The sequence below is a fragment of the Muscardinus avellanarius genome (genome assembly GCF_963383645.1).
Source record: "Muscardinus avellanarius genome assembly, chromosome: 6".
Lineage (NCBI taxonomy): Eukaryota > Metazoa > Chordata > Mammalia > Rodentia > Gliridae > Muscardinus > Muscardinus avellanarius.
In genome coordinates this window covers 17,644,736-17,716,824 of record NC_137791.1, presented here as the reverse complement: position 1 = coordinate 17,716,824, position 72,089 = coordinate 17,644,736, and the positions used below count along the sequence as shown (strand labels likewise).

Below are 72,089 nucleotides of genomic sequence, written 5' to 3'. Positions count from 1 at the left end.
TGACTCTTGCTAAAGCTATTATTCTCAGTATGCAGGTGCCGCAGCAGTGCTGGTCAACCCCAGCCAATGAGGAGAGGCTGCAGGAATCAGCTTCCAAGGGGACCTTGGGAATTATCAGGTGTGCCTCAGGGAAATGGCGGGTCCTCTCCTCCTCTTCCTCTCCCCTTTTCCTCTTCCTATTCCTCTTCCTGTTTCTCCTCCTCCTTTTCCTCCTCCTCTTCTTCCCGATAGACACCCCTTTCTTTTTTTTCTTTTCTTTCTTTCTTTTTTTTTTTTTTGCGGTACTGGGATTGAACCCAGGGGCATTCTACCTCCAAGTTACACCTCCAGCCCTGTTTTTTATTTTGAACAGGGTTTCTGAGTTACTGAGGGCCTTGCAAAGTGGCTGAGGCTGTCCACGAACCGTGATCCTCCTGTCTCAGCCTCCCTAGTACTGGGATTAGAAGTGTGTGCCACCACACCCGGCCCTCCTCTTTTTCCTCTCCTTTCTTTTTTTATTTTTTATTTTTGGTGGTACTGGGGGTTCCTGGAAGCCATTCTACATCCGGGCTACACTCCCAGACCTATTTTTATATTTTTATTTGGAAACAGGGTCTCTTAAACCAGCACAGCTGGCTCCTAACCAGCGTGATTCTCCTGTCTCCGCCTCCCAAGCTCCCAAGCGCAGGGATTACAAGTGTGCGCCACCATGCCCTGCTTTTCCTCTCCTTTCTTGTCTGTCTTTGTCCCAGGACAGGGTTTTGTGTCTCTTTCAGGGTCAGCCCTACTGCTGCATTTAGAATTTACATACATTTGTCCCTTCTATGTGCATAATGCTAATTCTTCATTGTACTAGATTTGCATAATGCTCTATTTTTCCTCCTGACCTTTCCTCCTTCATAATATTCTCCCCCCACCCAAGGAGTTCCTAGAGAGGAGGACAACCCCTCCATCTTTCATGATAGTAACAAATCTCCTGAGGTCTTTTGCAGTTGGGAGCTTTTGCCCCCTCCCTCGCCCTGTTTGACACTCTCCGTGAAACCTTGCAGCAATAAAACCAAGTGTCAGGTAGAATCACGGTAGGCAGCTTGCAACCTGGGCAGAGCTTCCTGCCCTCCTTCAGCGCTGTCTGAAAGCCAAGAAGATGAGTGCAGGGTGACGGACAGCTCTTGTCACCTCTATCAGCCATTGCATGGAAGCGCGAGTCCTACAGAGGGACATGGCCGGCGTGGTGGTGCACACCTGTAACTCCAGTGCTCGGGAGGCGGAGACGTGAGGATCACGGGTTCCAGGCCAGGCCCAGCAACATAGGGAGACCTTGTTTCAAAACAAAAAATAAAATAAGGCTGGAGATGTAGGTCAGACATCCAATGTTCCTGAATTCAATTCCCAGTACCACAATCAATCAGTCAATAAGGTTCATATCTCATGAACAACAGAAATGCAAAACAATCTCTCCTCCCCTCTCCCCCGCTCTGTCCCTCCCCCCCAAACCATGAAGCAGGGATGCCCCTTTTTCCAAAAGCACACAAAAGGAGATGAAATGAGAATTTCCCAGGGAACTTCTGATTGGCATTTCCTACAGAGAAAACCAAGTAATCGAATGCATAGTCCCTTTAGAAGAGTTAAATACCTGGCTCGTGTATCAATAAAGCAAGTCATTGCTATTTTAGAACCGAAGAGCCTATGAAGCTGCAATTTTAAAAGCTCGAATGTAGCAAGGTAATTTTATTATAAAATTTACATTTTGACCTGTGGTGCAAATTTAAAAGGAATTTTAAGATGTATCCAAAGTGTGTGTGTGTGGGGGGGGGTGTGGGTAAAGTATCCTAGTACTGTAACATTATCTGGTGTAAAACAGAGATCAAATGCAATAAGCATATTATTTGCCCTGGTTTTAAAGTGGTACCTTTAGAAGTTGCATTTAATTTAGAATAAATGGAATGCTGCCATCAACTCTAAGAAGCCTTTCCAATGCTTCTAATGGAATAAACACGGGCGCTGGGCTGTTCTGGTTTTTTTTTTTTTTTTTTTTTGGTGGTACTGGGGAGTGAACTCAGGGGCATCCTACCTCCAAGCTGTACCCCCCCAGCCCTTTAATTTTTTTCATTTTGAAACAGGGTCTTGCTAGATGGCTGAGAATCTCGCTATTGCTGACGTTGGTTTCCAACTGCAATCCTCCTGTCTGAGCCTCCTAAGAACCGGGATTACAGACAAGCGCTACGACGTCTGGCTTTTTAGGCACCTTTGATAGAGTGAGAACAGGGCTAAGAAGTGAAAAATCCTTGGAGAGCAGAAACAGGTGCTCTGAGGCCTTCAGCAGATGTCCTGACCACTCGGGCCTCAGCTCTCTTCTAAGGGAGAGAGGGTGGATATTGGGGTCAGATCTTCATCTTTTGTTGGTCACAGATGGTTTTGAGAATTGAATGCACGTTAAATTCTCCCCACCCGCCCCCACCCTTTCAGTGAAATACACAAAATGTTTTACACGTGGTTTTGGGGCTTCACCCCTGACCCTAACAAAACACAAGGATGAGCCAGGCGTGGTGGCGCACGCTTGTAATCCCCGCACTTGGGAGGCGGAGACAGGAGAATCGCGTAGGTTCGAAGCCAGCCGCGCTGGCTTAAGAGACCCTGTTTCCAAATAAAAAAATATATATAAAAAATAGGTATGGGAGTATAGCCCAGAGGTAGAAGGGTTCCATCCCCGGTACCACACACACATACAAATACACCAAACACACACACACACACACACACACACACACACACACACACGGATGAACCAAGGGTGGCGTGATCTGCCAAGCCCCTCAAGCTCTCTCCCTCTCTGCCTGCATGCTGGGCCACCCCAGATTCATTATGAACCACACTGGGCCACAGGCTCCAGTCTTTTGGAAGCTCCGCTGCAGTATTATGGTTCCAGCATCCTTGATAAACTTCTGCCCAGTTTCATGCACATAATTATTCACCCGCCTTCTTATATTACCTGGGTTTTTGCTAAACTAAAACTCCCAAGGATTTTTGGAAAAGTTCAGGTTGCACATTCAGACCGATTGAGACCTCACCATAGAAAAAGTGAGACATGCTCAACTCTTAAAAAGATAAAAATCAGATTTAAGATGGGAGGGGTGGCACACACCTATAATCCTACTACTTGGGAGGTTGAGACAGGAGGATCACAGGTTCGAGGCCAGCTTCAGCAACTTAGTGAGACACTTAGCAACTTAGACCCTGTTTCAAGATTTTAAAAAATAGCATTGGCGGTGTAGCTCAGAGGTAGAGTCCCCCTCCCAAAAAATCAAATTTAAAGTAGTAGTCTAGTCTAGGATATCCAATTTGTCCTGCATAAAGAGTGGGTAAGCGTTAGCTGAGTTCGTTTGTTCATGGAGACAAAATTTATTTCGTGCTTATCATACTCTGATCCCATGAGGAGCTCTGAGGACCCTAAGAGAAATGAGATGCAGGCCAGGATTCCAGCAGCAGCGGTGGCGTGGGGACTGTGAGGAGGAAGCCCGCTGGGATGCCAGCGCCCGAGATGGCGTGTCTGAAGAGCGCTGTGTACCACAGAAAAGGTCTTTGATCAGGTGACAAGTGACCAAGGAATCGAGTGGGCAGTGTGATGGAGAAAGCCGTGGGACCACAGCTGCTGATCGACCTGCGCTGGCGAGCAGGGGATCGTCGGCAGTGATCCCGCTGTGCCAGTGGTCAGGCGAGTATTGCAGCAGCGGGCAATGAGCAGATGTGTAAAAGCCTTGAGGAGGGAGAGATAAGCGGAGCCAGAGTCCCCAGGACAGCGGCTCTTGAGCCAGGGTACCAATAGCTTTTTTTTTTTTTTTTTTTTTTAGGACTGGGCATTGAACCCAGGAGGCATTCTACCACTAGCTACACCCCCAGCCCTATTTTTTTTTTTTTTGTGGGTCTGGGGATGGAACCCAGGGGCATTCTACCTCCGTGCTGCAACCCCAGCCCTATTTTTTTATTCTTTATTTTGAAACTGGCTCTCACTGATTTGCAAAGGGCCTCACTAAGTAGCTGAGGCTGTCCACGAACCGCAATCCTCCTGTCTCAGCCTCCCAAATGCTGGCTGGGCTTAAAAGCATGCGTCACCATGCCTGGCTTATTTTTTATTTTATTTATTTATTTATTTATTTATTTATTTATTTATTTATTGGTGGTACTGGGGGTGGAACTCAGAGGCTTTCTATCTCCGGGCTATACTCCCAGCCCTATTTTATATTTTTATTTGGAAACAGGGTCTCACTAAGTTGCTGAGAGCCTCACTAAGTAGCTGAGGCTGGCTTTGAACTCGTGCGATCCTCCTGTCTCAGCCTCCCAAGCGCGGGGATTACAAGCGTGCGTCACCACGCCCCGCTTATTTTTAATTTTTAAACAGAGTCTTGCTAAACTGTTGAGGCTAGCCTTAAGCCTGTCTCAGCCTCTTGTCCTCTGGTCTCGGTCTCCCAAACACTGAGATTGCAGGCGTGCACCACCACGCCCAATGCGATGTCTTCTTAAAGCAAAATGCTTTGCGCTGACCCTTCTACTGCTCTAAACTGGAATTTCTACACAATATGTCATTTTCATCTTGCTTTAAACTTTACAGACATTAAGAAGACAAAAGCCAGGCGATTGCTCTAGGAAATGCAAGGGTAACAGTAAAGCGCAAACTTCAGTGTTTGCTAGTGTGTAGGTGACTGATAGGCTCATAGCAGTTTTCCTGGTGATGACATATTAGTTATTATTTTCTCCTAAGAATGCTATCTCAACCATACTCTGTGATTTGGGAAATCATCTGTACCTGTATCCCTCAATGGGTAAGTATAACTAACCTAAAACTTTTGCTCATAAGCCTGAATTGGCATTAGGAATGAATCAACCGTTCGTTTTGGTTAAAGGAGTAATGTTAAAAAGCAGTTTATAATCAAGTAGGGAGCTTTTCCACATGCAAAATGCTCAGGCATGACCACTGGATGGCATCAGATGGAATCAGATGGAACCAGACATGGTGGCACACACCAGTCATCCCGGTTCTTAGAAGGCTAAGATAGGAAGATTCCGAGTTCACGGCCAGCCTTAGCAACCTAGCAAAACCATATTTCAAAATAAAAATAAAAAAGGGCCAAGAGTGTAGCCGGGCGTGGTGGCGCACGCTTGTCATCCCCGCGCTTGGGAGGCTGAGACAGGAGGATCGCACGGGTTTGAAGCCAGCCTCAGCTACTTAGTGAGGCTCTCAGCAACTTAGTGAGACCCTGCTTCCAAATAAAGTATAAAATAGGTCTGGGAGTATAACCCGAAGGTAGAAAGCCCCTGGGTTCCACCCCCAGTACCGCAAAAAAAAAAGGGGGCCAAGAGTGTAGCCCAGAGGTAGAATGACCCTGGATTCAATACTCATTATAGAGGGGGCGGAAGAGGGGGAGGAGGAGAAGGAGGAGGAGGAAGAGGAGGAGGAGGAGGAGGAGGAGGAGGAAGAGGAGGAGGAGGAAGAGGAGGAAGAGGAAGAGGAAGAAGAGGAGGAGGAGGAAGAGAAGGAAGAGGAGGAGGAAGAGGAGGAGGAAGAGAAGGAAAAGGAGGAGGAGGAGGAAGAGGAGGAAGAGAAGGAAAAGGAGGAGGAGGAAGAGGAGGAAGAGAAGGAAAAGGAGGAGGAGGAGGAAGAGGAGGAGGAGGAGGAGGAGGAAGAGAAGGAAAAGGAGGAGAAGGAGGAAGAGGAGGAGGAGAAGGAGGAAGAGGAGGAGGAGAAGTAGGAGGAGGAAGAGGAGGAGGAGGAAGAAGAGGAGGAGGAGGAACAATCAGAGAATCATTGTGTAGGTAGAACCAGGGTATGCGTCAAGGTATGTTGCAACAGTGACTCACCAGCCAGTGGTTTCTCTAAGGATGATACAGATGATTCTCTGAAATGGTGAACATTTGGAGATAAAGCTTGGAACAAAACAAATATGTTTTTTGCACTGACACAGTAGTTGCATTCCTGGAAAATCCTATCAGTACTTACCATTTGATGTATAATATTGAACCAGAGCCCTGGCTTAGATAATGATCCTCAAGGAGAATGAAGACCAGTCCTACAACTGTGGGGCATCTTGCCTTCTCCAGCCCACTTGCTAAATGCCAGTAGCAGCCCCCCCTTCCCAATAATTATGACAATAAAAAATGTCCCATAAAATCAAGGACTCCCTAGGGCCACTGAGGCAGGGCTTTCCGAGCTGTAGGAAGGAGTCTGGATTTTATTCTAAGTGCCATGGGAAGCCACCACAAGATTTCATTCTGGGAAGTAACATAAACTGACATGCATTTTAAGACTGTCCAGAGGGACACACAGAGAGGCGATTGCAGCAGGGGCGAGAACGGTTGCAGGGAGACCCGCCAGGAGGTTATGGCGGTCGTCTAGGAAGAGATAGAGGCGCAGAGGCAAAAAGAAATGGACAGACCGAGGATGCGCCAGTGGCAGAGGCGATGGAGTGTGTTGATGGCATTGACGTGTTAGGAATGACTCTGGCTTTAGCAACTGGGCGAATGCTCGTGGTCACGGGGGACCAAGAATGGGAGACGGTGGCTGGCTGCTCCTGGCGTGGAGATCATCTGCTGAGTTTTGACTGTGCTAAGTCTGAGGTGACGCCCACAAGAAGATGTTGGTTTAGATGTTTGAGTGTCCTGGCGACGACCTAGCTGGACCCGCAGCTGGGAATCAGTGGTCCATGGGAGGCACTCTAAGCCTTGGAATGGTTTGGAGACGTGGAAGTCACCTCGGGAAAGCGGGTGGAAGGGTAGAGAAGCGCAGTGAAGCAGAGTTGTGGGGACCTCCGACACGATTCAGTGAGGCACTCTTCTCTGTGGATTCTCCATTAAGACCAACACTGAGGTTTTTACATTAATTTTAATGGGACTTTTAATGATGGATGACACCGGCTTTGGCTTATGAGCAAAATTGTGGGAAATAATTATACTCACTTATCAAAGCATGGCGATGTCCTTCTCCATGGACCTCAAATTATTTCCCAGTGCAAAATACGGATATCATAATAATCTTGCAATACAAACGTAGTAATTAATGTTTGAATTAAGGGCAGACTACAATCCCAGGAAGAATTAGAGGATCCAGGGTGTGGAAACTTCTCCCCCACCCCTAGGTACTGGGGATGGAACCCGGGGTATTCTACCTCTGAGAAACACCCCCAGCCCTATTTTTTTTTATTCTTTATTTTGAAACAGGGTCTCGCTAAGTTGCAAAGGGCCTCACTTAATAGCTGAGGCTGTCGTCGAACCAGGATCCTCCCGTCTCAGCCTCCCAAATGCTGGGATTACAAGCGTGCACCAGCACACCCAGCTCTTCTTCCTTCAGTTCCCAGTCTCTCGAGGGACAGAAACTACAGTTTGGAATAAATAGAAAACCCTTCCCCCATTTTAAAGCTAGATCCATGTCACAACTCCTTGGCATTGGAGTCTTGATAGCTCTAACTTTAAAATGTCTTACTGTCCTATGAGGGTTAGCTTCGAAGAACTGTCTCAGTGGTGTTACACTTAATGCCTGTTCTTAAGTAAACTATACATCCTACTAGTGTGAAATTGGCCTTTGTCCTTCATCTGAAAAGGACCTAAACTCATTTAACATTCTAAATATATTAGGCAAGTGCACGGGTGGGGTGGGGAAGTTGGTAGAGACGCGAGTGAAGGCATTTTACTAGATACAAGTGAGTTATTAATATACCATGACTGGTGAAGGCAGAATGTGCTGTGTATTTAGGCAGACACCCAGGGCAAAGTGTCTGCCAGTTCACCCAGTTACGGATCAACAGATCAGACGCTTCCAGGAGTAGAACAGAAGACTTCCATGTCCTGACCAGGAGAGAGAAAATTACCCTACCAAAACCAAAATAAACCCTTGACTACAAAGGGATAAACAGAAATTTGGGATGTGGAACTATGGGGTGAGTGGGGGGGGGAGAGAGAGAGAGAGAGAGAGAGAGAGAGAGAGAGAGAGAGGGAGAGGGAGAGGGAGAGGGAGAGAGAGGGATTGAGAGCATGCCAAGTTATTGCAAAGGCATATGTTAGCTTAAAACGACAGAACCAAAGAGCAGCTTGAGTCCTGTGGGGTCCCCCGCATTCTGGAATCAATGGCGGGAGATCAGGAGTGGTATCTATTCAAGGAAGAACACTACAGGTTTTTTTTTTTTTTTTTTTTGTGGTACTGGGGTTCCTGGAAGCCCTTCTACCTCCGGGCTACACTCCCAGACCTATTTTTATACTTTTTAATTTGGAAACAGGGTCTCCTAAGCCAGCGCGCACGGCTGGCTTTGAACCTGCGCGATCCTCCTGTCTCCGCCTCCCAAGCGCGGGGATTACAAGCGTGCGCCACCACGCCTGGCAGAAATTATTTTAATATTGGAAAACACAAGGGTAAGAGATGCTCTACTAAGCAGTCTGTAAATTGGAGGTGTAGGAGGAGATGTAAATGAAGACCAGTATTTATAGGCTCCTTGAAAGAATGACTTAGCAAAGCAATGCTTTTTTCTCTACCTCCCTCCAGCCCTGTTGCTATTATTATTATTATTATTATTATTATTATTATTATTATTATTTTGGTCTGGGGGTTGAAACCCAGTACCAAATCCAACCAAGTACCAACCCCAGTACTACCTCCTAGCTAGACCCACAGCCATTTTAATTTTTTTTATTTCGAGACCAGGTCTTGTTTCTGAGTCTTGCTAAATTGCTGAAGCTGCCACTCTCCTGCCTCAGCCTCCCAATCACTGGGGTGATAGGTGTGCACCACCGCCTCTGGCTGATTTCTTTCTTTACCACTGGGGGTATCACTGATCATGTTCCAGGGGTGCTGAGGACCCAGCACCTCCACGTCCGCGTGCTCAGCTCACTAGGCCTGTATCAGGAAGCTTCTAGGTCAGTGTCACCATTGCAGCTAAGCCACTCTTAAGCGTTTACCATGTGGCGCAGAGCCAAGTGTTTAATTTGCACCATACCAGTGCGGCCCCGCGGGACCTGTGAGACAGTGACTAGTATTTGTCCATTTTACAGTAATGAGGCTGACGCTCCGGCATTAATTCGCTTGCCTGAGCAGGTGCGGCTAGAAAGTGGTGGAGCTGGCATCAAAAGGCAAGTGTATATAAGCCCAGTGCCCACTCTCAGTCATCACATCTGCAACTTAATGACAAGTCTGTGAGGTGCGGATGAGCTGTGGCTGACTCGTCCTGAGTAGACGCAAGGCCGAAAGGAAGACAAAAATATTCTCACTCAGGTTCTTTTTTTTGTTTGTTTTTAAGGATGTTAGGTTTTTTTTTTTTTAATTTTTATTGGTGCATTATATTCATACATCATATTGGGGTAAAAAAAAAAACTTGTGTGTACAGACATGCACACATCACTGATTTAACCCCTACCCAATCCCCACCCCATTCCCTCCCTGCCCCTCCCTCCCTTGCTCGGCTTAGTGGTTGACTTCGATATGTATAAGTACATTGTGGTTCTTAATGATGGCTACCTCGAGTGACAAGAGCGTATTTTATTATTTTATTTTCACGTACTTATTTTTTTAGGTACCAGGATTGAACCCAGGGGCGTTCTACCTCTGGGGTATACCTCCAGTCCTTTTTAGTTTTAATTTTGAAACAGGGTCTCATTAAGTTACTAAGGGTCTCCCTAAGTTGCTGAGGGTGGCCTCAAACCTGTGAGCTTCCTGTCTCAGCCTCCTAAGTACAGGCATGTGCCACTGCCCTGGGCTACTTCTTCTCTTAATAAAATTTGGCCTAAAGCCGGGCGTGGAGGCGCACGCTTGTAATCCCTGCGCTTGGGAGGCGGAGACAGGAGGATTGCTCAGGTTCAAAGCCAGCCGCGCTGGCTTAAGAGACCCTGTTTCCAAATAAAAAGTATAAAATAGGTCTGGGAGTGTAGCCCAGAGGTAGAAGGGTTTCCAGGAACCCCAGTGCCACCAAAAAAAAAAAAAAAAAAAAAAAAAAAAAAAAAAAAATTGGCCTAAACTGAGTTTGGTGACACATGCTTGTAATCCTAGTACTTGAGAGGCTGAAACAGGAAGATTGAAGGTTCCTGACCAAACTCAGCTACTTAGTGAGGCCCTCTGCAACTTAGTGAGACCTGTTTCATAATAGATAATAATTAAAAAAAATAAAGCCCAAGTGTAGCTCAGAGGTAGAATGCCCCTGGGTTCCATCCCCAGCTCCACAAAAACAAACAAACAAAAACCAAAACAACAAAAATAAAAACAAAAAAACCATTAGTCTAAACCAGACTTGGTGGCACATGCCTGTATTCCCAGTACTTGGAAGACTGAGACAGGAGGATCGCAGGTTCAAAACCAGTCTCGGCTATTTAGTGAGGCCCTCTGCAGCTTAGTGAGACTCTGTTGCAAAATAAATAATTAAAAAAAAAAAAAGTAAGCCGGGCATGGTGGCACACGCTTGTAATCCCAGTATTTTGGAGGCTGACAAAGGAGGACAGCCTCAGCTACTTAGTGAGGCCCTCCACAATTTAGTAAGACCCTGTTTCAAAATAAAGAATTAAAAATAGGGCAGGGGTTGTAGATCTGTGGTAGAATGCCCCTGGGCTCCATCCCCAGACCCACCCCCCCACACAAAATAAATAAATAAATAAATAAATAAATAAATAAATGAATGAATGAAAGTTAGAGCCAGGGGTGTAGCTTGGGGATAGAATACCTCTGGGTTCCATCTCCAGTTCCACAAAACCAAAACCAAAAACAACATCAACAAAACAAAGAACTTAGCCTCCATTTGGGGATTTCAAAAAACAACATGGTATAATTTTATTTTTTTGATCAAGGGAGAGTTAACTAATTGTGAGCTTCTCACAAAGTATTCCTTAGAGGAATCGCTCCCAGGCTTTTCTAGTGCAGTGGGCCCCTCCCTGCCTGCTAATGATCATGCTACATTTAGACTGAAGAGATGATGGCCTTGCCCTAACCTCTGCTGCTGCTGGCCCCAAGTTTCCAGATCTCCAGAGAGTTTTCAGTTCCGGTGCTTGGAAACCATAGGCCACAAGTTTATCTTTGGAGGCCCCTGCATTAAGAACCACTTAAGTGTTACCAAACTGTAGCTGGTGCACAATTTTCCAACAGAGTAAAACATAGATTTTTTTTCAGCAAACTGCCTACCATTCATACAACCCCAATTCTCCCAGAAGAAAAAGAAATATATAAGTAATAAAGAAGCCAGTTAACCCGTGGCCCACAGCTCATCTGCGCTGGGTGACACCACATAGTAACGCCGCTGAAAGCGATATACTGCCAAGGCGCTGGCAAATTATTTCTTTTTAAGAAATCTTGCTCGTGTAAGAAAATGCAGGCAATAAATAAAACGTAGTCTTTTTTTTTTTTTTTTTTTGCAGTACTGGGGATGGAACCCAGGGACATTCTACCTCCGAGCTATACCCCCTGCCGTATTTTTTATTCTTTATTTTGAAACAGGCTCTCACTGAGTTGCAAAGGGCCTCGCTAAGTAGCCGAGGCTGTCCGCGAACCGCGATCCTCCGGTCTCAGCCTCTCAGGTGCTGGGATTACAAGCGCGCGCCACCACGCCTGGCTCTCAAACATAGTCTTTTATGAAGTTCACACTGTTCCAAATGACTTTCCTGGTATTGTAGCATCCGAGAAATACCACGTATCCAAGCTCGCGGCCACTAGAACTGACAACGGGCGGCTAGGTTCTCAGAGACCCGCTGTCTTTCACCGGCTGGGAGGGAGCGGAGGGGTCTGTCCCCGCACAGGAGAGCTGCTGAGAAGACAAGGACTGTCTCCTGCCATTGTCTCTGGGACCTCCCATGGCCTTCCACTCTCCCTGCTAGCCGCTGGGTGTCACGTACTTGGGATATCATCAAGGACTTGGTAATACCTAGGAAAGCAAGTAGTCCATTTCTTCTGGATTCTTGGCGGGCTGTCTCCTCTCTCGGGCTGTCCCTCCCTTGCCCTAACCCTGCTGACACCTTCACGGTGTCTTCTGCACACCCTAGATGACCTCAGTGTCATAAGGCTACACCATTCCATCCGTTCATTCAGTATTACTGAGTGCCCACTATGGGCCAGGTGTTCTCTGATGATACAGTGATGAGCAAAACCACCCGCCTTTCTCAGCAGCCTTCGGGTGTCAGGATTTCTCTCCCTCCAGCGACTTTCTTACAGCTCCCTGTCGGCAGCTCTCAAGGTCTGGTTTTGGGTTGTTGTTATCTGTGGGAGTCTGAAGAGCTCGCATCCTTGGCTTTTTCAGCGAGATCATGGCAGGCTGGGCTCGCCCGTGCTGTGTGCTCTCTGGATATCTTCTCAGCTGCCTGGTCACTCCCTTCTGATCCCGTTTGATTCTCAGCCTGCAACACACGGGCCATCATCGCAGCGGCAGTCATTAATTAGTCTGCGGGATCTCCCCAAGACTGTCAGTCCTCGACTCTCAGGACGCTACTACATTCTTCTCTGATCCCTAAGTCCCATCTTTCTGTACCAGCAGGGTCTGGCTCTACTCCAGGCTGGGATCCACTCAGCTGTGCCTACGACGCTGCTTGACAACGCTGGGGTTGTTATCCAGGGCTCCGCTCTTCATAGCAGCTGCCCCAGCCTTCCCATTCCTTCTCAGCTACCTCCTTGTCACCTTCTAGAGGGTGACCTCACCATGGAGGCTCACTCCTTTCCGCACAGCCTTCCTGCTCATCTCTCCAGCAGCCACATTCTATTCTGCTTCTTGCTGACCGACTTTTTCAGATCAAGATAGTCTCTGTCATTTCTTTCAGTCCAGACTTTCAAACCCTTACTTTTATGCTTTTATGCAAACCTCCAATACCCAAACTTCGAAGGTAACAGTATTACCTATAAGGATTCTGGTGTCTGAGGTTAATGAAAGACAGGTATGTAGTAGGGCTTTTTAAATCCTAGACCCAGTAGCCCAGGTGCCCCTTTAAGAATCTTGTCTCTAGCCGGGTGTGGTGGCACACGCCTGTAATCCCAGTACTTGGGAGGCTGAGGCAGGAGGATGGCGGCCAGCTACTGAGGCCCTCTGCAAATTAGTGAGACCTTGTTTCAAAATAAAAAATAGGGCTGGGGGTGTAGTTCGGTTGTAGAATGCCCCTTGGTTCAACCCCTAGTACCAAAAAAAAAAAAAAAAAAAAAAAAAAAGAATCCTGCCTCTCACCTCCATCCTTGGGAGCCTGAGACCTGAGACAGGAGAATCTCAGGGTCCAGACCAGCCTCAACCACTTAGTGAGACTCTTGACAACCTAGTGAGACTTTGTTTCGAAGCAAAAAATAAAAAGGGCTGAGTTTAACCCCCACTTCCACAAAACAAAAACAAAAAACTCTCTTTTTCCTTGTCTCGTCTACATGGTTGACAAGGTGGCAGGGGACAGTGTCTAAGGTTTACTATGTCTTCAGCCATGCAGAAACAAAATGCCCTCCTTCACTTTCAGCCCCAGAATTCCCAAAGAGCAGGCTCTTGCTTTAACCACGCCATAGGGCCCAGAAGGGACATCATGTCACACGGTATGATGAACCCCACAGACTGGAGGCCCATCTGTGGGAAACGGGGTATGGATGCTGGGGCCTAGGAAATGACAGCTATCTGTCACGTACACTTTCACTTAGACTCTTCTCTTGCCTGGAGCTTCTCCAGTTATTGAAATGCTTCTCATCCTTCAAGGCTCCACATAAAGCCACGTCCTCTGTAAAAACCATTGTTGATCTCCACTCAACCACATTCTGTCTTACCTCGTAAATAACTTTATACGGCTTCAAACCAACAGGAGGAAGGATATAGTAAAATTAACCTTAAAGTCAGATAGTAACTGAAATTCTGACTCCCACAGTAACTACGTGTTTATTTTAAAAAACTTATTTAAAAAAACAAAAAGAATCACAAATGTCCCTTAAAGGAGCACTATGATGGCGGCTTGGTCTCAGGGAGATGCTTTAGGAGCCAGGGCCTCCAGGGAGGTTATCAGGCCACAGGGACTGAGCACTGGAAGGGATCGTGGGACACTCATCCCTCCCTCCCACTCCACTCTCTGCTGACCACGAGGTGAGAGGTGAGATCTGCTCCACCTCACACGTCTGCCTGCCCTGGGCCCAAACCCAGTGAGTCTGTCCAATCGTGGGCGTGAACCTCCAAAACTGTGAGCCAAAAAACGCTTTCCCTTTCCAGGTGGATTACTTGCAAGTGAACTATTTCAGGTGTTTAACAGGAAACTGACGAACACAGGTGAGGATGGAGTGGTATCTCCTATGTTCTTGTGAGGACGAGGGCTGGTGCCTGGAACACAATGGGCCAGGTACCCACGACCTGCTCATTTCCTTCCTTTCACAAGCGACTTGAAGACCAGATTCCCATGTGTTTAAGGACTCTAAAGGAAGTCAGTCTTGATCAAATGTCCGTGGGATCAAATTCCTTTGCGTTGTCTTCTCAGCCACATTTAACCGTGGTGCTCTTCACCCACTGAGGGATTCTAAGTGCTCTGCATGCCTTGACCTAATCTTCACCCCATGAGAGAGGGTTTATTGCCTTTCTTTTTTTACAGATGAGGGAACAGGTAGAGACAAGTCAGGAAATTTGCTGGGGGCCAAATACTCTTACAGGATGGAGTGAGACAGTAGTTTCAGGTCCCTCCACTTTATCATCCCAGCTACTGGGTCTTCTTTGTTGTCGTTTGAACTAATTTGTTCTAGTAATCTAAACAGAGTTACTTTGACTTTTTCATTCCTTTAAATAAAAATTTCCAAAGGACAGAATAGCCTTCTGTAGTTAAGGAGAGACTTTTATAAAATTTACAAATAATTGCCCTTGGACATGAAGGGATACTGATGCACCATGCTGCAAACTCCAGGGGTTCCCAACTAGTGGCTCCCACTCTACTGGCTGATCTTAGTGTTTTACCTGGTAGGTCTTCAAGCTGGCTACCAGCATTGCTACCACTGACTAAGGACTTGCAGAACCAGCAGGCAACCACAGAAACCCAAGGAAAGCAAAAAAAAAAAAAAAAAAAAAAAAAAAGCTTTGTGGCTGGGTGTGGTGGCACAAGCTTCTAAAGAGGCCGAGGCAGGAGGATGGTAAATTCAAAGCCAGCTGTGGTAACTTAGTGAGATCCTGTCTCAAAAGAAAAAATAAAAAATAAAAGGGGTTAGGGATGTGGCTCAGTGGCAATTTCCTAAATATACGGAATGGGCTTCTCCAGCCCCCTCTCCAAAAAGCTCACGTGTTGCACTGCAGTGAGGTTCAGAGTTGGGCGCTGCTAGAGGAGGTGGAACACCGGGTCATGGCTTCCGAGGACTCTATCTGTTACTCCCTGGCTGTTTCCTCCCCCCCTCCCCCTCCCCCCTCCCTCTCTCTATGGACTGGGCTTCTGAAATCATGAGGTTTGGGAGCAAAACCTTTCCTCCTCTAAGTTGCTATCATTAGCTACCTGGTCATAGCAACAACAAAGCTAATTCAGACAAGGAGAGAGCATCCTGGATTCAAGTCTCAGACACACACACACCCTTACTACTAGGTAAAGGGTAAGAAATTCTGACGTGAGATCTTTACTTTTACACAAATTCCTGTTATGTTCATGGTTAAGCCCAATGGTTTTACCATGATTTTTGGCTATATCTTGCCAATCACCACCAGATAAGTGGAAAATACAGATGATAAAAGGAAGTCCAAAAAGCTAGTAACTTTAGCTGTGTGCTGTAGTGGCATATGACTGTAATCCCCGTGCTTGGGAGGCCCAGACAGGAGGACCATAGACTTAAGGCCATCATCGGCATCTTAGCGAGACCTATTTTGAAATAAATAAAAAATAAAGGGGGCTGGGGTACAGGTTGGAGGTGCAGCACCCCTGGGTTAATCTCCAGTATCACCACCACCACCACACACAAAAAGATTGTACTTGTATTTGAATCAAATTACACTTATTTTTATCTACATGATCCTCACTTCAATTTTGTGATAAGGACACAATTATCTTCACTTAACAAAGGAGGAAATAGAGGTTAATAGAAGTTAACATACCAATGAATAAATTTTGTCTTAATGCAGGATTTCTGGCAAGGGATTTTTTTTTCTTCACTTGGACCATGATGTTTTGAATAAAATGTAAAGAGGAATTATGCTTGGTCATAGTTTGGGGAATAGAAATGTTTTCGGTAAAAGAAGGCATTATTTTCTTTTAAACTGAGTTTAAAATGGGAAAAGTAAAGTCATTAGACTTTAGGTCTCACACACAATGCATAAGAACATGTGAAGGAGAATGGCTTCTATTTGCCAGAAAAGAATGCAGGAGTCCTGAAATCTGTGTCCCTCGTGCATACATTATTATTTTTTTCCTTTAGGAGGGGTTTGGGATCATGCCAAATCCAAGTGTAAAAGTACTCGTTTCCTCTGGTGGCAGTCTTGATCCCCGACCCCGTCACAGCCACCCAGTCACCCCTGCATTTGCCTCTGAAGTCCAGAAACTGCTTCTGAGCAGCACCAACCAATACCTGTTGCTGCAGACCTTACAGTGAACCTTCAACCCCACAGGAAAAGGTCTACACATTTAGGGCTTGGTTTTTGTGTGTGGTACCAGGAATGAAAGCTGGGGCATTCTACCTCTGAGCTATACCACCAGCCCTATTTTATTTTGCTTTATTTTCAACAGAGTGTCAGTAAGTTGTGGAGGGCCTCACTAAGTAGCTGAGGCTGGCGCAAACCTGTGATCCTCCTGTCTCAGCCTCCCAAGTGCTGGGATTACGGGCACACATCACCACGCCTGGCTGATACATTTAGATAGTGCGAGTGTTTTCATGACTCTTAAAGTTCCACATGTCCCTTCTTTTCTAATCTAAAAAGACTGCTGTCTTCGTGATTCAGGTATTCTGAGTCTATTAATAATTTAGCTTATTTTATTTGGCAGAGAATATTTGAGAAAAAAATCTCAAAAAGTGGCAAATCTAACAAATCCTAAATTCTAACATGTAAAGAAAAGAAACGACACTTTTTTTTAATCAAAGTAAGCAATAATGACAGATTTATTTAAAATTTCCAGTAGAGAAAACCCACTAGTTTTGGAACAAAAGTACTCAATGTATGAGAGTGTAAGTGAATATAAAAGATTAACAGAAGAAAAATAAAACCAAACAGTACAAAAAAATTTAAAAAGCTTGAAGTGGATTTAAATAGGGATATTGTTTAAATCCTCCAAATTTTTAACCGAGTTTTTAGGTTTGGCAAACAATTCACTTGAAAATTAAAGCCTATTTCTGTACTGTAAACGCCATAAAAACCACTTATTAAACCTAAGCACTGTACGGTTGGAATTGAACCACACAGGCAGTTCAATTCAGAAGAGCAGGGAGTTTCACCTGCTCTCAACAGTGACAGGAGTTAACCCGCTGCAGAACTGCTTTTTGGAAAAGAGATGGGATAGAAGAATGCCAAAAAAAAAAAAAAAAAGTAGGATTAAGAATCTCTAAAAAATTGAAAACACAGCAAAATTCAGACATTAGCTTGTTTAAGGCAACAAACCGAATTTTTATAGCATATTCTACATTTACAGTTATCATTTCCCTTTTCCCCCACCCCCCTCAAATACTCCTAAAATTCACTAGCCTAATCAATTCTTAACTTTCAAATATTCTGTACATACATATTTAGCAAAGAGCATATACGTAACATTATTCTGACAGCAGTATGGTCAGCATACAATTTTAGAAAGATTACTATGTATAGCATAAAGATTAATCTTTACTTAAAAAACAAATAAACAAAAACCATCACTAAACATAGTTTTAAAATATTATGAAAACCCATGAAAAAAATATTCAACATGGGCTCTAAACCTGATAAAAACACACTCCAGAAAGACTACTGATGCTAAACTTCTGCCAAACGATGACCTTAAAGTGCCAAACAGAAAAGAATCTCTCAGGACCTTTTTTCTACGAAGACAGTTTGTCCCAGGCTTGGCCGTCTCTCCTTTAACTGTACACGAAGTCCTGCTAAGAGTCTGCATCTTAGTTGGCTTTACAAGAGAATGTTACAATGTAAACTAAACAGGTTCTTGATACCAACAGTATGCTACCAAGGGTTTCTGATTTCTGAATCCAACAGTTGGTCACAGAGGTCAAGTATTATCAAGGCTCCTTTGTCAGCGCGCCACAGTGTCTGACTCATCCACCCTTCAAGTACATGCAAGGCTCAAGAGTGTTCAAGAGGCAGAAGCCTGAGGCCATTTAAGACACTGATGAAATCGGGTTATGAGGCGAACCCATCTGGGTAAGAACTTTATCCAGCCACTGGAGGGGGCCGTGCAGGTGTATCTCAATCCAGCAGGGGGTGCTCGTAACATCCTGGCGGTGGTATTCTGCTCCCCAGCCCTGGAAAAAGACATGTCAGGGGTCATTTGTTTACTCATGGTTCAACTTAGCAAGTAAAGAGTTCACCTCATCAGAGACTTGACTAGAGGAGTGGACCGTTCCCACAGGAAAAATGCACACGTGCGTTAACAAGTGCATGTGTAACTTGGCCGGCAGCGGGCAGGGGCGGGTGCTGGTCACCTCGAGTCTACCGTGGGTTCCAGACTAGGAATTACTGGTCTTGGGAATGAACGTTTTAAATACACTAAAAGTTGTTTTCATAAAGACACTTATAAGCTTCCATATTCATTTCCCATTCCTTTCTGACAATAACATTAACTATTATTTAATTCTGACATATCAATAAAAAAAGGGAAAGGCTTACATCAGATAGACTGACATTCTGTTTCTTTCTTATTCGGCCACTCTAGGCCCTCTCACCAACACAGATCTTGATTCTTCAATCTCTAAGCAAAAGTGCAGGGGTGCATATGTTTCCTCAACGCTGTAACTAACACATCGGCCTTGCCTTGAATCAACAGATCCCAACATCCACCTGCAGAAAGGGCCTGCCAGGCATCTTGGAATTCCTGAATTAGGACACTAAAGGTCATGGGAGAAAGTCGCCAGGAAAGAGAGGTAATTTTGCTACTGCAGAGACTGAAACATATCAGTGTGGGTGAACAACAGGACGGAGAGTTCTGATTAGTACTTGTTTCATGAGGAATATCAGAGAAGGTGGGGTTCTATGGATCTATGCTACCTACCTGCTCCCGCGGCCTAAAGAAAAACCTCTAAATGTAAGTGTTACGTGTTGATATATGAACTCTATTTGCATGTGTGTGGAAGTCCGTGCATTTGTGCCTGTATCAGTAAACTACTAAACTTAATGTGTAGGTCTGTCTCCATTACACAGTACGACCACAGCAGGCAGAGCTCTATCTCTGACCTGTGATATCCAGTAGTCACTTCACAGAGCAGAAGCTCCGTAAATAATTGTTCAACTGAACCGATTGGTATTTTCCAGTCATGGGAGAGTTTAAGGTGAAGTTAATTTATAAAATATATGTTTTATATTAATGACATAAAATGATCATCTTAAAAACAGTTCAAGGTTGGCTATTAATGTTAATAATATTAACGTTCCTTATCATTTCTCCAAGGTCCCGGGTAGGAAAAGGCTTTAAAGTATGTTGTCCTGACAATAATAAGAAACAATGTTGTAAAACTACAATTTCTTTTGTTAGCAATGTATGATAATCCCTTACAATGTCAGCAAGAGTTGTTAGTAAGATTTACTGATACTCCACTCTCTAAACCAGCTTCCCAGCTCTGTCCATTACATCTTATAAACCTTCCGTGCTAGTGTGTATGACATGACATGTATGACATTAATTACATCCACAAGGCCTTAAGCAACTTGAAGCTAGAGACTTTGGGTGCTTTCTCATCTTTGTAGGACCAGGGATGGAACCCAGGGGTATTCTACCTCAGAGCTACATGACCCCCAGCCCTATTTTATTTTTTTATTTGGAAACAGGGCCTCACTAAGTTACAGAGGACCTAAGTAGCTGAGGCTGGCTGGCAAACCTGCAATCCTCCCCTCTCAGCCTCCCAAGGACTGGCATTACAGGTATGCCACACTACGCCCAGTTACTTCCTCATCTCTGTATTACTTCTCTGGAACAAGCTAAAATATTGGCTGAATGAAATTAATAAATTTTGAATGCATAGCTTTGCATTATAAATACTTTCTATTACTATAAGGTTGTTTTTACTTGTGCAAAAATAAATTATGAGAACTGTACAAAAGTGAAGTAGTTAAAATTGACTGGGTAATAAAAAAGATATGAATTTGAGAGAAAGCTAATTGGAGCAGTGGAGTCCTAGATTCTTCCAGCGTGGTTCTTTAGTAACAACAGACGCACCAACGGACCGTAGGAATGGTCCACACAGTTCTGACCCCATGCATCCCATCTTACAGACGACGAATAGGAGGCCCAAAGAGGAGTCCTTACACCTTAACCACAGTTTAAAACAGCAGCTGCAACAAGAACCTACATCTCCTTACTCAAGAGCTGTTCCTTCCTCTAAACCAATGAAAACAAACAAAAAACACCTCTGCCAAGTCACTGTCCACACTCTAAAAATCACCTGAGCCTAAATGCTAGGTCAAATTTAAACAATGAAGGTTAAAAGTCAATGAAAGGTCTTTATAGTCTCATATGTGCACTGCATAGAGGCAATCTTTGTAAGGAATAAAAGACAAAAACATCTTTTAATACTGAAGAGGTATCATACTCAGCTGCAAAGAACAGTTCAATTATATTTTGAGAAAAAAACTGTAAGAGAATATTCTGAAAATCTAAGATGATTCAAAGTAGGGGGAAAAAAATGGGCCGGTCACAATGGCGCACACCTGTAATCCTAGTACTTAGGAGGCTGAGACAGGAGGATTGCAGGTCGAGGACAGCCTCAGCAAGTAGTAAGACTCTTAACTTAGGGAGACCCTGTTTCAAAAATAAAAAATAAACTAGGTCTGAGGGTATAACTCAGAGGTAGAATGCCCCTAGGTTCAATCTCCAGCACCAAAAACAAAACAAAAATGAAAAAATGGTATTCAGGGAAAGCTATCTTTGATCTAAAAGATGATTAACAAAGTAAGGTTCCAAAATTATCCTCAGTAATAAGTACATTACAAAACAGGTTTGACAACAAGCTAGGTGAGCTTCTGAAGAGAGGACATGAAAGGCCACTGCCTCACCCAAGTGTATAATTAGTTTTGTTTCTGAGTAACACCGGAGGAAGATTTACCTGAGAACTGAGAGACGAGCAGTTCTGTTTCTAGGATAACTCACTGACTTATGAAACCTCATCAGAAATCTAAGACTTTTTACAAATTTCAATCTCAATGGCATCTCAAAGCTCATTTCTCAGAGCAGAAGAGACATCAAAGTCAATTATTATTTAACCTTCTCTCTCCTCCAATCTTAGACTTTTTTTTTTTTTGGTGGTACTGGGGATTGACCCAGGGACATTTTACCTCTGAGCTTACCCCCAGCCCTTTTTATTTTGATTGTTTTACTGTATTGTTGCTGAGGCTCCTTGTTCAGCCTCCCAAGTACTGGGATTTACAGGCATACACCACCACAACACCTTACACTTTTCATAGCTAAGGCATCTATTTATCTTTGGACAAAGGCCTTATTAACTTTTGAATTATATGAAAAGCAAAAGATTTACTAGAACCACTTAAAACCAACAACAAAAAAACTGACCAGTGAAAAATAATTTGTAGAGTGATAAACTTTTTTTTTTACAAAAAGGTCACATGTTTTATCATTGGGCAACAAGCATCACTATCCCGAAAGCACTAAAAACAAAGAATGAAACAAAGGAAGATGTATTTATCCAACTGATCTCATAAGACAACCATATATTTAAGCTATATGTTAAAAACATGTTCTAGTGGTAGCTAAATCCGTGTTATCTGAATAAGAAAAAGGCTACTGAGAATTAGGACCTTTGCACTCCTACACCCCAATAAAGTTTGTGTCAATGACTCCTTGTTAGTTTAAAATCCCTCGATAATGGATCTCGGACCTAGGCTCCCATCAGGAGGTCCCAGGTTCGTGTGCTGCGGGAAAGCCCGAGAAATGTGTGAAGCCGAGCCGAGCAGCTGGAGCAGCTCACCTTCACAAAGCTCATGCGGATGGTACACATTTTTGTGAGCTCGTAGACAGTCTCAAAGCCATGGTTCACAGACTGTGCCAATAACTGAGCAAATTCCTGGTTGTTGAAAATTTTCAAACTGCAGCCACTGGGGATCTTGCAGACGGTGGTGGGGTGGAAGCCGTGGTGGTAGTTGCAGTTCCGGCTCTGCACGAAGATGCTGCTGTCGCTGAGGCACTCGGCATACACCTCCCCTCCGACGTAGTAGAGATGGACCCCTGTCAGAGACAAGCACTTCACTTAGTGACCACCACACTGCGGGAGGGGCACTGGAGACTGAACCCAGGGGCATTCATTCTGCCTGAGCTACACTTCTGGCCCTATTGTTTTTTTTTTTTGAAACAGGGTCCCGCTGGGTTGCTGAGAGTTTTCCTAAGCTGCTGAGGCTGGCCTCAACCTGCGATCCTTCTGTCTCAGCCTCCAAAGTACTGGGATTACAAGTGTGCACCACCATGCCCATCATTTCTTACAGCTGAAAGGCAACTGTGCAGCTTCAAAGTATAAATATACATTGAAATGGATTTAAACTTCGGCTAGTTAGACAGATAATCTCTAAGCACAGCAGAATGGATAAAATCTTAGTTAATTCTATTAGTTAATACAATATCCACGTGTCAGAAAGCATGTCTAGGAGGTTTACAGGAAATAGTAGACCAAGTCTCTTGACAATAATAACAAAGCGTAACAATCTCATTCTGATAAGTGCTTACTACTTATCTGGCCATGGCTGGACATGCATCTCACTCTAAAAATACTCTACAATAAAATCTGGGCTTTACTGCAGTATTGGACAGAGTCTCTTGCATTTACTCTGCAGCTAAACTGGAAAATTTTAGAATGAAGAGACCAAGAAAAGCAGAAGAATTAGAAAACCTGCGGTGAGGGAAGTACTGCTGAAAGCTGTAAGAACAAATTTAAAACAAGAAAAAGGCAGGCGTGGTGGCGCACTCTTGTAATCCCTGTGCTTGGGAGGCAGAGACAGGAGGATCGCGCAGGTTCGAAGCCAGCCGTGCTGGCTTAAGAGACCCTGTTTCCAAATAAAAATATAAAAATAGGCCTGGGAGTGTAACCCGGAGGTAGAAGGGCTTCCAGGAACCCCAGTACCACAAAAAAGAAAAAAAGAAAAAAAGTCACACCGGTGAAAGGAGAGTCCCCCAAACTGTACCTGCAGCACACTTCTCTGGAGCCCCGAGTGCCCCGAGGGAATGCAACTGGTCTCACCTGGCTTTTTTTTATTTCCCCTGTACTGAAGATGGAACCCAGAGGCATTCTACTTCTGAGCTACACCCCCAGCCCTATTTATTTATTTATTTATTTATTTAGGTACTGGGGGTGGAACCCAGGGGCTTTCTACCTCTGGGCTATACTCCCAGACCTATTTTATACTTTACTTGAAAACAGTAAGTTTTCAAGTTGCTGAGAGCCTCACTAAGTAGCTGAGGCTGGCTTGGAACCTGTGCGATCCTCCTGTCTCGGCCTCCCAAATGCGGGGATTACAAGTGTGCGCCACCACACCCGCCCTCACCCAGCTTTTTAAAAGAAGAAAAAGGGGCAACAACCCTCTAGCAAAGCCCCACACCAGGAAAGGAGATTAGATCGCCCCCCAGCAAACAGTCACATCTCCTGTGAATTTAAACGATCCCTCCTGCGGGTAACTGCATGGCCCAGTCAATGTCAAAGGACAGTCTTACCTGAAATAGGACGTGTTGTGTTTATACACACCTAAGGGCCAAGACTTCTATAACAACTAAGTAGCTGCAGAGCCAGAAACACATATTGTGGTCTGATGTAGAGAAAACCACTTAGACTTTTACCCATGATAATAATAATGAGTTTTCATTTTCATTTTTAAAACTTAGAATTAAATAAAAATGTCAAGTAGAAAATCACTTCTTTATAAGAAGGTAATAGTTAAGTTTAAAATACTGTATTCAGCTTTGTGTACCATTACAATTTTTCAGCAAATACTTAAACATCGGCCTGATTCTATGGATGTAAGCATTTATTTAACAATTCTCCCATCAGGGGAGCATTGTGTTGATACTTGTTTTCTGCTGTTGTGACAATGATAAATGTCTCTGGGTAATGTCAATAACAGCTCTCGGAGAGATTCCTGGAAGTTAAACCACTGATCGAAGGCTTCTGGGCTCACTCTGCCACATGACCTTCCAGAATGCTTGTGTCCATTTACATCTGCACCAGCAGCAGCTCGCAGAGGGCCTTCCTCACCTGCCCTGACGCGCCATCGGCCAGTACTGCATCTGAGCTCAAACAGAAGCAGAACTTACCTATTTTGTACTTAAAGAATAATTAATTTGCAAGCAAGGCCAGATATGCTCGCCCAGTCTACTGTTCACCTGCCTTTCACCGTGAATTCTCTCCGTGTATCTTACCTACTGATCTTATTGCAGCTCTAGTATTGTTATGAGCTGTGCAGAGAGGTAGGATACACTTTCTTATTTTTCTGTTAAGGGTGGAGAGAGTGGGTGAGTTCTGCTCTGACCTAGACCCCCGCCCCATTTATTTTTCATTTTTAAAGAGGATCTCACATTGGGCTGGGGATGTAGTTCAGTGGTAGAGTGCTTGTCTCATATGTGCAAGGCTCTGGGTCCAATCCCCAGCACCACAAATAAAGAAAAAACAGTAAAGAGGGTCTCACTAAGTTACTGAGTGCCTGGCTAAGTTGCTGAGGTTGAGCCTGACCTCAAACCTGCGATCTGCCTGTCTCTGCCTCCCACGTACTGGTATTACAGGAGTGTGCCACTGCACCCAGCAGGTCCTCTGTCTTCCAAACTGGTTCATGATATATTTTTTAACATGTGAAGTTTGAAATCCTTTAATTCAATTTCTTATGACTTTTGTTGCTTTGCTTAGAAAATTATGTCTCAGATCAAATATATTTCCTTCTAGCTTTTTTTTAAAAAAGGGTACTTCGAACGAAATCACCCCTTTTTTTTTTTAAGTGGCTCATGGGATTCTACCTCCCAGCTACATCCCCCAGCCTTATTTATTTATTTAATGTAGGTCTTGAGATGAAACCCAGGGGCATTCGATATCTGAGCTACACTCTTGCCCTATTTTTCTTTTATTATTATTCTTTATTTTGAAACAGGGTCTCACTAAGTTGTGGAGGACCTCACTAGGTAGCTGAGGCTATCCATGAACCCTGATCCTCCAGTCTCAGCCTCCCAAATGCTGGGATTACAAGCCTGCGCTACCACACCAGGCTCTTATTCCAGATTAACTGAGGCTGTCCTTGAACCCGCAATCCTCCTGTCTCAGCTTCCCAAATATAGCAATTATAGGCATGTACCACCATGCCTGGTTCCTTCTAGCTTTTTAATTGTTTGACTTTTAAAATATATTTATTGCCAGGCGTGGTGGTACACGCTTGTAATCCCCGCGCTTAGGAGGCGGAGATAGGATCACGCAGGTTCGAAGCCAGCCTTGCTGACTTAAGAAACTCTGTTTCCAAATTAAAAAATATAAAATAGGTCTGGGAGTGCAGCCCGGAGGTAGAAGGGTTTCCAGGACCCCCAGTACCACCATAAATAAATAAATACATAAATAAATAAATAAATTAGATAAAATATATTAATACATTCACATATGTGGTATGAGGTCAGGATTTCCCCTCAAACGCCCCCAAAGCTAATTTTACTACTGTAAAACCATTAGAAGACTCTACTGATTTGCTATGCTTCATTTAACAATCTTAAGAGTTTTTCTGGTTGTAGTTCGTTTTGGTTTTGTGGTACTGGGGATTATACCTAGGAATATTCTACCTCTGAGCTACACTCCCAGCCCTTTTTATCTTTTGTTTGAAACAGGGTCTCCATAGGTTGCCGAGGTTGGTTTTGAGTGTGCGATCCTTCGACAGTACTGGGACTATAGCTGGGCACCACCACATCCCGCAACTTTAAATTTTTAAATACGGTACAATCTCAATTTAATTTATTCTCCTGTTTTGTCTACACATTGATTTATTTGTAGTTTTATAACATTTTATTAGCCCTAATGTCAAGAATTCCTTTTTACTCATCTATTAAAACATTTTAGCTATTCTCCAGTTTATATTCAGAATACATTATCCAACTTCCAAAAATCCTTACAGTATAGTTTAATTTGCTTTAATCTGCAAGTTAGAATACCTAAAATGCTTTTACCATATTAAGCTTTCCTTTTAAAGATATACACTGTCTATTCATTGAAAATTTTTTTCTCAGTAAAATTTATTTTCTTTATATAATTCTTATACTTTATAGGCTCAGATTATTTCCAAGGAATTTAGGTTTTCTGTTGCTACTGCGAATAAGAATTTCCCCTCCCTTATATTTTCTAACCGGCTATTGCCAAATTAAGGGAAACTGACATAATTTGGAAAATACTAGACTCCCTGGAGCTTCTCCAGAAACAGAACCACTTGATAGACACAGGGCTCCTCCACAACACGGGCCATTTGTGAAAGGAAAAGATACCCACAGACTTCTGTGGAAGTGTGAATTAATAAAAGCTTCTGGAAAGTGATTTGGCAAAATAAATCTAGAGCTTTGGGCCCACTAATTTCACTTCAACAATTTACCTCATGAATATTATTAATCAATCATATCATCTGCAAATAATAATCATCTTGGCTTACTTCCAACCACTGAGTACTCAGGGCATCGGGAGCAATGTTAAGTAATGGCATTCCCAGAAACCTTATTTTCTTCCTAATTTTTGAAAAGGAAATTATATAAGGGCTTTTTATTACTTTGGGGGAATAGTCCCTTAGAACTTAATGAAAAATAAGTCCTTCCATTCCAAATGCAGATCTGTGTTTATATATCATTTTAGGGATTTACAGATCATAGAAAAAATTGTATATGTTACAAACCTAATTTCTAGCAGTTCATCATTAAGCATATTTAATTTTTTCCTCTTTAATTACATTAAGGAGATACCTATCAATTCCTGTTATGAGAACTGTTGTCCCCCAATTAAATGTTAAAAGTTTATCTTCAAGGGTATTTATTTATTTTGTACTACTGTGGATTGATCCCAGGGGCATTCTATTCCCAAGCTATACCCCCGCCCTTATATTATTATTTGTTTAGAAATGGTCTTGCTAGGTTGCTGAGATTCTTGCTATGTTGCTGAGGCTGTCCTCAAATCTCTGGCCCTTCTGTCTCAGCCTCCCAAGTACTGGGATTAGAGGTGTGTACCACCACGCCTGGCTCTTGAAGGCCTTCTGAACACCTACTGAATGACCTTTTTGTCTGGTCCATTATTTTAAATTTGACAGGTCATTAAAAATTATTTTACTCTGGAAATAATTTCAAACTTATAGGCAAGTCTGAAATAGAACAAAGAAAAACAGAACAAAGGACACCGACGAGGCATGACTCAGATTCACCTGCTGTGACCACTCATTCCACCGGCTCCGTCATCCTCACTCCCCCATCCCAGCATGCGTCCATACATATTTTGACACAGTTGTTTGAGAGAGAGATGGACAGTGTACACACACACACACACACACACACACACAATTTCTCCCTAAGCTGTTTCACCATGACCCTTTGCCCCTAAGAACTCAAGTGTGTATTTGCTAAGAAACATAAGATAGCTTCTTACACAGCAATGGCACAGTTAGCAATGCCAGTAAATTTAACATTGGTATTATACTTCTGTCCACAATTCACAATCCAGTATAGCCTCCTGTCCAGTGACAGGATCACATCCACAGTCAGATGTTATAAACAGGTGTCATAGCCAGGCGTGGTGGCGCACGCGTGTAATCCCAGCATTTGGGAGGCTGAGACCGGAGGATCGAGGTTCGCAGACAGCCTCAGCTACTAAGTGAGGCCCTCTGCAACTCAGTGAGACCCGGTTTAAAAAAAAAAAAAATAGGGCAGGGGGTGTAGATCGGAGGTTGAATGCCCCTGGGTTCCATCCCCAGACCCACAAAAAATAAAAATAAAAAATAAAAAAATAAATAAACAGGTGTCATATCTCTTTAACTTCTTTTAATTTGGAACATTTCTACACCCTTCTTTGTCTTTTGAGATATAGTCTGGAAGAATACAGTGGGTCCTCACTCTTTTAAATAAAGTTCTTCCGTGGGGTCTGGCACTTGCTCAGGATTGGGCTCCAGGTGTGCTCTTGGCCAGGAGTCACACAGTGATGTCACAGCCATGTCAGGCGCCTCACCTGGAGTCCATGATACTGTCTGTCCACCACTGCGGGTACAATTGTGATCCCCCAGTCAAGATGTGAGATCAACTATATAACCGCAAATACAAATTATATACTTTCTCCACTGTGTAATTACCACTTTCCAGTCTCCTTAATGCCTAATAGGTAGTTGGTGGGCAAATATCGCTATTCTCATAAAAAATTATCTTCAAATTTAACATTCAAAGCTAGGCGTGGTGGTGCACACTTGTAATCCCAGCATTTGGGAGGCTGAGACCGGAGGAACACGATTCGTGGACAGCCTCAGCTACTTAGTGAGGCCCTCTGCAAATCAGTGAGACCCGGTTTCAAAATAAAGAATAAAAAATTGGGCAGGGGGTGTAGCTCAGGAGTCAAATGCCTCTGGGTTCCATCCCCAGACCCGAAAAAAAAAAAAAGAAAAATTTAGCATTTACTGATGATTCTTGCCTGATCCTTGATGTGATGGTTGCACAATGGTCTCAAATTCTAGCACGTACTCTACATCCACCAATCAGCCTTCCAAATTCACTTATTCATCTACATGGTATTGGGTATGGACGTATGAAGAGTATTGTTTTTGAATGGGCTAAAATTTATTTTTGTACTTAATTTGCTCTAAGGTATCTGTAGGTTCTGAATCCATAGACTTAGCCATCCAGAGATTGAAAATTAAAAAACCTATGTCTGTTCTGAACAGGTAAAGACTTCTTCCTTGCCAGGATCCCCTCAACAACTACTCACACAGCATTTATACTGCTTTAGTTATAAGTAATCAAAAGATGGTTTAAAGTATACTGGAGGCTATATATAGGTTAAAAGTAGACATTATATTTTATATAAGAGAACCCAGTATCCACAGATTTTGGAACCCTCAGGGGTCGTGGAACAAACGCCCTACAGGTACCAAAGGACAACTGTTTTGTGCTGAAACCCATCTGAGTTGAGCACTGCAAGCCCCCCAAGTTGACTCCTGCTTGTGCCCCTCATTTACACAACATTTCTCTACTTCTGCCACAACCAGAAGTGTTTGAGCTAATTGTGTCCCTGCCTCAGAGCCTGCCACTCCTCAATGGCGCCCTGGTTCCTCTTTGTAGAAGATGGCATTAGAGGCTGGAATTGGGGCATGTGATGTGCTTGCTGCTACTGGGTGCCTTTGTTTCTTTCTTTTCTTATTTTATTTGTGCTCCTAAGGATTGCATCCAGGGGCATGTTACATCTGAGCTACACCCTCAACCCTATTTTATTTTTTATTTTGAAACAGGGTCTAAGTTGCTGAGGCTGGCCTTGAACCTGGGATCCTCCTGTCTACCTCCACAGTGTTTCTCTATTTTCCTTTAAATTTGTATGTAGGTCTATTTCACAGTGCAAACCCAGGTTCCTGACATTATCCACATGTTTAGTCATTTGCTTAACACATTTCAAGAACTGCCTCACCCACACCACTACTAAATAACTAAGTCTTCATTAAAAAGAATTTTATTCTATAGCAAAGCAGAGCTAGAATAGTACCCCCAAATAGTAAATCACAATTTCAGCTAATTTTGTGAGACCACAAAAATCAATGATTGGAAGAATTTTATTCTATAGCAAAGCAGAGCTAGAATAGTACCCCCAAATAGTAAATCATTATTTCAGCTACTTTTGTGAGACCACAAAAATCACTGATTGGGAGAATTTCCAGATAATATAAACTGCAAATATTTCTAAACTTCGGCAACTGAAATCACCTGGTGCTTGCTGACCTGGTACTCCACGGGAGTGAAGGACAGGGACAGGTGAGATAAGCATTTGCAAGAGGTCACAGTGAAGACTCACCTTTTCCAATGTGCCGCCTGGTGTTTTCGATGGTGGAATTCCGGTTCACATTGGAGAGCAGCCCGAGGCAGAAGCGGTTCTTGTTGTTGGACGGGTCGGTGAAACCATCCACCAACACGCTTGTGGAGGAGGCGTGGAATGCTTCACCCACGCGATTGTTGAGCTCATAGTAGACAATAGAGCACCAGTGTTTTGGTTCCTCATAAGCCACTGCCTGGACATCTGAAAAAAGAAGAGGTTCTATCAACCAAAGTTTGTGCCTCGAGCTCTCAGCACGGAAAATGTGGTGTCAAACTGGCTCAGGATCATGGAATGAAGACAGAAGCGTGATGGCGCTTAAAACGCGTACAGGTTTTCTATGCTATCTAAAGCAGGTACTTACTAAGTGTGACATTCCCCTTTAATTGGAAGGTAATCTTCTCCAATTACTATCAGAAAACAAAAACGCCCTCTAAGCAAGCCTAGCAACGGCCCTGGCTGAATACTAACATACTACTTGCTCCTTAATATGCAGAAATGGGAGCCGCCTCTGCTGCAGACCCTGGCTGGCCATCTAAAAAACTGCAACAAGCCCCAGCGAGAACACAGAGGAGGAGGAGGAACAAGGGAGGCCGGGACAGGCCGGCGGCCACGTGAAAAGGAACTGCTGCCGGGCGTGGTGGCGCACGCTTGTAATCCCCGCGCTTGGGAGGCAAGAGACAGGAGGATCGCGCAGGTTCGAAGCCAGCCGTGCGCGCTGGCTTAGGATACCCTGTTGCCAAATAAAAATTTAAAAAATAGGTCTGGGAGTGTAGCCCAGAGGTAGAAGGGCTTCCAGGAACCCCAGTACCACCAACAAAAAAAAGGAACTGCTTTTGGCGAAGCCTTGGGACACCTCTGCTCTTTCGAAAGCACTGAAAATCAGTTTTTTAGTGATTGATAAGAAGTTCCTTCACTTCACATTAAGTGGCCAATAATGATCCCAGCCCCCGTTTTGCTCCGGTTCTCAAATGCAGGAAGAAATCTTGCCAGCTGGCCATTCTTACAAAATGAATCATATCTCTCTCATCCAGATTTCACGCTAACTTCCTTATATTTGCTTTAAGTCATGCAGAGCAGGTGTGTTTTGTCTCTCCATTCCCAGAATGGGCCAACAATGGAAATTACCCAACTTTACTGACAGGATGCAGCTTGTTAATTCAAATCTCTTAAGACTAACAAGCTCCCAAACAGAACATGCTTCTAAACACTTGCAACTAAAAGGTTTTCAAGATAAGTTCCCTCTGTAGTAAAACCTCTTGTACAACTGCGTAAGAGATTCCAGGAATACAAGCTGTAGTATTTCCAGCATACCAATAAATAATGATCTGAGGTTTTATGAAGTCTTGGGTGTACAATCATAAAAAATTGAAAATCTACATCAGAGGCACAGGCAGTAATAGAAGAACCTCCGTGTTCTTAACATCAGCTTCTACAAATATTAAAATGCACTTTACTTTAGACTTGGGTTAAATACAACAATAACAAGGAAAAGGATCATTAAAAACCCACACATTAGATCCTTTCTAAACTTAAGCAGGTCAGCTAAAAACATTCGCTATGCTCCGTTTACTAAGCAACTCACCTGTCAATTTATTGTATTTCAAAGAATAAAATTTTAGTGATTTACGAGTGCTCAGTCTCAAAGGCAGCTGCGGCATCAAGTCTTTTATCAGCTTCAGGGTTATTCAAAATACTAGGTGGGAGACTGATTTTTTTTTCTATAAATGCCAAAATGCTTTTTTTACCACAAGTATTTCATTCTGCCCTTGTAATGTAAAAGCAGCCACAGAAATGACATACCTGTGTCTCAATAAAGCTTTATTTATAAAACCAAGCCACTAATTATGCTGTGGGCTATGGTCAGCTGACCCCTACTCTAGGAAAAACCCCAACAAAAGGAAGAAAAAGGCCAACACCCCTTCCTTAAGAAGATATTAACTGATTAATGGGGAAAAGATTTGAAGCTACTTGAAGGGAACGATCGTAAAGCTATGTCTGTTTCCCCAAATCAACATTTTGGATGTACCCACAATGGTCACAGGTCCACATGCTACTCTCTATTTAGCTTCCCAAACACAAACTCCCAAATCGTGTGAGATAGTAGTGATTCTTCCCATCCAGAGCCTTCATCTGTTGGCTTATCATATATATTTGACAGGATGTCCTAAAGATGATTAGGAACTGTAAATACAAAGCCAGTAAAAAGAAGATGTAAAAAATGTTTTACCAATTAAAGAGTTACACATCTCTATTTATTACACTGCACATCTAAGAAGAAAGGTTCTTTTAGCGTATCATTTTTTTTTTTTTTTTTTTTTGTGTGGTACTGGGGTGGAACCCAGAGGCTTTCTACCTAAGGGCTATATTCCCAGACCTTTTTTATATTTTATTTGGAAACAGGGTCTCAATAAGTTGCTGAGAGCCTCACTAAGTACCTGAGGCTGGCTTCAAACCTGTGTGATCCTCCAGTCTCAGCCTCCCAAGCATGGGGATTACAAGCGTGCGCTATCACGCCCGGCATAGCATATCAATTTTTTAAAGTAACTTTTCTTTTTTTAAAAAAAAAAAAAAAAGAGCAGCATGGGGTTCACAGTGAAACTAAGCATAAGGTGCAGAAATTTCCCACTTACTTCCTGATCCCCAGGTATCACCTCTCACATTATCAATACCACCACTGGAGTGGCTGGTACATTTGTTACACTGACCACTGACACAGAACTATTACCAGAAGTCCAGAGCCGGCATTAGGGAGTGTGTGGGGGGCACTGGGGATGGCATCCCAAGCCTTGCATGTGCATGGTAAGTGTCTACCACGGAGCCCTCTCAGCCCTTAGGATCCACTCTTGGTGTTTTCCATGCTATGGGTTTGGACAATGTATAATGGCACACAGCTATCATTATAGTATCATAAAGGCACCATCACATTTTTTTTTTTTTTGGTGGTACTGGGGATGGAACCCTTCTACCTTAGGGCTACACTCCCAGACATATTTTATATTTTTTTATTTGGAAACAGGGTCTCTTAAACCAGCACGGCTGGCTTCGAACCTGCGCGATCTTCCTGTCTTTGCCTCCCAAGCGTGGGGATTACAAGCGTGCGCCACCACACCCAGCAAGACACCATCAAATTTTAAGTACAAATATAAGGAACTATGACAAAATCTGAGGTGTTTATTTTTTTTATTATTATTATTTTTTTTGGTGGTACTGGGGTTCCTGGAAACCCTTCTACTTCCAGGCTATACATCCAGACCTATTTTATATTTTTTAATTTGGAAACAGGGTCTCTTAAGCCAGCAAGGCTGGCTTCAAACCTGCGTGATCCTCCTGTTTCCACCTCCCAAGCACGGGGATTACAAGCGTGTGCCATCACGCCTGGCAGGTGTCTCCTATTTTAATTTAAAAAGTGCTAAGAATAAATTAAGAGACCTGGATTCTGCCATGTGACTTGCCTGAGCTTCCTGTGTGTTTAAGCCTCCTCAACTTGCCACTGATGACCTGGAAGAGGATGGCATCCTCCACACCTGGTAACATGGAGCTATATAAGGACCCACCCTCCACTCGAGGGAGAGACATGGTCATGTCTGTCTGCCAGCACTTCAGGGTGAGATGATGAAAAACCTGTGCCTCCATGTATTTTGGTAACCAAGAAACAAATTCACGGAGAAAGGAGCAGCCCTACTAGTTTGTTTCACTTACAGTGAGGCATGGATAAGGGAAAATAGACAGGGTCCCTGAATGGTGATTCTAGTCTCAAAAGAACCTTCTGGAAGGATTGGTTGTGTGAACTCCCCACTCCGCAAGTCCCCTGTGGAAGCTCCACTTGGTGTCATGCCCCCTGTCCACTTAGAGACACTCATCATCGATTCTATACTGTGACGTGCTGAGAATGTCCACAGGTGACTGCAGATTACACTCAGGCCTTCCTGATCCAAGGATTCTTTCCATTTAGCTTCTTCCTGTGCGCTGCCTTTCTCAAATAGCTATCTTTCTAATCAACTAATAAAAATTTGTGAAAGAAACTAACACTTGGACATACCGACTCTGGACTCTGAAAAGGGATTAAGCAGGAACACACGTTACCTCCTCTGCTGACTTCCGAGGGCAGGGAAGGCGCCATCATGTTTGTGTCCATTGGCTGAGAGCCGTCCTGGGCCATGGGGTCTTCAGGAGGCAGGTAAGCAGGCGGCGGAGTATCGGCTGCAAATATTTAAGACATAGACTGTTTCAATCACAGATTCTCTTTAGTCCTGATTTCCTTTCCAAGACTGGAGCCTAAACCCAGTGGGGGTCTGCCACTGCCCTGCATCACCTGCCCTTTTGTATTTTGAGCCCAAAGTACAGGCGTGTGTGCCACTACGCCCAGCCTGCACTGCACCTCTTAAGAGATCAAGTTTCATTTTAACCTGCACACCAAAAACCTGGGTGCAACCAACACTGGGCTCGACTCAGTTTCTGAAGATGATTACCATCCCCAGACCACAGATATTTTAGTGCTACTTCAGTGGAAGACAAGCACTTCATGCCAGGTCCAGGAGCTGGTTGCCTGGCCAGGACCATGCCATTTAAAGACAATCAGAAGGGTGGTTAAACAAACTCTCATACAGTCTGCTCAGAGGAAACCTCTGCACTTTAGTTACACAACTGAATAGAAAATATCTGAAAACTACATAAAATTTATTAAGAAAAGTAGCTTACATGGGCTCTTGTATTAAACTGTGGCCTTTTAGAAATTTACTAGTCAAGTTTCACTATGCCCTGATTGAAACTGTTAATTTTCCATGATTTAAGCAATCTGCTGGGACTACCTTCTCATCTAAATAACCACTAGGTTTTTTTTTTTTTTGCAGTACTGGGGATGGAACCAAGGAGCATTCTGCCTCCGAGTTATACCCCCAGCCCTATTTTATTCTTTATTTTAAAATAGGATCTCATTGAGTTGCAAAGGGCCTCACTAAGTAGTAGCTGAGACTATCCTCGAACCGTGAATCTCCTGTCTCAGCCTCCCAAATGCTGGGATTAAAAGCGTGGTGGCAATAACCACTAGTTTTAAAACCCCTAATAACAGAGTAATGAAAAATAAATCATTTATTTCACATTCAATTTTGAAATCTATTTCAGATGTTATGAATATATTTCTTCTGAAAAGCACCGATAGCCAGATGGCAAACAATATGATTTCTGACAACAAACGCTCATATAAGTCTACTGTTTTCTTACTAGAAAATAAAGGGCACTGTGGTTTTTCTCAAACAGTCCTTTGAGGTCTGAAAGGAAGTTCCTCTTGGGCTCTCATGAGACACACTGGGACCCCGGGGAGCGTGGGGGCGTGGCCGGGCACTCGGGGCAAGTGTGGCACACAGCGCAGGGCATCCTCTGGATGCTCAGGGACGTCCAGGCCTCTGCTGCTGAGTCATAAGTCCCGACAGCAGCTTCCTCCATCCTGCTGCTAACAAGCAGGGTAGGGAACCTCATCTGCATGTCTTCTCAGCCTCTTCCCTCAAGCTGCTGGCTGACTCCTCAAGTCAGGAGTGATGGCGGCGAATCCAGTGAGTCACCAGCTAATTGCTGGCGGGGGCTGCTACCCAAGCTCTGCCCTTCTCCATCTTCCCTGCCTGGCCTCTCTTACTCCCTCACAGCGAGGACGAAGTCTAAGTGCAGGCACGAATCCTCAACATGTGAACACATGCTTCACCTTCTTACCACTAACCAGCCCTCCAAACCCAAGGCTCTGTGAGGGAGCAGGTGGACAAAAAACCACCCCGTGTTACCTTGTTTGACTTTTAAACTCATCTAGCTCCCACATTCATCCCAGACTTGGATCAAAAGTGAACAGCAAATGCAAAATAAACAGACTTAAAAGGGAGTAATAAACACATTAAAAAAATAAAAGAAAGCAATATACAAACCACTTTTCTTAAAACAAACAAACAAAAAAAAACCCAGGTGCTCTACCACTGAGCTACAGAGCTCGCTCCTTCCTTCCTCCCTCCCTCCCTCCCTCCCTCCCTCCCTCCCTCCCTCCCTTTCTTCTTATCTGTTTATTTACTTTTAATTTTGAGACAGGGTCTCACTAAGCTGCCTCGCTGGCCTTGAACTCACACTCCTGCCTCAGCCTCCTGGGTGGCTGGGACTGTAGACAGGTGCCATTGTGCAGCCCACTCCAGCTTTGGAAGGCCCCACGATGATGCTCAATTCAAGTTTACTCAGAAACACTTCTGGTGGCTCAATAAACACGCCTGCCCATTTTCCCTTCCAAAAATGTTAATAAGTTTCAAGTATATCTTTGTTTAGAGTACCCCTTTCTTAAAGTCTACTGGCAAGAAATTTGGTACTAATTTATTTTTTCTGAGGTGCTTGCTTATTAACCTATAATTTAAAAAGACCCTAATTAATCGTTTATTTTGATATCACTATTACACAATCAGTTATGTCTAAAAAGGAAAATAATTGCTTTTTGTCTTTGCTAAGTTAAACAAGCAGATGGTTTCCAGTACTTCTGTTGCAATTCCTTTGTTGTTAAGTATATGTTTCTTGGGATTACATCATCATTTAAATGAATTTAATTAAGGGGGGGGTCTCAGGAAGTATCTTTTGGAGGCTGCACTGATGGCGGGCCTCTTTCCTTGTCTGAAATGATGTTACTCGGGGCTGTTTCTCATAACGGCAGTGTGTGTAACACAGATTTTTCTCTTTCTTTTATCAAGCACAAAGATTGCAGCAATTATACCATTCCCAGAAGGATGCAGATGTTTCAGAACTTTTTAAGAAACAAGGGGAGATAGGGCTTATGCAAGCAGCTGTGCCTCACAAATAAAGCAAGACATTTGCTTCCCTAGCTGTGCGCCTTCCTCCCTGCAGTGGGATCTGAGAGCACCAGCGCGCAGGGCCAGAGGCCAGCATGAGAGGCCCCTCGCGCCAGGCTGCCGGCCCCTGTGACCGCAGGCATCCCCGAAGCCACCCTACCTGGCATCTGGAAGGGGCTTCCGGGGTCCGAGCTGGAGGGAGAGTGCGGGTAGGTGCTGCTGCTGCTTCCGGGAGAGTTGGGGTAACTGCTGTTGGGGGAATGGGGAAACGGGTGGCTGTTGGGCTGCTGGAAAGAATCCGGGAAAGTGGCGTTGAGTGGCATGTGTGGCTCATTCTGCCCCAAGTTCCGGAACTGAGCGAGGAGGCTGTGCTGAGGGTTGTACTCACTGTGTCTTGGGACCAGCACCGGAGGAAGAACTGGAACAGGGAGAGAAGAGAAAGAAAAGTGAGGATGACGGAAACTGTGACCACGCTACACTGAAGTTGAAAGGCAATTTGCAGGTTTGTCTGCAACACACAGTTGAACCCTGCCCTGCTGCCAACTCAGATGTGCCAGGCAAACACAAGGCCACCGCAGACTCAGGGACGGACACCGGAGCAAGTGTGGTCTCCGCAGAACCAGGATGGCATCCGCCCAGGGCCTCGGCACCGACAAAATGTCCAGGAAAGCCTGTGAAAGCTGTTCTTTTAGGTTAAAAAACTTAAAACTGAAGCACAATTAAGAATATATGTCACCATCAACAATTCCACTTTATAGCCCCACTGATAAGATTTTAGAGTTAATATTTATTGGAAGAAATGAATTACTCACCAGTAATGTTTTGACATACTAGCTTGCTTTCAAACAAAAAGAAGCCCAGTAAATAAAGTTGCAGAGTCCATAGTGAGCAATGTAACTTCCCAAGGGCAGTGAAAGACAGTTCATTACAAGCAGATGCCATGTTCTGTGGGGCAGAATTTATGCTATGTCCTTACTAGTAGCTACGCTTTATGACCTTCTTTACTCTAAGGATCTTAACTGGGTGTGTGCAGGGGATGGAGTGCTGGGGACTGACCCTAGGGACATTCTATCCTTGAGCTGCACCCCCAGGCCTATTTTATTTTTTTGAAGCAGGGTCTCATTAAGTTACTGATGCCCCAATAAACTGCTCAGGCTGGCCTCGAACCAGTGATCCTCCTGTTTTGCCTTCCAAGTACTGGGATAATAGGTGTTCTCATCTAAGGAGTTTAATGAATTTATCTACTTCTCAACAATCCTCACTAGCAACTCATAAGCCAACAAGAACAGAGGATAAAATTCACAGTCTTCTAATTAAAAACTCAAGGCATGAGGCTCCAAAGGTAGGCATGTGGGTAGAAGCCAAACCAACTCCCAGCATCCCTGCAAGCTCCACAGAAACCTACAGTAGGCACACTACCCGCACTGACCTCCACCGTCAACACGGGTCCCAGAGTCAAGGCTGGCTGCGGTGCGGCCAGCTGCGGAGCCTAACAAGGTTCACCCCAAGCTCCCCGCCAGGCCCACCGATGGCTCCTCCTAATGTAAAGACCTCTGGGAACTCTCTGGCCTTGTGGCCTCAGCTGGGAAGAGGAAAACACCCCATTTTTTAAACCATACAACACAAAAGGGGAGATTTAAAATCTACTACTTGTTTTGGGAGTTAAATGGCAGAATGTATTTTCACAATGGCATTAGGAACTGAATTGACTTTTGAGGGCTCTCCTGGGAATCTAGCCATGATTTATATTATTTTAGGGGAAAATATGCTCTGAACACTCGGGTTATCACTTATTTATGAAATGAACATTATTTTCCCCTTAAGATTTCTCATGTTATATCTTAAATTTCTGAATAATCTTATAGCAATTAGATTTGTTGATTTCCTTAGTATCTGATCCTTTAGAAACAAATCTTTTGAGCGTAATGGACATATCTTTTATCTTTTCACTGTGATGAAATCTGCCCGAGCCAAATCTACGCATAACCAAAGCACAATTATTTTCTGCTACTACCTTTCAATAGACATCTGAAGTGCAAACTTCACTGTTTTGTGAAGGCAGCTCCTCATAAAAGCTTCTCTGACACGAACAGAAAACTATCTTACAAAATAAATGTAAGCTATGAAATGCTACTTTAAATTATTATGTATCATAAACATTTGCAGCTATGGAGCTATAGCTTCAATTATGATTTTCACCCAAATCACTCTTAATCCCTGAACTACTCCCCAGAAGCACAGCATAGAACGCAGCCTGAATAAGCGCTCCATCTTTCTCTACATCAGAGGACACACACACACACACACACACACACACACACACACGCACACGCACACGCACACGCACGCACACGCGCATACACGCGCCCATGAATTCTATTTACTGCAGCACCTACTTCATTGACTTTATGTTCCTTAGAAGAATTTTGGAACTGAGGACTTACTATTTCAACGGCCTCCAGGTAGGGGCAGCCAGGGAGAAAGTTAACTTCTGCAATATCTATAGTCAAGGACAATATTTCTGCACCCTGAGCAGATGCTCTGCAAAAGCGGTCCCACAGCGCCCCTTCTGCCTGGTGTGCAGAGGCCTGCTCTAAGGCGTGCTCCTTAGTGCAGAGCGGAGCTCAGTCAGCTTCTGTAGATGACCTGGAAATTGCGCCACCACATAAGCACAGCAGCACCCCATGGACAAACTTGGTAAGAAAAGTAACTTTCTGTCTCACTTCTGATTATTCTGGGGGAGTCTGAGTGTGGTGCTGGGGATTCAACCTTGGCCTTGCACACACTGCGCAGGAACTCTGCCACTGAACTACACCCAACCCTCACCTCTGACTGTTAACATAATTTTTGGCCGGGCGTGGTGGCGCACGCTTGTAATCCCCGCGCTTGGGAGGCAGAGACAGGAGGATCGCGCAGGTTCGAAGCCAGCTGCGCGCGCTGGTTTAGGAGACCCTGTTTCCAAAATGAAAATGTAAAAAATAGGTCTGGGAGTGTAGCCCGGAGGTAGAAGGGCTTCCAGGAACCCCAGTACCACCAAAAAAAAAAAAAAAAAAAAAACCATAATTTTGCCACGGCTCACGTAGGCACAAGTATCTTTTAATGAATTTCAAAACTGTAATGAGATAGTGAAATGCACAAATCTTCATATAAACACAATCTTATATTCTCTTGCATTTGAGCTTTTCTGGCTCAATATGATGCCTGCGAGATTCAGCCAGTGATGTGTGTACCATTTTATTACATCTATAGACTGCAATCTATTTCATGTTATAATTTTATCTTTTGCTGATGAATCGGATTGTTTCCAGTTTGGAGTAATCACAGTGAAGCTCCTATGGGGCTTCCTTTATTGTGAAATAATTTCAAAGTTACCAAGAACAGTGTAAAGAACTCTTGTATGTTATTTACCCAGATACACCAGTTTTTAACATCATGCCAAGAGTGACTTAATCATGTATGTTCTCCTCCCTTCTCATGTCCCCAAATGCACACATTCTGAATCATCCGAGAGCAGAAACCATGAGTCATATTCCCTCTGTCCTCTCACATTTCAGAGTAATTCCTAAAAAGAGAAACCCACAAATATGCTTTCAGCAAATGAAAGAACCATTTCCAGTTTCATGCTGCTAGCATTTTAAAGTATAGGAGTTATTTTATAGATGTCTCTCATTTGGGGGTTCTGCTACATATCCTCGTGATTAAACTCAGAGATTCTCGGCTGAACTTCTCCATAAGTGAGGCGCCTTTCTCTGGGTACACATCCAGAGATCCACAGGGTCTGCCTGTTACTAACAGCTGTCCTCTCCACCACTGGCTTATCGCACTGTCCAACTCACCCACTGTCTACAGTTAATTTTTCCTTTTATAATCAATAAATTACCAGGGAGATATACCTTGAAACTATGAAATACTGTTTCTCATGAAAAATTTCCCATTATAAGTAGCATCCATTTTTTTCTTGAACCAATTTCTGTGATAATTATAAGATGGTAGTTTTTCTTTTAACTCCATTATTCCTTTCAGAATGCTAGTATTAGGAAGCTCTTTCTTTTCTCCCTCATCTAACTGCCTATTGATGACAATCATCAGTATGAACCCAGGGATTCTTAGTTAATGGCTATAACATTACTATCCTTTCCTACTGTCTTAGCACTAGCCTTCGGGAGCCCATTCAAGGAGGTTCCTATGCCTTTTTAGTATGCCATTCAGTATACCATTTTCTGAGCATTTACTTAATTTCTTATTAACAAGACATTCCAAGCTTGTCTCTTACCTTCCCTCCAGCTCTGGAATCCATGGTTCCATTAAGTAAGGAATGGTACTTAGAAACCAAAATCTAGGTTCTGTGTTCTGTAAGTCTATTGAGATCACACTAATTCTAGGCTGTGTGCACATGAAATCCTGAGTTTATATTGTTATCTCCAAGTCCAATCCAACTCCACAGGGCTTTTGCCTTCCTTTAGTTCATATTCATAGATCCACACTACCACAGTGAGAACTGCTAAACATCAGTATATTTATGAATTTCCTTAACCTAAAATGACCCACACATTTCCAGAACCACTATATTCTGACCACTTTATAAACTAAAGCTAAGAAATATTTAGGGTTTGTTTTCTTTAAAAATTCACACACATACACGCACACACATACACACACCTTGGATCCATTCCAATTCATTCAAAATGTACTTGGGTCCATTTCCCCTCAGTGTTACTTTCTTAACTTGAAATTTTACTCATATTTTCCTTTTTGGTGAATTAATAGTTGGATACATTTGTTGCTGTTAATATTTGGTTTTAAGAGTTTCATTTCCCCAGTCATTGTTGATTTAATTTTGGTCTTTCAAAACAGATGAGAAATGTTAGGTGAGAAATGGTATTCTGGAGTGATTTGAATTTATGTATCTCTTAAGGTAAAAGTTGGCCATCTTTTCATGTATTTCAGAGGGTGATTTTATGTCTCTTGTCAATGATCTGCTTATTTTTTCCTGCTTTTTTCTTTTCTCAACCTTCATTTCCAATTAAATATAAACGTATACACTAGAGATATTATTAACCATATATATGTATGTGTTGCATATATATATATTGCAGTTATTTATTACAATCTGCCAGAGGTCTTTTGACTTTGCTTATGTGCCAAATGTGCCAAACTTTTTTGGTTTTGGTAGTCAAATTTGTCATGGAAATTTTGTATCTAGACTTTGAGTCATAAGAAGTCTTTAGCTCCTACATTTTACAGGAGAAATTCATCCATGCATTCTGTGGGTGCAAATAAAGTTTCATAGTTTATTTAGATTTTTATTCGGATCCATTTGAAGTTCAGTTTTATTTATGGGATGAGGAATGAATCTAATTTTATCTTTGTCTAAAGAGTCATCCAGTTACCCCAACACTATTCATCAAAAACTTGCCTTGGCCCTAGTGACTGGAAATATCATTTTTCTCATGATGGTTCATATATGTTTTGAGTCTTTTTTTTTTTTTTTTAAGTGGTACTGGGGTTCCTGGAAACCCTTCTACTTCCGGGCTACACTCCCAGACCTATTTTATAATTTTTTTTTTTTTTTTTTGGAAACAGGGTCTCTTAAGCCAGCACGTGATCGAACCTGCGCGATCCTCCTGTCTCTGCCTACCAAGCGCGGGGATTACAAGTGTGCGCCACCATGCCCAGTGTGCTTTGAGTCCTTTTTAGAAGTTTTATCCTGTTCTAGTTTGTGCCCAGTACTGCTCTGTTTTAACTGTACAAGTGCTAATATCTGACAGGGCCTGCCCTTTCACAGCTCCATCCGGTACTCCATTTGTCTGCTTGTTTTTCCATGCACATTCAGTTGTTACCTTGTCTTCCTGCTGTGGGTCCTCGGGCTTGCTGATGGCTGCCTTCCTGTGGTGTCTCCACAGGCCTTTGTCTTGCTCTCTCTCTGCATATCCTATCCCCCTTCTCTGACGGACACCAGAAAGACTGCATTAGGGCTTTCTCCTCAGGCCCTCACTGTTACTTACTTCTTGTCTCTACAAGCAGTCCTATTCTGCAGCACAAGGGATTAGGGTTCAACATAAATTTTGGAGGAGTACACACACAACTCAGACCACAGTCCCAGAGCACCATATACAGGATTTGTACATTCCTTGTTAAATGTACTGAGCATTGTCTATTTTCTGCTGCTATTGTAAAGGGGTTTCTCCATTAAATCTTCTAGGTGGTAATTATATATGCAAAGGGTATTCATATTTTCATGTTCCTTTTATAGCCTACTGTCTGCCTGGACTGTCTTTGTGAGATTATTTAGTCTGCCCACTACCTCTCACCCACATCACCATGTGTCTCTACGACTCATTAAAAGCTCACCACCTGCCTTTCTCCAGTCTCCGCAGGCATCTCCTAGTTGAACAGAGCTCTTCTGGCAGGCACCTCAGCAGATGAGCTTCAGAGCAGTACTCCCTGAGCTCCTACACATGTAGTTCGGGACTTTTCCTGTGGCTTGAACACTGGAAGCATAGCTTAGTTTGCATTTTCTTTCCTTAAGTTTCTGGAAAATGTTTTTCACTCCTGCCCGCCTCTGTAAGAAGCTCCTAAGAATCCTGATTCTAGACCTCTCTTCCTAATTTTATAAGTAATGTGCTCTCCTTTCTTGGAGGTTCTGAGACATTCCTTTGTCTTTAAAGTCTAACCGTTTTGGTAGGTTTCATTTCAAAGTTGATCATTCTAAGGTGAATATTCCCAAGTACACAATGTCCTTTTAATATATATTTGCTTCTGGAAAGTTTTTTTGGATTTGAGTTTAAAATATTAGTCTTTCTTGCTGTGTATGGTGGCACATGCTTGTAATCTCAGCATTTGGGAGGCCGAGACAGGATGATCGTGGTTCACAGACAGCCTCAACTACTTAGTGAGGCCCTTCGCAACTCAGTGAGACCCTGTTTCAAAATAAAGAATAAAAGCCGGGCGTGGTGTTACAGGTTTGTAATCCCCGCAGCTTGGGAGGCGGAGACATGAGGATCACTCAGGTTTGCAGCCAGCCTCTCTAGGTCTGAGAGTATAGCCCAAAGGTAGAAGGGTTCCATCCTCAGTACCACCAAAAAAAAAAAAAAGAATGAAAAATAGGGCTGGGGTGTTGCTCGAAGGTAGAACGCCCCTAGGTTCCATCCCCAGTACCGCATAAATAAATAAATAAATAAATAAATAAATAAATAAATAAATAGTCTTTCGTTACTGTCTCTAGGAAACTGGAGGCTGCAATTATACGTACTTTGGATTTTCTTTGTATGTTGTCCATTTCTTTTTCCTGGACCCGCTTTGTTCCTTTTAAATGCTCCTTTCCCTTGATAAATTGGTTTCCTAGGTTATTCTGTAAACGTTATGATTTTAATATACAACTACTCTCCCTTTGTACACTATATTTTGTTATTTTCATGTAATTTCTTTTGCTTTTTAAATTTATTCCCAAGTTCAACTCTCACTGATTTTCTTCCATTTTTGTCTATTTCTATACTTTATGAATTTCAGATTTTACCCAAAAATGCTTATTTAAGGATATTTATTCTGAAGTACTGTTTTATATTTAACAAATTCAAGCCCCAGACCTGAAGGAAATCATGTATTTGATTTAGGACTTGTGTGTCTTGAATATATAAGACCCCTCAAAAGTCATTTATAAAATATAAAAATCCAATTAAAAATTAGGCAAAAGATTAGTTTCTTCATCAAAGATAGGCTTTGAAAAACATTATGCTTGCTCAGTGATATGGCCAGACACAGAACAAGTATTTTATGCTTTCACTTCTACAAAGTACCTAGAACAGGCAAATCCATAGAGACAGAAAGTAGAATGAAGGCTGGGTGTGGTGGGAAACTAAGACAGGAAAAGCACAGGACTGAGGTCGGCCTTAGCAATTTAGTGAGCACTTGTTTCAAACGAAAAAATAAAAGGGCTGAGGGTATAAATGGGAGGTAGGATGCCCCTGGGTTCAAGCCCCAGTATCAAAAAGAAAACAAAACCCTACCACCAACAACAAAAAACAAACAGAAAGAAAATATAATGGAGATTTATCAGGTGATAGGGTGAAGGGAAGAAGGTACTGTTTGATGGGTATAGAGTTTTCATGGGGATGATAAAAAAGTTTTAGGTTTGAATAGTAGGCAAGGTTATACAGCATGGTGAATATAATACACTAAATTACACTTATATATGATTACAATGATAAGTATTGTGTTACAGGTATCTCATCACAGAAAAATACATATACATATATATATCTTTAGAATGTATACATATATATATGTAGTCCAAATCAAAAGCATTGACCACATCAAGTGCTAAAAAGAACACTGAATAACAGGGATTACTCTATTGGTAGGAATATTTAAAAAATGCCAATACTTCAGATGTTTGGCAGTTTCTTATAAAATTAAACATGTAATTTTCATCTGGCCCAGCTATTCTACTCCTAGATATTTATCCAAGTGAAATTAAAACATATTCCACACAAAGACTTGTACATTTTGTTTATGATAGGCAAAAACAGGGAATGAACCAATTATCTATTAATGGGTTGATGAATAAGCAAATTATGGTATATCTATACAGTGAAGTACGGCTCAGCAATAAAAAGAAACAAAATATTGCTTCACACAACATGGATTAATCCCAGATTAGGTCAAAACAAAATAGAAAAAAGGCATATGCTATTTATTCCATTAATATAAAATCTAGAATAGGTACTTCTGCATAGTGACAGAAAATATACCAGTAATTAATAGGGACAAGGGTAGGTGCAGAAGGGAGGGGATCACAATGGCACAGGAGTACACAGGTAATGAGAATGCCTACTCGCTTGTGGTAATGCTATCCCAGGGATGTATGCCAATTATTCCCCAAGAAAGCTGTTCAAAAAATAAATATGATAATCACAGCATTTGGGAGGCTGAGACCGGAGGATTACAGTTCATGGACAGCCTCAGCTATTTAGCGAGGCCATCACAACTTAGTGAGACCCTGTTTCCAAAAAAAATAAAAAGACTAAAAATTAGGGCTGGAGGTGTAGAGACAATGCCCTTACGTTCCATCCCCAGTACCATAAAAATATTTTAAAAAATTAAAAAAAATATGAAGGGATTCTAAGTTGTCCTTTACCAACTTTTTTAAAAGGCTGAAAGTTTTCTACTGTCCACTCTTTCCCCACTCCCACCTTCAAGATCATCAGCTCTATTCTGTCTATCACTATCACAAAACTTGGGTGCTGTTGTGAAATCAACCACAGACACCAAAAGTAAAGAGCTACAGGAAGCCTCAGCTAAAGTGGTGATAACATTTCAGACATGTGATGCCTGTCTGAGCCACAGAAGTTAAGAAGTAACCTGCACGGTATAAAACAAATGGGCCCCTACACACTGGCAGGAGAGGACTTCTCTAAGCTTATCCCAAGTCCAGTCACCTCCCTAACGAAGCGGCCACCAGCACTTGCAATCCACGCTTCCCATGTTCCTTAACACTTTCTAGGACAGTGAACCTCAGTGACAGCGAATCAAGTGGGGTCCGAGTAGCTCCACTGGAACTGTGAAATTACACCACAGTTTTACTTTATCTTACTAAATTCCTATATATACGCTCTACTCTGAGAACTTACCAAGTATAACATCAGCACTGGGCAGGGAAGAGATGTAAGGAACAATTTCCTCACTATTTCTTTCTGTATTGTAGGCTATTTCTGTTTTATGGAAAGAGACATATGGGAGCATCGATTTCCCCAGGGAACTAGCTTCTTAGTTTCTTGGAGCATTGTTATCTTAGTACAGTAAGGTTATTCCTACTGATAACTTCCAAAAATGTGGCTCCCCTGTAAGGGAAGGCTGCTCCATTGATAAATTTGAATTATAATAATCTCCTTTAAAAAGAAGTACAGTGCTAAAAAAAAAAAAATTAAGCCAGGCATCATGGTGGTACACTTATAATCCCAGTACTTGTGAGGCTGAGACAGGAGGATTGCAGGTTCCTGGCCAGCCCTAGCAACTTAGGCCCTCTGCAACTTAGTGAGACCCTACTTCAAAATAAAAAAATAAAATAGGGTTGGAAGTGTAGCTCAGAGGTAGAATGCCCCTGGGTTCAATTTCTGCAAACAAACAAACAAACAAACAAACAGCAAAACCAAAACTTCCTCCATACACACTTCTTTCCCTCTCTCCTCTCCTCTCTTCTCTCTTCTTCTTCTTCTTTTCTCTCTTTCTCTTTCTCTCTCTCTCTCTCTCTCTCTCTCTGTATTGGGGATTGTGCCCAGGAAAATGCTACCTCTGAGCTATATCTCCAGTCCTATTCTTTATTCTTTATTTGAAACAGGGCCTCATGACGTTGATGAGGGCCTCACTAAGTACATGAAGCTGGCCACAAACCTGTGATCTTCCTGTCTCATCCTCCCAAGTACTGGGATTACAAGGGTGTGTGCCACCACACCTGGCTACATATTCCTTTTTCATATAGTCATTTAAATCAGATTGTGTGTATCAGTCCTATATTCTAGTGGCTCTGGCCCTGGGACACCTGACCTGGTTTGGCACTTGGCATCCTCCCCAAGGGCATTCTGGACAAGCCTAGTGATGGATGGACCTGCTCTCCACACAGGCACTGGGCATCTCTGAAACCTATAAAGGGCAGATACAATCTTCACTTCTCTTCTGGACCCTTCATGGGGGAAACATTTCAGTGATAAAACTGTTTTCTAAACTACAACTCCTTCAGTTAAAAAACAAAATCTCTTTCCAGTCAACAGGGAAACCAAACTAAGAACGTCTCGGGAAGCAGGAGCTGTAGGAGGCGTTTGTGATTCTGCCATGGCCTCAGCCCTTCTGTGTTGCCATGGCACAGGGGAAGGAATGAGCAGCTGAAGCTGTCTGGAGGGCTGCGTGCTGGAAGGCATCCCGCACACTTGAAGCCTGAGCTTTGTCAAGATCTGGAAGTAGGACTTGAAATTCTACCACCAAGTGGCCAGGGGTAAGGCAATCTAATAATACAGCTAGTCTAAATCTGACAGATCCTGTGGGCTGTGTGTAGGACCCATCAAATGTTCAGGAAGAAGCAGCCTCTCTTTCTTTTCTGTTTTTCTGGTACTGTGAGTTGAACCTAGGGGCATTCTACCTCTGAACTACACCCTGAGGCCTTGTAACTTTGTATTTCGAAACAGGGTCTTGCTAAGTTACTGGGGGGGCTTAGAACCGGCAATCCTATTTCATCCTCTCAAGTACTGGGATTGGAGGCGTGGGCATCACATCAGGCCTGTCCTCCCTTTCTTTCTCTCCATCCCTTCCTTCCTTCCTTCCTTCCTTCCTTCCTTCCTTCCTTCCTTTCTTTCTTTACATCCAAGAGAGGGTGCTAGACCCTCATCTGTATTTGTTCACACAGACAGTGACCGACAAACTTCCTGCCACCCGGTAGTAGATAAATGCTTCCTAGTTCTGCAGGGGTAGAAGACAATCTGAGTAGAAGCTGAGACCCCTGAACCACAGTCATGCCAGGATACTAATTACCTTTGAACTCTGATTGAATCCCCCAACTTCTCTGGGTCCCAATTTCCTCGTCACCGCCATCTCTGTTTTACAGACGAAGAAGCAGCTTCAGCCTAGCTAAGCAACATTTACTTTCTAGGAATATATTAGTTACTCTTCAGAAGAAATCTACTAGTAAAATACAAACATGCAAATACAACTTGAATATAAATAGTGGGCTGAGGTATATCCAGTAATACTGTCAAGTTTAAAACTAATAAATGTTAGATGTACTTAAAAGACTAAATCTACCTTGACTTTTGAGCACTCAACTTCCTAAGGATGCCAGGCCAGTGACTGTCTTTGTATACCAGCTCATTTCCTTGATGTGCCCTGGCGGCACCCAGCGCACATCGCCAGACCTGGGGCCCTCCTAGCGACTCCTGCTGTGCCTTGTCTTTTGGGGCACCATTATGCTCTCGGCCCAGGCACCCCGGGCTTTAAGTCTCAGTTCTGATGTGCCTTCTTTTATGTTTCTTTCCTGATCTTTCTCTCTGGCCCCAGTGGAAAAAACTTCCTCTGTGCCCAGCTACTGTTCTCTTAGGACGTGCAACATTTTATTGCTAACTTGACTTTACCCCACCTCCTAGACTGGTTTTCTTTCTTTGGTATGTAATATATAACAGGTCCTTAATATGTGTTTTTCAATTACTCTATGTTTGTGAATTACATTACTGCTCCTGGCCTGTTTATTATACACCGGTTAGGACAGAGCAATCTCTCTTGAAGCAGAGACTGCAAACTCCCTGTATTTGGATTAACAAGACACTTGTTTACAAAGGTAGGTTCTTGAACTCAATCCCAGGGCCAACAGATGGGAGCCCCTAGCAGCCGAGAATGAAGATGGACGCCACTATGCTTGCTGGCATCAGAGCACTGTCTACATCTGTAATAAGCGAGGCAATTGGAGCTTCAGAGATTGTTAGAGACCATCCCTATCACAAGCTAAGACTATGCAGTGAGTCCAGATTCTTCGGTAGTATGTAGATTTAAATTAGAATGATCTGGAAGCCAGGAACCTGCAATTCCAGGGGCTGGGGAGGCTGAGACAGGAAGACCACAAGTTCAAAGGCAGCACAGGCATCTTGGTTAGACACTGTCTCAAAACAAAAAGGGTTGGGGGAAATCGACTAGTGTCTAGTGGCTTTGGTCAAGCTGCACAGTGCCACTTCTAAGCAGCACAGCACTGGCACTGATCAAGACGGCTCGGTGTTCTGTTGTATGACCTCGGGCCCCGCAAGTCCTTGCCTTGGTGTCCGTGCAGGGGTAATGACACAAGCTACAGGACAGCCCCTCAAACACTGCTCCCTCTGGCCTCCCCTCTTCCTACTCTTAGCCTGGGGTCCTTTCCTCTGCCAAATGTTTATTTGCTTAACTTCCGCAGAGGAAAGGCACTATGTCGTTAGTTAAGAGACTGCAAAAGTTCTTAGCGGGAGAAAAAACTTCAGGGAATAAACTAAAAATATCAAAAGGAAAAAGAAATCTTTCACGGGGCACACATGAGGAATAATAAAACAGAGGTGGGTTTTCGTTATAGATTTCCAAACTTGGAAATTCTGCTCAATGATTTACTAGCTAATTAGCAAGGACAACTTAGCTGTTAAGCCTCACTTTTACCACTAAAATGGGAAGAATAGTACTTCTTTCAGATCTTCTTTTTCTTTAATACTCATATGGTGCTTACATTTGCCAAGTGCTCTACCAAGCTGTACCAAATATGAACTTAAATCCTAGGCACCATCATAACCTCTACTTTATAAAAGTGGGAACGGAGGTACAGAGAGATAAGCAACTTGCCTACGAACACATAACACAACCAGTGGAGACAGCATGCAGACCTGGGCAGCCTCCGTCCAGGGGGAGCTCCCACCGTGGCACTACGGCGTCCCTCAAAGTGCTGCAGAGGTTAGTCTCTGTCTTCTTCGGTACTAGAGATTGAACCCGGGGGCATTCTACCTCCAAGATAAACTCCCAGCCCTTTTTATTATTTTGTTTTGAAACAGGGTCTCATTACTTGCTGTGGCTGTCCTCAAACCCGCGATCCTCCTGTCTCAGCCTCTTAAATACTGGGATTACAGGTGCAGATCCAGGGCTAGAGCAAGCATTCAGGAAAAGAGTTCCAGCCACACATAGAACAGTAGGCAAAGAGGCCTAATCACCTATTGATATGCAAATGAACACCCCAGGCTTCATACCCAGCAGCTTGGCTTAATTTGTAATTGCTGCTGAATTAATTATATAGTCAGCTCACTCTGAGTTCAAATTTGATTCTGTTCAATATATTCCATGAAACAGACACTTGCTATTTGATGATGATTACTGACCAATGGGAAATGAACACAAACAGAGTGCCACAGGGTGTGGATGCTCTCAATTTACCATTATCAACCTCACACTTCTAAGGCTGGTCACACAGGTACTTCTGGTCACAAGCTCCGCCCCAACATGCTGTGTGTCCTCTTTATTAAAGAGAAAGAGCGGTTTAAGGGGGAGCCCTTCTCTGAGCAGCAGTCCACTGCAGAGAAGGGTGGCCGGGGCACTAGCCTTTCATTTGAATCCTGGCTCTAGTGTCAAGCTCTAGTGTCAGCCATTTGTCACACGCATCTCAGGGGCCTTGTTGGGCCTTGCTGCTCCCAGTCTGGTCAGGATTAAGTAAGAACACAGATGAAGTGGGAAGCTTGGTGTCTACCACATGGGTGGGAACAAAAAGTAGCTATTTTAATTCACTCTTACCATTTTTATTGTAATGATTACCAAGAGTTTTCTGAATATTTATTTAGTTAAGACATTACAGATTCATTTTTATTCTAAGGAAGATGGACAGAGATGTTCCTTGTCCTGTCATAGTCACATTGTTTCAAAAATGCATTACTGCAGAGGACCTTTGTATATATTTAATTTGATCCTCACCACAACCTTGGAAAGAGATAAATCACCCCCATTCCATGGGTTAGTGAACACAAGCTCAAAGGGGCCCAAGGTCAGAGTTAACAAGTGTCAAAATCACCCAGACCTACTTTTTTGTGTGTGCAATATTGAGGATGGAACCCAGGGGCATTCTATCTCTGAGCTATACCCCCAGCCCTAATTTTAGTCTTTTTATTTTTGAAACAGGGTCTCACTGAGTTGCAAAGGGCCTCACTAAGTAGCTGAGGCTGTCTGTGAACACTGATCCTCCGGTCTCGGCCTCCAGAAGGCTGGGAGTTTAAGTGTGCGCCACCACACTCGGCTTCAGCCCAGACCTTCTAACCCCCATTCTGTACTATCATGCTTTAATCCTACTGCTAAAGGGAAATTAGTATCTCCTTTAAAAGGCTTTATCTGTCCTGAATTTCCTCAGAATTCCTCTCTACACTAACTAGCTGGCAAACAACAATCTACTATATACAGGGCTCCTCTACTTCTCCCCTACTTATTTGTCATCAGGGAGTCCTTGGGTTCCTGTCCCTGCCAAGACAATAATTTACAATCCATTTCTGTCCATATTTTGCTAGTCAGTCTACCTCAGATTTGGCCAGGGACAGCCCCTCAAGCTGGTCCCACGGTCCTTGTGACAAGCTACCATCAGTTGTCTCTTAAATACCTCATTGTAAAATTAGCTGTTCTTTTTCCTATTTAAAAGCTGCAGGTTTTGTATTTCCAAAGTGTTTGCCCACAAGAGCTTCCAAACTTAGCCTCTTACTTAAAATCTGTCTAATACACAAGCATATACTGGGTAAATTTTTCTTGGAGCAATCAGATGCTTCAAGAAAAATACTGTCATGGAAGAAATTTGACTACTGCAAATCTAGTTGCTAGATAAAGGTGATAAACATCACACTCTTCCTCTGCCTCTGTCCAACTGAAGGTCCAGGACAGGTGGGCGGGCAGGGGCTGTGGTGTGAGTGATGCAGCCAGAGCACCAGACCAGAGCTCTCTAAGTGAAGAACTAGGAGAGCAGCACCTCCTGCAGGGCTGCCTACTGAGCTTCCCTCCGCACATCGCTCAGCCAGAGCATACAAGGACCAGCTGGGGACAACTGCTAGTCATTGGTCAACCTATGCATCTTCATTTAGACCACAGAATGTGTTTCCAGACCTCCAGGTCTTTTTATAGAGAAAACTGTGGTGGTGTATGTGTGTGTATAAGTTTGAACTTCTACCTCTGAGCACCTCAGCCCTATTTTTTATTCTTTATTTTGAAACAGGGTCTCACTAACTTGCGGAAGGCCTCACCAAGGCTGGCCACAAACCTGGATCTTCCTGTCTCAACCTCTCAAGTACTGGGATTACAAGCCTGTGCCACCATGCCCAGATGATGGAGGAAGTTTGGTTATTTCTGGCTCATGGCAATTTCGTGAACCTAGACTGCAGTAGCATATTGTGCCAGGCTTGGTGTTGCGGGCCACAGGCAGCGAGAAGTCACAGAGGGCAATGGCAGTCAGGAGGATGCACAGGGCAGGCAGCATGGTCCTTGGTTGCCCACCTCACACACACGGGAAAACTGCTTAGACAACGCACACCTAGACCAGAACAGGCCCAGGGAAGCAAGTCTGCAGTCTTTCAAACTAGTCCTGACACCAGTATCTAACAACTGCATTAATCCCCAGCCAAGTTGGCAAAGCAATGAAACTGGGGATTCTTTCAAACTTGCTTAGATTTTTAACAAAGCCGTTCATGGTACATATCCTATGGCTGCCTGAAGTCCCCCGAGCTCTGCTTTCTAAAATTTGTGTCCTTTTTTTACTTCCCTATCTCCTCCCCAAACAAATCTCATTTTCTCAAATATCAGGGCAAATGTTTGATGATTTGGTCAAATCATTTTTATCAGTCATAAGATTAAGTCTTTGAAGAGAACAATTAATTTTAAAGCAGAAAATGGCATTTGGGAGAAATTAGTCTCCAGTCTTCTCTCTTGAGCCCTTTGATACCTAGGACCAAGGAGGCTGAAAGTCAAAAGAAGCATCTCAATACTTGGGAGGCTAGGAAAGGAGGATTACAAGTTCGACATCAGCCGCAGCAACTTAAAACCCTGTTTCAAAATAAAAAAGGGCTAGGGGTACAGCCCCTTTTTTATACCCAAAGGTATAATATCTCTCTCGGTCTCAGTTTCTCTCTCTCTCTCCCTCTCCCCCTCATTACATAAGCCAGCTCTCCCATCTATTTCTTTTGCTTCTGCAGCAAATCAACTGTGACTCCTTCACCCCTAACCACACATAAAACCTCCTCAAACATGCAAGAAATCAGTGTTTCAGAATGATCCATATGTAAAAATAAGCCAAAAACCCAAACTCACAAAGTCTCAATTTTTCACCCAAACTCGGTCTTGGAAGTATTAGCCAGGTTATTCCTTTTCATTTAAATATTTTCTCACACAATTGCAATTAGTATCCACACTAATTCTTTCACTGATTATGAGAAGTATTTTTTATGATTTTTTTAAACTGCTACTTTTTTTTGGCCAGATTTTTCTGCCTTTAACAACTGCTAGCTGGTTCATGTTTTTTTTCTGTCCTGTGAACATCTATGAATAAAATACTTAAGATAATTGTGCTAATTAGCTTTTTAAATCACTGTACCAAAACACCCAACACACTCAACTTGGAGGTGAGGTTTATCTGGGCTCTCACTGCCCAAGACGGAAACATCAGGGTGGCAGCAGGGCGGGCAAGGCACGCTGCTCTGGCTCACTGTGCTGGAAGCAGAGAGCTGTAGGCAGCGGAGGGGCCCCAGGGTACACAGTCCTCAAGGCCACACCCATGCCTCCCCTGAGCCTTTCTGCACTGGGGAACATGTTAACAATTGAGCTTTTGGGGGACATTCTGAACCCAAACCATAACAACTTAGAGAAGGCTTATTTTGGCTCAGAGGTTTACTTTTGAGTTCCAGTTATGATCCTTTTGCTCGGGGCCTGTGATGAGGCAACACATCATAGCAGGAACACAGGGTGGAATAGCTGATAACCTCGGGAGGGGAGCAAGGTGCGAAGAGTGAGGAAGAGTGGGCCCCACATCCTTTTCAAGGGCATGCACTCAGTGACCTAAAGACCTCCCATTAGGACCCACTTCTTCAAGGTCTCAGCACCTCCCAAGAGCACTGGCTTGGGGATCAAGCCTTTAACACACAAAAGGAATGGAGGCTGGAATACACTATGTCCAGATGTGTAGAACTAAGGAAGATCTGTTGGTACTCTCAGATTCATGAGTTAAGAGCATCCTCTGTCCATACCTATTATTCAATTGAGCACAGAATGCTGTAATTATCCATCTTTCTTAGGCAGGCACAATTCCTGAAGAAGTGATATATGTGGTGTGACATCTGATGAAGAGAAATTTAAATGTATATGAATGCAGAATATGATGCCTCATAATTTTTTAAATGAATACTGTTGTTAATCAATCCCAACTCTTCAAAACACTTATTAAAAAAATGAACCCACCTTGGCATCTGACCTACAACCTCAATGATCAGATCCCTGGTTATCACCACTCAAACAAACTTTAAGGGCTTAGCCAATACTTTCCCCCTTCCCTCCAAATATACACAGCTGGTACTTGAGTACCTGATATACCCTGTAAGCTGAAAGAGCAAATGACAGCTAGCTCACCTGACATTACAGCACAGCTGCACAGAGCCCTGCAGAATGCTGGTCACTTCTACTTGTGTAATGACCAGTACAGACTGTCCACTTGCCTGAGAGACAGAGGATTAAAAGCCTCTGGTTGTGCTGATGAGAGGACTGGCACTTAGAACAACAAATAGAGGGGGCACCCACCCCGAATGGGGCACAGGGTGGGAGGAGGAGGAGGAGGCGGTGAGAATCAGTGCACTCCTTTCCTCTTGGCAGGCACATCTACTGCTGCCGCTGGGGACGTGGGCCTCCAGCTCCTTCCTTTTCCTACGTGGACTCTCACCAGCGGTTCTCCAAGGGTTTCCAAGCCTTTCTGTCTTGGACTGGAACTGGTCCCTACGTGTTGAGGCTCTAGCTTCTTGGACTGAGTAGCTACTGACTTTCCAGTATACAGATGGCCATGTTGGGAACTACCCGGCTTCTGATTGTGTAAGCCAACCTGTTGGTTCTGTTCCTCTAGAAAACCCCAACTAATACAGGCTTGGAACCAGGAATGAGGTCTGGCCACAGAGCCAAGCAAATGGCACAGGTCAGGGTATGTGCCATGACCCACACATCTCAGAGCCAAGCAGCATGTGGCAGTTTTAGAATTTCTGCAAGCAGGCCTTCAGGGGGCAATCTGTGAAGCTGTGAGGGTGAAACAAAAGTTACACAGGAGACCTTCAGAATGCAGAGGAATAAAAAATGTGCAACATCTGCCCAGGAAATCTGCAAGCTGTGGGAGATGGATTCAGGATAAAAGGTCAAGTACACCGGCTGCAATGCCAAAGCCACAGGGGCAGGCTGTTGAGGCCTCCTGGAGATCACATCTCACCACTGCGTGCCCCAGGTGCCAGACATGCAGCGACAGGATCTCATGTCTGTCCTGCTGAGATGTGGTCTTGTGTATGTTTACAGGGGCTCACAGCTGAAAGTTTGCCTTAAGTCTCAGGGGGGACTTTGTATTTCTGAGTAATGTGGGACTATTATAACTGTGGGGCTCTTGGAAATGGACTGAATGCATTTTACATTGTGAGATGGGCCATGAGGTTTGGGGGGACAAGGGCAGATTATTATGGCTTGGACTTAAGTGTCCCCCAACACCTCCTATGTTAGACAAGGTAGTCATGTTCAGAGACCGGACGTGGCTAGAGAGAATAAGTAGCTAGGGGCATGGCCAGGGACAATGGCCTCTTTCCTGGGCCTCTGCCTCTTTGTCTCTCTCGCTCATTCTCCTTTCTTTTTCTCTCCTCCCCCTCCTCTCCTCTTTCCCTCTGCTTCCTGCTGCCACGCCCTTGGCTCTGCAACAATGACCCAGCAGCCTAACATGGACTGAAACCTCCAGAACCATGAGCAAAAACGTCTTTCCTCTACAGTTGTGCTTCTAAGATACTGTGTCACAGGGGCAAAAATGCTGAGTGAAACAGAAGAGCCTAACCTACTACCGTCACATGTACAGTCTCCTAGAGTGTGGCTATTTCCCCATGATCATGTGACTGAGAGAGCTGGGGCCCAATGCCGTGCTCAGCACCATGAGGGTGTTGCATATTGCTACTGGAGAAAGTATTGAAATTCAAAATACAGTTTTTACTAAACTACATTGCTTCTTCACAACATGAAGGTACAATATCTGTCTTAAGGAAAGGCACCCAGGTGACTAAGCTGTGAGCGGAACTAGTTACTTCTTGAAGGAACACCATTCTTAAAAGTGTAATGACTCTAGATTCAAAAGCAGCTTTCAGAAGTGGAGAAGCCCCGTATGGTGGTACATGCCTGTAATCCTAGTTCTTGGGATGCTGAGACCAAAAGATTGTAGTCAAAGGGCAGCCTCTGAAAGTAGTGAGAATCTCATCAACCTAGTGAGACCCTGTCTAAAAAAAATTTTTTTAAATGGGACTGGGGGTGTAGCCAAGAGGTAGAGTGCCTCTGGGTTCAATTTCCAGTACCATAAAAATAAATAATTAAAATAAAATAAAAAAGAATGGTGAAGACATCCAGATTATTTTTACACCACAGTCAGAGTACTGATTCTAATACAGTCAAAATACAGAAAGCCTCCATCACCCCAGGACCCCTCTGCTCACCCACTTCTCTCCTGTACCCTCTCCCCCTCACCCCTGACAACAAGCAATCTGTTCTCTATTTCTCTAATTCTTTCACTGTAAGGTAAAATTTACCAAGGCAAGAATTAGTGATGGACACAGTCAAAAAATCAGAACCCACGTTCTCTCAACAGGTGAGGAGGATTTTAGGGGTATTTTCATTTCCAACAGCTGGCAGGTATTACGCTGAAAATAAAAGCACCTGGACCCTGACTCAGGGTGTTACTTTAATGCCATCATCATCATCTACAAGAACTGAACCAGCAGGAGTATACCTCTGAGTTACAATCTCAGTCTTTTTAAATTTTGAAACAGGGTCTCATTAAGTTGCTCGGGGTCTTGCTAGGTTGAAGCTGCTCTCAAATCTGTGATCCTCCTTCTCAGCTTCCCAAGTCCTAGGAATTGCAGGCATGTGCCACCACACCCAGCTCCAGGGTGTTACTTTAAAGATAAAAACTGAAATCTCCATCTCTGGATCTGAAGCTCAGGTTCAATGTTGATTAAGTTCAAAGCGCAGAAGATAATTTTCAAGAACCATGAGAAAATCAGAAAAAAGGCCAAATGTCAGGAAATCTCCATTAAGGCATTTTAGTAGCAGCAGATAGCAAGAGAATGGTCTTCTCAATACCACAACTAGATGACTTATCCAGCCAATGCCAGCTTTTACTTTGGTAAAGAAATAGAAAACCTATATTTAATTCAACCACTAATAAGCAGCCTTGATTCTGACGGCCAGTAAAAGTCCAAGTAAACAGTCCACCTGCCACATCAGTGGTGGGGTGGAAGCTCCACAAACTTTGCTTCCTTTCCACACAGTCAGAGAACAAAATTCCTAACACTTCCTACTTTCCTGAAGGTGTATTTCTCCATAATGGTCAAAGTATCTTCCCGCCCAAGGAAGGTTCCTCCCCTTTCATACTCTGGCATTGTTACTTATGATAATAATAAGTTGCCCCCAAGTGTTTCCATATGTTTTGAGTTTTTACCACCATTCTTTTACACTATTTTATTTAAAACAAAGTAAATGGCCTTGGTTAAGAAACAAATTACAATTACTTAAATTAATACAATTATTCTTGGTCAAAGAAAAAGTAAGACACCTCAAAGAACAATGACAAAACTTGCCTTGAGCCAAATGAAAAAAGCAACTTTCTCTCCCAAGGCCCTCCCACTTAAAGTATCTCATAACAGAAGGCTATTCTGTTTTCTACCCCCCTCCCCTTTGGTACTGAATCCAGGCTTCTATGTCTGAGCTATACCCCAGCCCTATTTTTTTGAAACAGGGTCTAAGTTGCAGAAGGCCTCATTAAGTTGCTGAGGCTGGCCACGAATCTGTGATCCTCCCGTCTCAGCCTCCCAGTACTGAGATTTACAGGTGTGCAGCACCACACACGGCTGTGCTATTCTTAATATCAGCAGGAGGAAAAATATGGAAAGAGCTAGTCAATATTCATATCTGTTATCAGGACATGCAAAATCCAAAAAGCTGAATGATTTAAAAAGAAGATAGGGCAGGAGGTGCAGCTTGGAGGTCGAATGCCCCTGGGTTCCATCCCACCTACGCACACCCACATACACACAAACTCATAAGCTCTGTTTAGTAAAATAACTGTACATATGGCTCGCAAGATTCTTGGGTAAAGAGGAGGCTTAAGTTGATAAAGTCTCAAAATGCCTATTTAGCCAGTTTTCTACCTCCCCCTGGTCAAATCTTTGATTACAGTGAGCGATGTTAAGAGTAACGACCACCTCAGTGTTGGCTTTACTTTCTATCTTATGCCAGCAATGAAATGGCCAGAGAAGGGCTGATGATGGTAACAGGAGGAGACACACAGAAAATTCATGTCTAAAAAGATGGACTGCTGACTAAAGACCTCCTAACATATGCTAGCTCCTGGGAACAGAGATGTTCGTGACACGCACAGGCTTCCACTGCAATTGTGCAGAGGACGACAGAGCAGGGACTGGCTATGAAGAATACTCGGAGACTCGGCCACTATGGGAAGGGCATAGCCTCTGTGGGAGTAAAGGAGGGGCCGCGAAAGGCTTCCCAATGACACTAACCTGCATGAGCTTAACCATGAGGGAGAAAGAGTGAGCTGAGCAAGAGGGAGAAGGGCTACAGGACGAGAGGGCAGCGAGTGCTCCACAGGCATGAATTCACGAGGCACACAGAGCTGGAAAGGAAGCTGGGCAGGCAGGCCGGGACGAATGTGCAGAGCTCCACACAGATGACCAAGAGCACAGGGAAGCAGAGGGGACAGGCTCCCACCTGCAATCTTGACCCACTTTCTTATCTGGTGTTAGGTGTTCTATCTCCAAGCTACACCCTCAGTCCTTTTTATTTTTTATTTTCAAACAGGGTCTGGCTAAGTTGCTGAGGGTCTCATTAAGTTCCTGAGGCTGCCCTTGAACCTGCTAGTTTCCTGCCTCAGCCTCCCAAGTACTAGGATTTCAGGCATGCTATACCTCGCCTGGCTTAGAGACTGCTTTCTGTAGCGAGATTGGGGAACAACAGCAGGGGCGATCATCGGGAGGCAAGTGCTGAACAGGTGGGGTGCTGAAACACCAGCTCAGAGGCGGCAGGTGCCATGGTGTTTCTCAGTAGTGAGGTGTGCTTCAGCATACTCGTAATGTCCGAATGTCTCCATTTCCCAGGTGTGTGACACAAAGCCGCTTCATGGGTACGAGTCTCAGATCCTTTGCTTATGCAGGATTAAAAACCTTCCCTGAGTCAGGAAGGGATTAAAACACCATGCACTCAAGTATCTCGTCTGTACCTATAACTTACACACTACTTTTCCTTCTTCAAAACTCAGCTCTCTTTCAATTTTCTGGCTAAGAGAGGACCATGTGCCTCTGTGCTGAGCTTTTTCTTAAAAAAAAAAAAATACATCATATCTGGTATAGTAAGCAGTTAGGATGTCCACATAGGAACTAATAAGGAGGATTCGGCAAGATTGAGGGGGAAATGAACTGCACTTTTAGCCAAGAGCAACCATAGCAATGTTAAGCTTTAATAGAATACAATAAAGCAGTCATCTAGAAAAAGTCTATGAAGAGATAAGCAAGAGCCATATAGAAAAAACTTAAAAGGTACCAAATATTATCATGGTCAAGAGTATAATTATGTCAATCCTCTCCAAGTGATAGCAATGAAATTTCAATGAATACCCAATGGTTCTTCATAGAATTAGGCAAGGTAATCCTAAAACACATAGAGTCACAAAACAGGTTGAATGAGTGAAACAAAGAAACTGTTATTGTATCACATTAAAAAATATACAAAATAATACTGTGTATTGTTATGGATTCATACAAAGGTGTTAACAATATAAAACATGCCTGAGAATGATAAATATCAAAATCTGAGAGCAGCCACTGAGGGAATCAGAGGGAGTCTGTCTTCTTAAGCTGGATGGCAGACAAACTATTCCTCATCTTTAAATGCTTTTTGTATGTTTTAAACATACCACAAAAATAAAATGCCTTTTTTTTTTGGTGGTACTGGGGATAGAACCCAGGGGCTTTCTACCTCCAGGCTACACCCCCAGATCTATTTTATATTTTATTTGGAAACAGGGTCTCTTAAGCCAGCTGAGGCTGGCTTCCAACCTGCGCGATCCTCCTGTCTCAGCCTCCCAAGCACGGGGATTACAAGCGTGCGCCACCATGCCCAGCTGATCAAAATGCCTTTTAATTAAAAAGCAGGTTATTACATGATTTGGCTTGGTATTTCCCAAATACAACCCAATAGCAACGCAAGCAGTAGCTGAAATTCCAGTTAAAACATGGCCTGCCAGCCACGCCAGCTAGGGCTTCTGGGAGGAGGGCCACATGAGCCCAGCGCACAGCTATCTGGGAGCCCAAGGAGCCACTGGCTATTAGTAGCAGTTACAGTAACAAAATTGGTCCCACTGGGACAATGAGATATTTAAAGGCTTCAATTTCTAATCACTTTTAGATTGGTCCAGCTATCTAGAGGATCCTAACTTGGGGGCAAAATTACACAAATTTACTTTATTTATTTAATTTTGCGGGTTTGGGAATGGAACCCAGGGGCATTTGACCTCCGAGCTACGCCCCCTGCCCTACTTTTTATTCTTTATTTTGAAACCGGGTCTCACTGAGTTGCAAAGGGCCTCACTAAGTAGCTGAGGCTGTCCGCGAACCGCGATCCTCCAGGTCTCAGCCTCCCGAATGCTGGGATTACAAGCGCGCACCACCACACCCGGCTCAAAATTACACAAATTTAAAAGTACAGTCATCTGTCCGTATCCAGAGAATGGTTCCAGAATTCCCATCACATTCCACACTCTGTGGGTTCAAGTCCTTTACACAAAACAGTGAAGCATTTGCATACAACCTACACTGTAAATCATCTCCCAATTACTTGTAATACCTAGTACAATGTAAATGCTACACAGTTTTAAACTCTACCTTTTAAAGAATAAGAAGAAAAAAGTCTATACATGTTCAGTATACATTTTTTTGGCTAAGTGTATCTAATCACCAGTTGGTTCTACATGGTGATGGGAAATCTATAGATACAAAGCCCAGAAAGACTACATTAAAAACTACAAATGCTAATAAATAAAATAGTACTAATGGTAATAAATAAAATAGTACCAATGGTTTCACAGCAGAACATAACTCTTTCACATTCTCCACAGAGCATGTGCCACAGCACAATTCTGCCAGAGATGCTAGGAAGGCAACGGTTCTTAGTGCGAGCGGCACAAGCCACGCCTGCTGTCAGACGCAGTCCTCATGCAGACAGGCGGGAGCAACACTATGCTTCTTCCCTCGTAATATACTTCAGCCAAATTTGTCTAGAGCAATGCGCAGGGTCAGTGTGAAACAAAAATAAATTCATAAGCAATTTCATTAAAAAGTAGGACAACTGACACTGCAATAATAATTTTCATAGCCTGTTCCTGTAACAAATTAGACGATAAAGCCATTCAGATACGTGAAAAACTCCAGGGCTGCTATGGTTTTGGATTTGGAACATCCCCTCAAAGGCCCCTGGCTAAAGGTCTATTCCCCAGAATGCCACTACTGGTAGGTGAAGGGACCATAGAGAGCCTGGAGGGAGGCCTTCCAGCGCTGGAGGTGTGCCTCTGAAGGGAGCAATGCGACTCCAGCTCCTTGCCCTTCCTCTGTAGAGGTGAGCGTTGTTCTGCCATGCAGTCCATACCTGGACACGCCATGCAGCCTTGCCACAGACCCAAAAGCATCGGGGCCAAAAGTTCATGGACTGAAACCTCCAAAATGTGAACCAAATAAACCTTTTCAAAGATGATTGTCTCAAGGTATTTATTACAGTAACAGAAAGCTGAACAGGTACACACGTTCTCTATGTGTACGTCACACACACACACACACACACACACACACACACACACACCAAATATTTTAGAATTACAATTAAAACTAGAAAGCAATTATTTCATTACTAAACAACAGGAATCTGCTACTTAGCATATTCTGCTACTCTGTACATCAACACAGAAAGACTCACTTACCAGGGCTTTCTACACGCTTGTAGTGGTAGGGATTGATGCAAACCTCCTTCTGCTTAGAACCAAAAGGAAACTCGCAGCATTCCAGTGGTTTGAGTTCATGGTGGCTCTGAAGATCAGGCCAGCGCCACACTCGGCAGTAAATGACGTGGGGCAGTCCCTTCCGGTGGGAGACCTGCAGCCTGCCATCCAGCGAGCGGGGGATGGTGACGCAGTTGCTGGGCTGCCCTGGGCAGCTCAGGGCCTTTTCCAACTCCTCCATGGCACCTTTCTTCTTCTTCAGCTTTTTCACCAAGGCATCAACAGCCTTCTCTGCCCATTTTTCTTCCTCATCACCCTGTTTCCACCCAAGAAGTCTCTTCACAGCTGGGCTCGTGAAGGAAAATAAACTTGTCACGTTCATAATGACGGCACCAGCTAGACGCTGCTCAGCTATGGCAAAACGAAGATGCCTCCCAATGCGAAGACGGTGAAATAAGTGTCCCTTTATTTACATAGGATTCTGTAGCTGCTAGGTCCACAGTCCTGAAAAGTAGTAGTTACTATTCCTAGAGTTCTGAAATATAACCAAAGTCAGCACCTAGAAGGAGAAAGGAGAGAATGCCATTTAAAAACATCTCTACCACACAACCACAATGAATTACTATGTATCAAGCAAGTGTTTTAAGTGCATTATGGTTCATCAAGGTTCAACTTTACATTTCTACCTTACAAGGGATGTAGCTTCCTAAATAGAGGAGAACCTGCATCCGTTTGCATGGACTAAACTGTGTTCCCCTAAAGTTCACATGCTGAAGCTCTAGCCCCCAGTGTCACTGAATTTGGAAAAGGGGCTTGAAGAAGTGATTACGGTTAATTAGGTCATAAAGGTGGAGCCCTGATCCAAAACGCCTGCTGGTCTTAAGAGGAAGAGAGAGAGATCCCAACACCTGCTCCTATGCAAGAAGAAAGGTTGTGCAAGGGCCCAGCAAGAAGGCGCTGTCCCCAAGCCGAGAAAAGAGCCCTCATGACAACATGAGCTGCCCACAACCTTGATCCTGGACTTTCCAGTCTCCAGAACTGTGAGAAAAGAATCGCCTGTCCTTTAAACCACCCAACTGAAGGTCTGGTGGCCAAACAGGATGCTACACGCCATTTGGTCCTTTAGCTGAGCACTCTTCACTGAGATCCAAAAATTAAGCAGAAGGTAGCTTGGTGGCTGAAGAAGCCGAGCAGAGCCTCCAGGAGCCCCTCTGCCTGAGCACACACAAAAACAGAAAAACCTGGAGCCGCGGGCCTGCCGAGAAAGAGGAGCCCTGGGGCTCTCGCTGAGTCTCCTGAAGGTGCCTGTCCTAGTAGACAGGCAAAACTGAAATGAGTGGCGCTCACGAGCACCGAAAGCTGCCTGGAGTCATCATGATCCCAGATTAGACCAAGGTGATGGATCTAACATCTTGCCAAAAGAAAGTGAGCCCTCTAGGAGAGGGGAGCATCCTCCTTGGCCTCTGTGAAGATGGGACCAAACAACCAAAACAAAATGGAATAGAACCAGACCCACACAGAGGGCCACACAGTGGACTAAAATACCAGAGTACCAACTGATACACTGAGGAAACACAAGATTGAAGATTTTAACGGAGAACTAGAATCCATAAAAGAATGAATTACAAATTCTAGAACTGAAAAATACAATAAGTAATTGGGATTTTAAATAAAGAACTTAACAGCAGATTAATTACAGTAGATGAAAAATCAGTGTAAAATGCCCATCCATACTGAAGCAAAAAGAGACAAAAAAAAAAAAGGAAAATAATTAAAGAGACATATTGACTACGTTGAAAAGTCTAGAACCATGTAACTGGAGCCCCAGAAAAAGAGGACAGAAAGATTGTGAAAGAACCAATGTGTTTAGATCCTGACCAAGGAATTTCCAAAATTGAAAACAGATTCTAGCCATAGATTCATGAAGAAAAAGTACACACACAAAAAAACTCCACAAGTTTCAATATCTCTTATATCACAGTAAAATATCTGAAAACCCCAAAACCCTTTAAGAAGACACATTGCTTTCAAATAAACATAAGGTTGACAGCTGTCATTTCAAAAGAAACAATGGAAATAAGAAGACAAATGGCCTCTTCTGGCATGCCATATGTCAACAAACAGTTGGTAACTTAGAATCCTCCATGTGGAGGAAAAAAGTATTCAAAACTTATTGTGAAATAAAGATGCTCTCTAACAAGGAGATTCTAAGAGAACTGGCTCCTAGCACACTGGCACTAAAAGAAATACTAGCAGGAATTTCTGAGGCAGAGGAAAATGATTCCAGAAAGAAGCAAGGAACTCCAAGAGAGGATGGAGAGCTCCTGAAGGGTAAAGGTCAGTGTGGAGGAATACTGACCTCAAAACAGTAACATGAATGGTTAAATTATACCTACAATTGAAATGCACGACAAAAAGCAAAAGAAGAGAGTAAAAAGAGTGAGTGAAGTTAGTGTCCTACGGCCCTTGTATCATCTAAACCATAGTAGAGCATTATTACTGGAGTAAAAAGTTATGAATTTACTAGGCATGGTGTGCATGCCTGTAATCCCGATACTTGAGAGCCTGAGACATGAGGATCACAGAAAAATGAACAGCCTTAGCAACAGAGCAGGACTCTCAGCAACCTAGCAAGCCCCTGCTTCAAAAACACAATATAAAAAGTGCTTGAAGGTAGAATGCCCTTCAGTTCAATCTCTACTATCCTCTTCCCCACACAAAGTTTTGAATTCATGTCATAATACAGTAACAACTAAAAGAATAAGTTAAAAACTATAAAAAAAACTAATAGAAGAAACAAAAACATGAAATTAAAGAAATATTTGATCCAAAGAATATAAGGAGAAAAAAGAAAATAACAGGTACAACAGAAAGTAGTATATTTAGGTCTACTCCCCAAAGTACCAATGGCAAGCACCACTTTACTATATTGTGATCACATTTGACAAACATTAAATGTAAGGGTAAAGGCAAAAGGATGAAAAAAGATTCATTATGTATATCCAAACCAAAAAGCTGCCATAACTACCTATTAAGGCAAAACAAGACTTCAAAGTAAGAAACATCACCCGAGATTTAAGTGGGAGAGGTGTGACATTTCATAACGTCAAGAGTTCATCCGCCATGGAGACATCACAATTTCAAATTCATATGCAAGTGCTAACAGCCTTGATACATACATAAAGCAAAAACTGACAGAATCAAAGTGACAAAGAGGCAAAGCCATAATCTTAGTGGGAGGTTAACTTAGTAAGTGGTATAAACAAGCGAATAAAGATTGTTCAATAGAGTAGAATGTTTAAAAATTTGACCTAGTTCATGTACATAGATTACTGCACCCAACAGCTATAGAATATATAATACTTTCAAGTTGCACATGGGATATTTATCCAAATTGGTTATATATCAAGCAAATCTCAACATGTGTCAAGAGTAAAATCATAATCTTAATATCACTAAGAAATCAACAAAGATGGTTATTGAAAACACCCACATTTTTAAACCCACTGTCAAAGAAGAAATTATAGTGGAGGTAGAAAATGTTTTTAACTGAATGATTATAAAAATATGGTATCAAAAATTGTAGGATGCAGCTCAAGCAAAAATTAGAGAGAAATGTATAGCTTAAATGCATATATTAGAAAAAAACCGAAACCTGTTCTAAACATCCATCACAAAGGGGGGAGAAACATTAAATCAAACCAAAGAAAGAAGAAGGAAATGAGAGCAGAAGCTTTTTTAAAAAGTATACTGTAAGCCAGGCATGATGGCACTGCAGACAGTCTCAGCTACTTAGGCCCTTTGCAACCCAGTGAGACCCTATTTCAAAATAAAGAATAAAAAATTGGGCTGGGGGTGTAGTTCGGAGGTAAAATGCCCATGGGTTCTATCCCCAGTACCACAAAAAAAAATTTTAAATAGACTGCAAAATCATTGAACACTGTGGCGCACACCTATAATCCCAGTACTTGAGAGGCTGAGAAAGGTGGATTGTAGCTTTGTGGACAGTCTCAGCAACTAAGCAAGGCTCTCAGCAACTTCGTGAGAGCCTATGTCCAAATAAAAAATAAGTTGGGCTGGGGGTGTAGCTCAGAGGTAGAATGTTCCTGATTCAGCCCTCAGTACTACACAAAAAACAAAAAACTGTAAAATCAAAAATGGTTCATTGAAAATATTAATAAAATTGGACAAATTCTTCTCAAGACTGATCAATAAAAGGCACAAATTACAAGTAAGAGAAATAAAATAGGGAGAAATCATTACTGATCCTCAAATTTAAGAAGATAATGAAAATGCAGGCCTGGTGGGGCATGCTTGTAATCCAGGTAACTTGGGAGACTGACAAGAGAATCGTAGGTTCGCAGCCAGTCTCAGCAATTTGTGAACACCCTGTCCTGCAACTTAGTGATACCCTGTTTCAAAATAAAAAACAAAAAATGGGGCTGGGGGTGTAGCTCAGAAGTGAAATGGCTCTGAGTTCAATCCCTGGTACTGCAAAAAAAAAAAAAAAAAAGATTGTGATTTTGAGCAGCTGTCAGAGTAGACTGTACACCTATACTGTGTAATCTACACATCCTTCTTTCTTAGAATAGAGAACTCTATCTTACTCTTTCCTGTAGGTTTATATCAGAATCACTTGGGACTATTTATTTTATAAGCAGAGTGAACCACCATTTCAGGCCCTTGTTTCAATTATTCTTTCAACAAAGCTGTGCTAAGTATCCCTCAGCACTCTGCTGGACAGACATGGAGACAAAGATGCCAACATCCAGAAGGAGCTCACAGTCAATGGAAGAGCCAGTGTGTAAACAACTCAGCAGTGTAAACTGCTAACCTGCACGCTCACCCTCAAGCTCTGGCTGAGGTCCTGAAGCTGCCCAGAAGGAAGGCTGGGACTGTACAGAAGTGGCCACGGCACAGGGGTGGGAGAGGAGCTCGCGAAGTGTGCATCTGCACCTCAGGACCGATCACGACGTAGTGCAGTCACTGCCATGAAACGTGCATACACAATGCGAGGGTCTGAGTGTACCCCAACCCCACTCTTGTGCTGAAACCTCAACTCCCAGGGTGAAGGTGTTAGGAAGTGGGGCATTGGGAGGTGCTTAGGTTGTGAAGGCCAAGCCCACATAGAAAGGATGGCTGCCACTATAAGAGACCTAGAGAGATGTCTATGCCCTCCACCTAGTGAGACTGCCAGAGCCTTCATCTTGGGCTTCCTGGCCTCAAGAACTGTGAGAATTAAATTTCTGTTGATTAAAGCCACCCAGCCTAGGGTATTTTGTTACAGCAGCCCAAATGGGCTCAGGCAAACATAATGCAGTATATAAAAGAAGAAAAATTGAGAACAATTCCAGAGATTTCGGGAGTTTTTCCAAAGAGGAAATACGAGACAGGCTTTAAAGGATGAACAAACTTTTGCAAAAACAATAGAGCTGACAGTTGGAGTGCTCGTCACGGACAGACACCAAGTATTTTACATCTATTAATGAGTTTACTCTTACCAGACTTGAAGACTATCATTGTCCTTATTTTACAGTAAACAAAGTAAAATATTAAAAAGTTAAATATCCTGCTCAAAGTTACATACAGTTTTAAGTGGCAGAGACATCTGAGCCCATTCTGCCTGACTCTAGAGAACATGGATTTTTTTTTGGGGGGGTGGTACTGGGGTTCCTGGAAACCCTTCTATCTCTGGGCTACACTCCCAGACTTATTTTATACTTTTTTATTTGGAAACAGGGTCTCTTAAGCCAGCGTGGCTGACTTCAAACCTGCGCGATCCTCCTGTGTTCCGCCTCCCAAGCGTGGGGATTACAAGTGTGCGCCACTACGCCCGGCAGAGAACCTGGATTTTTAAGCCACTTGTTTTTATAACGCGCTTGTATTGGTGCATTATAGCCTCACATCATAATGTAAATCATGTTGACAGTGCTAGTTCTAACAAACACGTGATCAAAACGATTGGGTTTAACCTGGGTGGAGACGATACAGGTGGACATAAAGGGCAGGGCAAGGCTGTGTGTGAATGTGAAGGTTAAGAAACTTCCCGGGACAAGCACAACATGCTCACATCTGTGATTGATTGATTGATTGACTGATTGATTGATTTAGGCTGGGCGTGGTGGCATTTATGTATTTATTTGATGGTACTGGGGTTCCTGGAAACCCTTCTACCTCCGGGCTATACTCCCAGACCTATTTTATACTTTTTATTTGGAAACAGGGTCTCTTAAGCCAGCAAGGCTGGCTTCGAACCTGCGCGATCCTCCTGTCTCAGCCTCCCAAGCGTGGAGATTACAAGCGTCCGCCACCACGCCCGGCCACATCTGTGTTTTTAAAAGCCAGCTAAGGAGATGTCTCCACACAGGAGCAAAAAATAAATAAAGTAAATAAAACAAAAAGTAACCCCAGGCATAGTGGGGCACACCATAATTCCAGTGCTTTGGAGGCCGGGACAGGAGGTCCCAATTAGAGGCCAGCCTCAGCAACTTGATGAGGTGCTCAGCAACTACTTGAGACAGGGTTTCAAAATAAAAACTAAAAGAAATATGGGGTATAGCTTGGAGGTGGCAGGCTCCTGGGCTTAATCCCCAGTGCCACAAAACAAAGAACAAACCCTACACCTCCAAAAACTGGAGGCGCCAGTTACTAAATGTCTCGTTGCAACTCTTAAAAATTAAATGTGAAGAGACCACAAACTTGTACATAAACATGACTGACCAAACAAAATACAGAATGCTGGCAATTTTTACTAACCTGAATTAGGCATTTTCTTTCATATATAAGTCAAACACGTAATACCACACACATAAGAAACCAAAGGAATCCATGATACTACGGCCTTGGCAAGACAACTAATTTTTTTCTGTCCCTTTTTGTACTTCCTGCCTTAGTTTATGTCAAATGTTAAGTGGCCTCATCAGTCTAAAGTACAAAATAAAAACATGAGTCAGCAAACAGAGATTTCCTTCCCTCTTGTCCAAATACAAACACTTCACGCTGATGGAAAAAGAAAGCATTCATCCAGCAAAGAACCTTCCAAGCAGCCTTTAAAATTTACTCTAAGAATTTTACTCTCCTGTAGAAATTTACCTGTAGAAATTTACTCTAAGGAAATAATCAAAAAACTGAAAAGGGAAAAAAGTTTCACACGAAGATTTTCATCAGAGAATTGTTGTTATTTTGCAGTACTGGTGATTGAACCCAGGGGCATTCTACCTCTAAGCTACACCCCCCCAGCCCTATTTTTTAATTCTTTATTTTGAAAAGGGTTTCACTAAGTTGCAGAGGGCCTAAGTAGCTGAGGCTGGCAGCCAACCTGCAATCCTCCTGTCTCAGCCTCCCAAGTACTGAGATTACAAATGTGCACCACCATGCCCAGTACATCAGAGAATTGTTCACTGATGGAAAAAAGGCAGCACCTAACAATTAAAAAATAGCTAATTAATCTATACACATCCATTCGATGGAATATTATGTACTCAAGATTATGTTCACAAAAACTATATACTAATTTGGAAAAATTGCAGACAACTAGGTAAATATGCCAAAATATTAACCGTGGCTGAGTTGAAAGATCAGTAAAGTCTCTCTCCTACTTTTCTAAACTTTTTAAACATTTAGTAAAAAATCATAAATCAACATTTAAAAAGCCTCCCTTTGCAAATATTTGCTAACTTAAAAACACAAAGCCGTTCTTATGAGCTCAAGCCACACAGTCTCAGAAGATGGGTTGGATTTGCAGTGTGAGTTGGTTCTGGAAGTAACACGAGTGTAGTTCAAAAGAGCAATCCTAAAGCCAGGCCTCCTGGCGCACGCTTGGAACCCTAGTACTTGGGAGGCGGAGACAGGAGGACCACAGGTTGGCACCAGCCTCAGCAACCTGTGAGGCCCTCTGCAACTCAGTGAGACCCTGTTCCGAAATAAAGAACAAAACAGGATTGGGAGTATAGCTCAGAGGTAGAATGCCTTTTGGTTCAATCCCAAGTACCACAAAAAAAATATAAAAAAGGGAAAAAAAAATACAGCATTCTACACTCAGAAGCTTCTCCTGTGGAGTCTCACCCACAAGCAAGATTTCTATTAGTGCTATAAGAAAACAAAAAATAATCGTAACACTCCTCCTTAATTTTTCAATTTAGGTGGTATTCCTTATTGTTAAAAGGAAAAAAGCAAAAAAAAAAAAAAATTAAAACACTATTAACTACTATGTAACTTACTTTATACTTAAAACTAGTCAATTGCACAAACAATGGGTATTTTCTTCATCCTGGCCTCATCTAGTAAAGAAACATGTGAGCCAGGCATGGTGGCACACGCTTGTAATCCCCGCGCTTGGGAGGCTGAGACAGGAGGATCACACAGGTTCCAAGCCAGCCTCAGCTACTTAGTGAGGCTCTCGGCAACTTAGTGAGACCCTGCTTCCAAATAAAATATAAAATACGTCTGGGAGTATAGCCTGGAGGGAGAAAAGCCCCTGGGTTCCACCCCCAGTACAACCAAGAAAGAAACATGTAATTATCCAGCTGCATGAATATCTGTAAGATATACTCTCTGCCACTCTACCTTACAGATCCCAGATTCCCACAGTTTCAAAAGAAAAATATTCTAATTTATATCTGAAGATACAATTGGCCCTCTACAACCACAGGTTCTTTAACTGTGGATTCACCCAACATCAGCAAGAATTTACCTCAAAAACAACAACCCTGCATCTGTGTTGAATATTTACACTTTTCCTACCTATAATGTGGTAGGTATTATGAGAATTCAAAGATAATTTAAAGCACAGGAGAGCATGTGCATAGGTTATATGCAAATTCTATGCCGTTTTATATAAGGGACTTGAAGTCATGAGCAGATTTGGGTGTTTTGGGGGATTCTGGAAGCAATCACCTACAGATGCCAAGGGACGATGGAAGCTTTTAGATGAGGGAGAGAAGACAAAAGGTAACCAACCACTCTCAACACGGACTAGAGGCTGTTGTATAATCTTGCACTGGCATGGAAACCAGTCGACTAGACAGAATGAATGGTCCCATAAACATTGACAAAATAATTAAATTATTCAATAAGATAAACAAAATATGGATGCAAAAAGTGACTCGAGAAAAAAATCAAAAACTCACAGTGCCTTTAAAAAAGGCAACTGGCAGAAGATAATGGCCTGTTGTCACTGAAGCAAGCAACTCATTTTTCTTCTCCCACTTCTCGTTCTTTGGCTCACTACTGTCTTAACTGATGGTAAAATAGCAGAGCATAAAGATCAAAAGAAGGAAGGAACTAAAACACGGGGTACTGATTAACTTTACTCTGAAACTGTTTAAAGTTATTCAAGAAGAAAGGACAACTTGATAATAACTCCATGTGCCAAGTGTACGCACACTTCCAGGCTCAGACCAGGAGCTGCCTTCTACAGAAAAAGCAGGAC

The 72,089-nt window shown here is 43.1% G+C and overlaps 1 protein-coding gene across 1 annotated transcript; it reads right to left on the bottom strand.

Annotated features, from left to right (window-relative positions):
* Positions 1-18,190: 18,190 nt before the first annotated feature.
* SMAD1 (SMAD family member 1) lies at positions 18,191-63,041 on the bottom strand (the record flags this gene model as incomplete). Its single annotated transcript, XM_080697375.1, has 6 exons — positions 18,191-18,334; positions 22,007-22,263; positions 30,059-30,280; positions 34,163-34,279; positions 37,046-37,303; positions 62,642-63,041. 6 exons carry the CDS (start codon positions 63,039-63,041, stop codon positions 18,191-18,193), a joined length of 1,398 nt encoding a protein of 465 aa, XP_080553501.1.
* Between the last annotated feature and the right edge of the window lie 9,048 nt (positions 63,042-72,089).